Source organism: Amborella trichopoda, chromosome 5, assembly GCF_054954075.1.
Source record: "Amborella trichopoda isolate Santa Cruz 75 chromosome 5, AtrichopodaSantaCruz75HAP2 v2.0, whole genome shotgun sequence".
Lineage (NCBI taxonomy): Eukaryota > Viridiplantae > Streptophyta > Magnoliopsida > Amborellales > Amborellaceae > Amborella > Amborella trichopoda.
Window position 1 is genome coordinate 43065634 of NC_142340.1, and position 72089 is coordinate 43137722.

Consider the following 72089-nt stretch of genomic DNA (forward strand, 5'->3'; position numbering starts at 1 on the left):
TTGCTTAAAAATAAAACCTATTTGCTACCAATGTTTTGATCTGTGGATATTTTATTACTTCCCAATGAAAGTACAAAATGGCACAAAAGTTTGGAGTGAGACCTGAAATATAACTAGTTTGCGGGATTAATTACATAACCAATACTCAAGAAAGACATACAAACAGAGATTAAAAAGAATCCAAAAGAAACCTGTGCCCACCACATCAAGAAAATGATAATGCACCGATTGGAATGTTCCATTGCCCTTTGTACAGGTCGAAACGACATACCCTATCATACCCCAGCAGAGTAAATTTGGTTCTCAGTGTTCAAACTACCACATGCCAGAGCAAGGTTCATGGGTAGCCTCTAAAAAGATTTATTGTGGGAGGATGACCATAATGGTAAGGGTGCGGTTTGTATAGAGCTGAACAATCAAAGTAAAACCCATCTTTAAATAGTGTCGAGAAATGTGGTTCTAATACTGAAATTTTTTGTGATAGTCTTAAAATATATTTTCATCCTTAATTATAAAATTTAAAGCTTAAAAAATAGCATAAAGCGATCAGATCTATGAAAACTTGAAAATCTTGAAAATTGACAGTCCAAAAATGTGTTACAAGATGCACTATTTTCAAAACTTGAAATCCATTTTTTCTCATGTCCGTGTATCTTGATGTCGAGATGATTAATTTGAGGATATTTAGGCATCAAAACAACCTCTTCTAATGATGTTTTAGAGGTGGGCTCCAATTTGATTGTTTAGAGCCTCGGCTCTATATAACTTTTTCCTAATACTAAACATCCGCAGCTTGGGAAATGGAGAACCACTGGTAAATGAGTGAGTATAAGTAGAGTTGGTACCAAAAAAATCAAAGATATTAGTATCCTTGCTGCTAAAATTTGATAGGGAATGTGCACTGAAATTACGAATGAAACTTAACGCCGAAAAAACAAAAAAAAACAAAAGAAGAAGAAAGAAAAATAAAGCAATGTGAAATAGGGAAGTACCTTTGGAGAAGCAACAATTGGTGTTCATGAATTAAAGGAGGTTTTTAAAGGCTTGGAAAGGAGTTCATGGAAAATCCAATCTATTAAATAAGCTAGCCAATGGGAGTCTGTGAATGGGTCCAAGAGTTAAAAAACTCCCCTTTGGTGTTGGCACTGCACAAAGACTACAAAAAATTTGAAGTAGAAAGGCAATGGTTGGAGTCCGAAGACCAAAACATTCTCAAACCCAAACTTTTCCTTGAAACATAAAACTGAGAACAGAGCCAACCCGTTGAGGACAATGAGGATGAGTTCCTCTTTTCATTTGTGTAAAATTTGGCATTGTGATGGAGGAAAAATTATTATTATTATTATTATTTCTGTTTAAAAAGGATGAAATTTTGATTTTACTGTTAGAGCTTTTAAGTGTTTATGGGATTCTAGGGTTTTCTATATTTTGATTATTTACTATTTATGAGTATTATCTATGGTATTGTTCATGCATTACTGATCTTATGAATATTTTTTAAATTAATTATTGTTTAGGGGTATTTTGGAGTTTTAATTATTTACTTGGGTTTGAAGTTAATTTATGATTGTATAGGTTTATAGAAGGTTGGATGTAACAATTTGGGGGGCATACATAATACAAGTGAATTTTATTTTATACAAAGAAGAAAGTTTTTCTTCTTTTGGCTTGATTTACAGACCTATTATTTCTTCATTATTGCTGACATTAGTTGTTTATGTTAACAAAATCAAATTTAGTTAAAGTTCATTTTTAGCGTTGCATTTTTGCATGCAAGTTTAACGTTTTTATTTTTTATTTTTTATTTTTTATTTTTTATTTTTTATTTTTTATTTTTTATGGAATGCTAAGTAGATACATGCAAGCTATGTCACGCTGAACATGGTTAGAACAAAATGTCCAATGAGACAACCCCAAAAGACACGGGGCCAAATATTTTGTGTCATTTTTCCTCAAAAGAGTGAATGATATATGCATTTAAAATATATGTAATTTGCAATAACCTTGTAATTTTGAGCTTTGTCAAAATTTATTCTTTATTAGAGAGAGAGAAAGATCTCAGAGAGTTTATTCTTGTGGGGAGAGAAGTCGAGAGGTGCTTGTATAGTCCCATTTCTTTTTATCAATTAGTTGGGCACTATTTACCCAACAAAAAAAAGGAAAAAGATCAAGGGTCCTCGAGATATAATTTAGAGTTTTTGTTAAGATTTTGTTCTCTATAACATTTTGTTCTTCAGAACAGAGCGGAGGAGGTCTTAAGTTCTTTAATGTTTCAGATATGTTTGTGTCGATCGTCCAATAGCGGTTTGTAAGAAGCGCCTAGCTTAAACAATGAAAGTTGGATGTAGCACAAAATCATGCTGAAAGATGCAATTTGAGTGCCAAACAATTTTTGGATCTCCTGAATATTTGTCAAGTTTAATTACGATATTTAAAGCTAAAAAAATAGTGCAGATCAATCAAATCTTCAATTTCAAGAACATTTCAAACCATGCCTTACAAGACGGATTGTTCTCATCATTCCAAAACCTTTTATGAAGTTTTTCCCAAATATAGATCGAGATGATCAATTGAAAGATTTTCTAGCAGGAAACCCCTTCAAGTGGTTTTTTTATGTGCTTATTCTTTCTTTAAAAAGCTGGGATAAATCAAATATAAAGCTAAAAGTTTACCAAAACCATAAAATGTATGGCTAAAATTTCTAGTTAGACCCAAGGAGTCTCAAGATTAGGCCCCTACAAGTGTAGTTTCTAAAATTCTTACATTAAGAGTATCATAAATTTAGGGACTTCTCTTGCTGATTTATCCAAAAAAACTATCATCAATTTTTATATTCCTATGTTGAATTATGTGACAATCGTGCCAGACATAAAAAATCAATGGCTTTGATTACATTGCTAATTCCAAGTCTTTGACAATTTAAAAATTCATAATGATAGGAGTAACAAATTTTAAAGGGATTGCATACAATGATATCATTTACCTTTGATACAAGGCAATCACAATTCTTTACAGCCATTTGATGTAAAATTTGATAGCTTGGATGTGTCACGAATTTGGGAAAATATCTTTTGAAGTTTGAGTTTGGTCAATGGAATAATTGCAACATCCCAATTTCACATCCAATGGTCAAGATTATTATGATTACATTGTATCAAAGGTAAATAGTCCCATTCTATACTTTTCCAATTTTTAATACGTGAGGTTTTAAAGTTCCATTATGATGGGAGAACAACAAATTTTAAATAAAGATATATAATATGAGACATTTATCTTTGATACAAGGAGAATACAATTATTCCTACCTATTGTGGAAAATATAGAAACCTGCAATGATACTTAGGAAAATATTTTCCACATATAAAACATTGTATTTATGTATAATTGGGCTTTAAGCCCCCATGAAGATGTATTATTGAGGTTATCAAAGATGTCAACAAGAGCCCCAATTTATAGGGTTACAAAGTCATGTACTACTAAAGAAACTAACATATGCAGTGAATCACCTTTTTAATATGGGTACATATAAGAGGAAAGAAATTATTGTTCCTAAACATCATTGCAAGTTTCTATATTTTCCACACTCCCCCTAAAACTCAAGATTCATTAAGAGAGAGCAACTTGAGGCTGAACAATTGAAGCTAGACAATAGTAACAAAGCAGGAACATAAGAAGTTTGACAACTGTAAATTAGCAATCCTCAGAAACCGACATCTCAAACTGATCAATCACGCATAACAGTAAATCAACATGTATTCAGAACAGACATTATCAGAACAGACAGATTAGAGAATCGAAACAAGAATGGAAAAAAAAAAATATCGTTCCTAAACATCAGTACATGTTTCTATATTTTCCACAACTATTAGGTGTCAAATTGAATGGGTTCTATATTTTTCACAACTATTAGGTGTCAAATTGAATGGGTTGAGGTGTGATGATGTTTTAAGTAGGGTCGGAGACGGTTCCCGAAGTAGCGTTGGAGATGGGACTTGGTGGTTTGGTCTGCCCACTCCAAACCCTCCCACCACTCCTTCTCTCCCCTTATGTATTTTAGACATTGTGCACTGCGGGCATCGAAAGGGAGGCTGGTCAGACTTGGACATTTCTCCACATTGATTGTGCACAAGGATGGCCAATTCAAGATGCGGCCGCATATGGTTCCCAATTTTGGTAGCGATCTAAGACTCACACATTTCAAATCGGGGAAGGCATCCTCTTCAATCTCCTGTTCATCATCTATCACTTTTTCCATTTCATCACATTCTTGGATGAACACACTTTCCAGACTAGTGAGTAGTTGGGGCATGCCGGTTGTGAAGACGGACCGCAGTCTTGAGCATGAACATAAAAACAGTTCTTTTAGGCTGGCAAAGGATCCCTGAGGAGGCACCCCAATGCATATGCTCTCCACTCCATCCAAGCGCCTAAGCGCCAAGTTCTCCAAGCATCGGAATGCACCGTCTCCCGCCTCCTCCCCCACCATCACACACTTCACTTCCCTGCAACCTACTATCTTAAGGACGGTTGCAAAGGTGTTGGGGGCACGTGTCGGCCCCAGGCATTCTTCAAACACCAAAATCCTTATGCCAGGGGAGTTTTCCAGTGTGATCAAGGCATCATCTGTAATAGTAGATTCCTTTATTATCAATGCCCGGATGCTCCTGGTTAACTCCTCAAGCCAATTCCAATTTACTACACCTGTAACAGTTAAGTTGTCGATAACTCTCAGGCGCCTCAAGCGAGTTAACTCCAACAAATTTGCCCCACCTGCCTTTCCAGGCTTCTCAATGCACCATAGGAGGCGACATTCTTGGATGTACAACTCCTCCAGATTACTTAAACGAGACAATGCTCGAGGTGGGAATCTCGTGAGACTAGGGATCCAGGACAGATGTAGCCGTCTTAGATCAGTCATGCCCCCAAACCCAATAGGCAGCTCCTCAATCATATGACACCCTGACAAGTCTAACAATTGAAGCCGCCGAAGCTCCCCGAATGTTGCAGGTAACTCTCGTATCGGGCAACGGCGTAACCGGAGCACAAGGAGGTTCTCTAACTTTGAAATAGAACATGGGAGGGATGAAACACTGGTATCACTCAAATCAAGCACCCGGAGGGCACGCAGGCGTTCAAAGAAATTCTCCGGTGGGATGTACGATAGATCCCGATTTCCCTGAAGCAGTAGTGTTACCAGTTTTGGGCATTCAGGCAACTGAGGAAGGGCCTTTAAATGGTTTTGAATCAAGGCTATTCTGTCTGCCTCACTCCATGTCGCAGCATCTGGCGCCTCACTCAGACCAGCCCTAGGCAGTGCTAAGAATTTGGCACCTTGCCTCGAACTCGACCTCGACCTCGACCTCGACCTCGTAGAAGTGACCCATAGAGCCATGTGCCGCACCACGTCATGCATCTTCACCATTATTTTATCATAAAGGTCCGAACCTTCATATGCATCTCCAGTTTCGAGCATGCATGCTAGTTTTAACCTTCCAACTAAAGTATACACCTTGTTAATGGCAGATTTCAGATCACCTACCCTATCTACCCATCCTTCCCCAATGCACCAATTTACAAGTTCATATTCCCCCATGACATAGTCTTCAGGGTATAAAGCGCAGAACAAGAAGAGAGATCTAAGATCATCATCATCTAATTTATCATAACTGAACTTTAAGGGCCTATATACGTATTCATCCATACCTCTAACACCAGTGCCCGACTGTTTCAACTCCCGTTGGGCATCCTCCCACTCCTCCACTCTCAATTGGTTTGCCATGGCTCGTGCGACCGTGATGATCGCTAGGGGCAACCCATCACAACATTCAACAATAGCTTCGGCAACTGGTTTTATTTTCGGCAAAGTAGAATGTGAACCTGATTTCTCGACAAATAGAGCCCATGCTTCCTCCTTCGAGAGTGGTGCTACTAGGATCGCCGGCTTGGCATCCATGTCACTGCAAACTTCTCGGCTTCGACTGGTTAGGAGAATCTTGCACCCAACATTCTCAATGGTTGGTCGAGGAATTCCGACATCTTCGAGTGACAAAGGTTTCCAAATGTCATCCAATATCACTACATACTTCATTCCTCTCAACTTAGTCAGTAGATTCTCCCGGGCCGTCTCATAACTGCAATTCGACAAATCCAGAAGACCCAATCGCTCTCCAATCCTCTTCTGCAAGCCTGAAAGATCTGGATTGCTAGACACAGTGACCCATATCACAATATCAAAAGTAGTATTGGACTGCAATTGATTGTTTACCTCTTTGGCAATAGTTGTTTTTCCTACTCCTCCCATACCGTACACTCCGATGATCCCGATTTGGTCGTCATGTATGCAGTCGAGAACCTCTTGTAATGCTTTTCGAGCTGTACGTTGACTTGGGATGGGCGTGGTTTCCAACTGTACAGCACGCTTTGGAGGTGGAGAGGTAGACAATGCACCAATCTCCATTGCTAACCTGTAGTCGACATCTTCCACGAGATTGACAGCTCTCTTGCTGAGTTTGTAACGAGACCAACAATCGGGGCACAGGCGTCTTAGACATGTCTTTCCTTGCTCATACTCATCTTTAATCCAAACGGCTTCTGCTTCGATTACACTGACTGAATCGAGCCATTCTTTCGCTCGCTCTGTGGGGATTCTTCCCTCTCTCCTAGCTGCTGTTGCTAGGGCACTATCTGTGTCATTCTTTTTGCTTGTTAGCTCTCTCGTTTTGCTTTCCAGTTTCTCAATATTCTTCCTCAATCGCACTAAATAACAGATCTGCCCAATACAGGGGTCAAACACGTATTTTGTAACAAAATCTGCAACTGGGTTTATGAAAGCCATGAGTGAGAGTGCAAGGACGAGCCTTTTTTTGGAGAAAGTAATCTCAGTGGAAGATGACACAATTCGGTGGATGCAAGATTGCACTTATCAGAGAGAGATGCAAGCAAAGCAAAGTGGTGCTAGTAGATTGAGAAGAGAGTATTAGAATTCAGTCTGAATGTTGGTTTTAACTGAGGAAGAAGGCTGAAGGGAAAGAAGATGAAGAAAATGATGGTGTAGTTTCAATCTGAATGTAGTTTCAGCGGTCGAATCATATTCAAGTATCGGTGGCCTTAGACGTTGCTTTATTTGCAGTGGAGGCCTCGCCACGTTTGAATTCATTCAACTGGAAAAAGTCGAATGAATTCATTAAAGTGGAGCCACATCGTAGAAAATAAGGACACAATAAATAATCGTAAGCTAGCAAATTCAAGGTATCATTGCAGGTGGGCCTTCACGGTCATTGAAAAAGCGTTGCATCTTCCCACTTGGTCCAAAGGTCCCATTAAGTTATAATAATAATAATAATAATAATAATAATGAAAAAGAAAGTAAAAAGTAAAAAGGTTATGGTTTATAAGGTTGCAACCTTAAACAATCCAACTAAGACGCACCTTAAAATTTTATCGTAATTTTGTTATAAAAAATTCTTCATATTATCTTAAAATCTATTTTCATATCTAGTAAGAAAATTTTAATTTCTAAAAATAGTTAAAACCAAATAGATCTATAAATATGCAAAAGTCTTGAAAATAAACGGTCTAGATAATGTGTTGTAAGATGCACTATTTTCGAGACTCAAAAATGTTTTTGTTTTCATATTCATACATCTCAATATCGAGATGATCGATTAGCTTGTTTTTACAACATTAAAACAATATTTCAAATATATTTTTGAAGTGCCCATGTGATTCTACATTTTAAGGTTACAACCTTATATAAACTTTTCCCAAAAAATTAAAGACATGTAAAATTTAGAAGCTGAAAAAATTTCTAAAAAGTTGCAACCGAATAAAGTGTAGAATCACATATGCACTTCAAAAATCCATCAAAAAATGTTGTTTTAATGTTGATCTAATTGATAATCTCGATGTATGAATATGGGAAAAAGAAAGAAGATTTGAATATTAAAAATAATACATCTTAGAAAATATTATCTAGACTGTCCATTTTAAAGATATTCATATGTTTATATATCTCCTTGGTTGTAACCATTTTTTTAGTTTAAAATTTAACAACTTAAATATAAAAATAGATTTTGAGATAATCCAATTTTTTCACCAAAATTATAAATTATGATACATCCTTAGAGAAACCACAACCCTTAAGAAAAATGCTGTACAAGGAAAAATATAAACTTTACAGGTGCAGTCATTAAAAGCTGCATTCAAATTTAAAGGTGTACACTATAAAAATATATACTTTAAAGGTGAATTCACATTTAAAGGTGGAAAGTACTAAAAGAAAAAAAAAACAAAAAACAAAAAGGAACGGTCAGGGTGAAACTAGCAGAGTTAAAGACTTACTCGGCTTACACAACCAACCTAGAAAAGGAAACAAAATATATAAGGAGAAAGTTTATATAAAGTTGCAACTTTAAAATGTAGAATCACATATGCCCTCAAAACTCCATCGAAAAAATGTTGTTTTAATGTTAAAAAACTCTCTAATTGACCATCTCAACATCCTTATGTATGAATATGAAAAAAAAAAAAAAAAAATTGAGTCCTGAAAATAGTGCATCTTGTAACACATTATCTAGACCGTCCATTTTCAAGATTTTCATAGATCTACATGATTTTAACTATTTTTGGAGTTAAAATTTTATATTTAGGTTTTCAGATAATCCTAATATATTTTTACACTTAAATTGCATGTCATGATAAAATTTGGAGATGCACCTTAATTGGATTGTTTAAGGTTGCAATATGGAAACCACACCAAATATATAAATATCAGAATTAAAAATAGGGAAAAGTTTATACAAATTAGAGCCTACCTCAAAAATTTCACTAGAAGAGGTTGTTTTGATGCTTAAATTGATCATCTCGACATCAAGATGCATAGACATAAGAAAAAAATGGACTTCAAGTATTGAAAATAGTGTAGTTTGTAACACATTTTTTTATTGCCAATTTTCAAGTTATCATAGATCTGTCGATCTACATTATTTTTTAATCTTTAAAATTTATAAATAAATACAAAAATATATTTTAAGGCTATCACAAAAATTTTCAGTATTAAAACTACATTTTCTACATTAGTTGAAGGTAGGCTCTAATTTGATTGTTTAGAGCCTGGGCTCTATACGAACCGCACCCTTAAAAATAAAATAAGGGAAAATTTCTTATAGATCCCTAATTCCCCATCGTATTTCCCAGTAGACCCTCATTCTATTTTTCTTTCATGCGGCTCAACGTACCCCATCATCTCTTCTCTCCCACGTTTATTCACTTTTGGCCATAAAAACTAGCCCCAAAATATGGTTAAAAAGGTTTTTGGATTGAGATGAAATAAAACAATTTGTTGGGGCTAGTTTTTGTAGCCAAAAGTGAATAAACGTGGGAGAGAAGAGATGAGGGGGTACAACGAAATACTCAAGAGTTTTTTTATGCCGCTTGAAAGAAAAATATGAGGGTCTACCGTGAAATAAGATGGGGAATTAAGGGCCTGTACGATATTTTTCTTAAAAATAAAGTTTTACAACCCTGAATAATTCAAAAAATTATTGCTTTGTAATAAAAATATTTGAATAAAATTTTTAGGCCTGTATGGCAGAGTAATTGATAAAATCAGTGCGAGTTTCAATGCAATCTTGGCATATTCCAAGTCGAGTTGCTGAATTTTTTTTTAAAACAGCCTTATAATATCTTGGCGCTCCAGATAAAAGAAATCTCTTAGCGCTCCAGATAAAAGAAGGGACTCAATTCCAATAAAAGAAGAAAAAAAAAGCACATATTTGTTTGATTAAAGAAATTATCCCATTCAATTGTTCTTTTCATTTATTTATTCTTTTTTCTATTCTTTCGACTGCCATATTCTTTCCTTTCTTCTCGCTTTCACTTTATTTATGTATAGAATTGTATCTTATAAGGCCGTTTACTTTTTGCTACAAGGACATCACAAATAACTCAAGCCATTCGATTTCAAATTGGGCCACTTTAGCATGAAAAAGTTCAACAAATATTTTTTTGAATTTGGTACTTATTAATCACACACTTATGACCACCCGATTTGAAATCTGATGGACAATAGTGATTGTTTCTTGTATTAAAAGTTAATGGTCGCTTTGTATACTCTCTTTTAAGGGATTGTATACAATGTCACTATTATTACAGGGAGATCACAAATACCTCAAAGGATCTTATTTCAAATTACACAACTTCAATTATATTACAAAGTTCGAGAAATTTTTTTTAAAAAATTTGAACTTAGTCTATGACACATTTATAATCACCTGCTTTTAAATTGGACAAAAGAGTGCTAGTGACCTCCTTGTATCAAAAATAAATAATCTCTTTACATACTTTCCCTTTTTGTTAAAGGTTAAGGTTTGAATAATGCACCACCGAGGTGTACCCCTAAATTTTGATAATAGGTTACACTGTTGGAGACTAAATTTTTGATAGTAGGTTACACTGTTGGAGACTAAAATTTTGACAGTAGGTTACACTGTTGGAGACTATATGATGCAGATGGCTTGAAAATCGATATTCAGCCCTATGATGAAATTTAGATTCGAAAACACATAAACACTTAAAAATCATTAAAATATTTAGATAACTTACCACAAGGTTTACCATTTTTAAAACAAATTCTTTTTGAAAAAGTCAACAAAGAGACCATTTCCTTTTGAGAAAGTATACAAAGAGGCCATTTACTTTTGACACAAAAATGTTACAATCACCCTTGTTCATCAAATTTCAAATCAGGTGGTTATAAATGTACCGTTGACTAAGTTCCAAATTCAAAAAAAATATTCTCGACCTTCATGACATAATTCAAGATGTGCAATATGAAATCGGATTGCTTGAGGTACTTGTGAATTCTTTGTAACAAATGTAAATGGTCTCAGCATATACAATCCCTTGAATAAATGGTGTAGAGAATCAGAACCTTCCACATCAATTCAATGAGCTCCAAATACCCCAACTCTTGGCATTTTGTTAAACAACAAACTTATAATAACCGTAACCGATACAGTTTCACACACAAAAGCTAATCGCAAATCCCATGAACACCATAAGAATAAAAGTTCAACACACGAACATAAACAGAGAAATAAGTGAGAACACATCGTCATGATGAAATCTATTCGTAATTGGGGATTGAAAATGCTGAAATTGAGAAAGGAGTGGAACTTTTCATAACAAAGTACAAACATGAGGAAAGAAAAATCATAATTCCTGGATAGTAATCATGTTTAAGGTTACATATAAAATAACCCAAAACAGGAGACAAACTACAAACGACATCTACAAATCTGAAAAGCTCTACCATGTTATCTAATCAGAAAAAAACCAATTCTACCATTTCTTTTTGGGTCATTGAAACCGTTGACACCTACCAATGTAACAAGTTACATGAAAGTAGAAAATGCAAATGAATCGCCTTTCTCAAACAAATGCCTAGAGTCGTAAATTTTGACATCACAGAGAAACCCATTTGAAGAGGCACTAGTCATAGAAGCAAAATACTCACAACATTATAACCATTAAGGATTCATGGATAGATAATCACTTGATCTCACTGAAATAAATCACAATTAGAACTGCAGTGACCTATTTTAAAAGGACATTTGTCTACACGCTAGGGCTCAAAATGGCTATTCAAATCAATATATTACTTCAAATTAATTGCGATAGTATTAACAGCAGAAAGAGGACAATACTCTCACTGGAAAAACAAAAAGAATGAATTTATCTCAGAATACATGAATGAAAATTTTCTCCCAGACCTAGTAAGGCCTCATAATGAGCTGGGTATCTCACAATCATCACCGCCAAAAAAACATATAAGAATTAAAAAAAACAATTCTTTAAATTCAAATAATAGAAAACAAAGAAACACAATCTACCGAACTGATAATAAGGGAAGATAAAATGTATGGTATTTTTCTCTCAGACAAATGCCTCACGTTGCATCAAAATATATAAAACACGTCAGACTCGTCATCGATTTGACATCATTGAGAAACCCATTTCCGCCAACATTAACATTCAAAGATAAACAACTCATCTTGAAACTTTTTTCCAGGGGAATTTTTTCCCCCCTATTTGAATTAAACAAGAATAACCTAAAAAAGGTATTCCTTGATAGTTGTCAAAGGAAAAAGACCACAGTTCGTAACACATCCACAGGCGGAATCCCAAACTCCAGAGATGAAGTTTGTGACTCTACAAATAATATTCTCTGAGAAATATGCTAAGTAGTTACATGAAAGTAGAAAATGCAAATGAAAGGCCCCTCTCAGACAAATGCCTCGAATTACATCAAGGAGGTCCGTCATAAATTTTGACATCACTGAGAAACCCATTTAAGGAAGCACGAGACAGATAAGCAAAACACTTAGCATCATAATCGTTTGATCCCACTGTAATAAATCACAATAGAACTGCAGTGACCGATTTTAAAAGGTATGTGTCGACACCCTACACGCTAGGGCTTAGAATAGCTATTTCAAATCAATATATTACTTTAAATTACTTGTGATGGTATTAACAACAGAAAGAGGACAATTTTCTCACTGGCAAAATAAAAAGATTAAAGTTAGCTCAGAAATGTGAATGAAAATTTTCTCCCAGACCTAGTGTAAGGCCTCATAATGAGCTGGGTATATCACAATCATCACTGCCAAAAAACACACAAGAAGCAAAAACACAATTCTTAAAATTCCACTAAAAGAAAACAAGAAAAAACCATCAGCAATCTAGCAAACTGGTAACAAGGGAAGCTAAAATGTAGGGAATTTTTCTCTCAGACAAATGCCTTAGGTTGCATCAAAATGTATAAAACATGTCAGACTCGTCATCGATTTGACATCATTGAGAAACCCATTTCAGCCAACACTAACATACAAAGATAAACAACTCACCCTAAAACTTTTTTTGGGGGGAATTGTTTTCCCCTATTTGACTTAAACAAGAATAACCTAAAAAAAGTATTCCTTGATAGTTGTCAAATCAAAAAGACCATAGTACATAACACATATCCACCAATGAATCCCAGACTTCCGAGATAAAGTTTGCGACTCTATAAATAATATTCTCTGAGAAATATGCTAATATTATAGGAATGGCCAATTCCAACTCAACTAAACTATTTCACATTGAGGTAAATAATTTTTCAAAAATTGAAATAGCAAAATTGAATTTCTGCAAGAAAGACATATAGGAAACATTCCCTCAGTGACATCGAAAAAATCATCATCAATTCAATATTAGCATGGTTAATAATAGGACCATCATTGGGAACAAACTCACAAAAAAAGAAGAAGAACAAGAAGAAGAAGCAGCAGTATACAACATAGTTGCTGTCAGACTCCATGAAGGGATATTTTCCCAGACCTCAGAAGGGCTCATAATGAGGGGGGATTATCACAATCATCCTCGAACAATTTCTTTCAGAGAAAGAATATGAAGCTATAATAACTCCAAAAAGCTGAAAATAGGTAAAAAGACAGTAAATAACAAGAAACACTACTGGAGTAACTTAGAGATCAGACTCATCCTCAATAAGGTGCCATAAAAAATTCCACTTATCAATGATAAATCCAGGAGAAATAAACATGATAATACCACAAAAAAAAAAGGAATACAAAGCCAGAAAACAGACGGGCAAGAGAACCCATATTCACATCAGATATTGATAGTTGAAGTGGGGATACACGATTAACATGAACTTCCCTTGTATCAAGCCCTTCCATTCCCCAAAGGAATGAAGAATAAAAAAACAGAACATTTAGCCTCCTACAGGTATACAAAATGAAACACACAATAAAAGATCCAACAAAGAAATGTGTGTTCCTTTTGAATTTGAACAAATAATTGTCAGGCTTTAATGATTTTAAAAAATAAAATTGCCACATCCAAAAGGAATTATTAATAAAATGGGTAAAATAAAAATAATATAATCATTCTAAGATAAATAGATTAATTCTATTCCTTGAGTTATAAATTGTAATGCATGGATATAGCTAGTAAGAGCAAAAACAACTGCTTTTTTGAGGCACAACCATGTTGAACAAAACGAATACATTTTCACATTAAAGAATGTTAAGCGCATAGAAGTGCGGAATATCACAGCAGATTATGATGATCCACCATTCGAAAAAAAGTGTGAGGGTGTGTCCAACTCTAGTTCCCTGCATATTCCATATGTTACAAATTCTTTTTTCTACAAAATATGGACAAATAAATGTTATGGACAAGCTACAATAAGGACAACCTAATCATAAGAGTCATAATGACTTCAAGAGCTCTGAGACCTAACTACAATACGTAGAGTGTCATTGGAAAAGTTTACAAGAATGTCATACCTCCAGAAATTCCTAACTACAGGAAGTAGAGTGTCAATGGAAAAGTTTACAAGGACGTCATAACTCTAGAAATTGAGGCATGCTTTCTTTCTTTTAGATTAAAAAGTTAGAGCATAGTCCTGAAACTATGGTACACTAATATGACGCATCATGACAATCGAAACTGGACAGTTTGAGCCGTCAGAAAGCTGGCCAAGGGATCTCCAAAATGAGTATGTTTGAGATCGAAACATGTCTCGACTCATTGATCATGCTTTCCAAAAGAGACTGAGGAAGGCTTGGACATGCTTATGGGGGTCCAGGAGGAATTTGGTCCTCCAGAAGCTTGCTATACACAACTAAAAAACTGTATGCCTCTCACAGTTAAGAATCCCAGCCAACTTCAAGAGCAATGATATGCCTAATGCTTTTAGGTAAAGGTGTCCTACAATCAGCTTTATAGAGGAGCCTCTCCTTTTCTACTCTTGCCTAATTCTTTCACTTATAGGTATGCTACCTTCAGCAATATATAGGAGCCTCTCTTTTTCTACACTTGCTCCGCAGCATTAGAGGAGCCAGTCATGCACATATAATTCTCAATAGTCGGCAACATTATAAACAACATGGAAATGCTTCATAAAAATATAACAGCAAGACAAATAAAGTGGATGATACATATAAACCTTCTAACAGAACCCACATTCAAACATCAGGAGCCATAACTATTCCCATGAGAACACCTTCAATTAAGAGTAAGTTCCATGTCAAAAAAGCACAACATAGTAAATCATAAAAATAAAATGTGCTTCCAGTGCGGGATATAAACTCAAGCTTCAAATTAGTCAATCCAGGCTTTCTACTAGAACCAGATTATTTTGTTCAGTCCCAGATTAGACACATTACAAATCAAGTTAACATTGAACAGAATCAAAGGCCAAGATGACAACACATCAATATTTAAAGAGTACGAAACTCATAATATAAAGAAACATAACATCAGAATGTTTTGGTAAACTGCCAAGTGCCAACCAAAAAGACAATCAAGGATGGTCAATAGAAACTTCAGTTCAAAAGACGTTGCATGGGGTTACGGTTTGATAAAACAAAACTAAGAAACCTTGGTTATGGATTCTTCCATCAACCTTCGCTCTTTAGTTCCAAAATGCAACAAAAAGATTTCATAAATACAAGTAATCTCCTCCTAATAAAAAAACTCAATCAAGAAACACAAATAATGTATGCATCGATACAAAGGAAATGTCAAAATCAACACTTTCATATGCACCATAACAAAAAATGTACAATTAGATACAAAAACCTAGTCATGAGTGCAAACTTCCAGCTAAACTAACTTCCATTCACGCTACAAAATATTTAATCACGTGTAACCCAATAAGTTAAACATAAGAACTATAATATTGGGAACATGATCAAACAAACACCAATACACTTTTCAAAACATGTCTGGCATTATAAGCAGAAAACATGTATCAAAAACCAATCAAAGAGATTTTGTGTGTAACACTTCTTTGCATTCCCAAGAGCGCTAACATGTAAGGAATCCACCATTAAAATAACTTAATAGTAAAAAAAATTGAATCATGAGTTTTTAGTTATTACACACCTGATCTTCTTCAAAAGTTCGAGATCGTCCCTCAGCTTTAAGATAAATAGAAAACGCAATACAAAATTGAAAACCAGTGTGGAAAAAAGAGACTCCCATAGAACATACATAATGTCTACATGATAACAATACAAAGGAGGTATATTGGGGTAATATATCTAACGCAACCATATAAAATAAATGTAATTCAATACAGATTCTTTATCCATAAAATATAAATTGAGTACAATCAGCCAACTTAAATGTGCGGAGAAAAAGGTATATAAACTTCCAACATAAACTAACAGAAAAAACATAAGTATAAAAGTACAACTAACCAATGAATGTGCAAAAACATTTTAAAATCATTGAAACAATGTAAAAAACCAATACATTAACTGATATACCATTACCAAAAACCTGTAACAAATTGCACTAAAATATATATGGAACTTCAGCAAAAAAAGACACAGACACAAGAAGGTTTACCTCTTGTTCATATCAACATTTGCCTTCTTGCAAACAAGGTTAGCAAAACGCCTAATGGAGGTTTGGGCAAACATAATCTTCTGCCTCCCCGCAAAGGTTAGCAATGCTTCGGAAAACACCAAGATTCCAGGGGAATACCCCAAAATCAAGTATTGAGTTTAGAGGTAAGGGAGGCATGATCACTGGATTTCCAAGGATCCACTGACAGGAGCTTCTCATGGATCCGAGTTAGAGGTTTGTGAACATCATCAGAAGATGATATGAAGAAGACAATCATTTCAAGCCCAAAGGATAAAAAATAACCGGATTTTAAAACATTTAATCCTCCCATTTATGTACACATTTTACTTCATACGTTAGGATTCATGAGTGGCCTTCACATGTCAATAGATCTTCCAAAGGTGCATCACACCATTTCAAAAAATAATGAAGCGGTTAAAATTAACTAATTTACCAAAATGGTTAATTTTCATAAATTATTTAGCATAGGTGCCTCTTCAAGTATTCAGTAAGAAAATACCCACTTTGCAATTGTTACAAGTTCGGAACCCTAAATAATCAAAGGCATTTTGGCTAATTGGTCACTCTAAGTTACTCTATCCAAATAACTTAAATATTTATAGTTGTTCTATGTGCTAAATTAGAGCATGTTTTTTCATTGAAAAAATCATGTTCCGGGTTTAGAACTTGAAACAAACATGATATTTATGTTTCTTTGATGAAAAAAATTGATATAATGTGCACCTCAAAAATCCATTAGAAAATGTTGTTTTTATGTTGGAAAACTCTCTAATTGATCATCACTAACATAAGATATATAAATATGTGAAAAAATAAAGATTTCGAGTTCCAAAAATAATACATTTTGCAATATATTATCTAGACCTCTATTTTCATGACTTGATTTGAATCATGTTTGAGGTTTAAAAATTCATAATTAGAGATGAAAATCGATTATAGGGCCATCCTAAGAATTTTGGACATTAAAATTATATCTTATGATAAAATTTAGGGGTGCACCTTATTTGGATATTTTAAGGTTATAACCTTATACAAACCATACCCTTCTTTAATATGGGTGACTTAAGTGGCACCAAATTATCGAAAGGAAAAAGTTTATATAAGGTTGCATCCTTAAAATCTCAAAAATCCATTAGAAAAGGTTGTTTTAATGTTGAAAAACCTCTAATTGCTCATCTCAACATCATGATGTATGAATATAGAAACAAAAACAAAACAAAGATTTTGAATCCCAAAAATAATGCATCTTGTAATACATTATCCAGACCGTCTATTTTCAAGATTTTTATATTTTTATAGACCTACTTGATTTTAATCATTTTTGGAGTTTTAAATTTTATAATTAGATATAAAAATAGATTTTGATATAATCCTAATAAAGTTTTTCACCAAAATTATATGTTATGATACAATTTGGAGGTGTTCCTTAATTGGATTGTTTAAAGTTGCAACCTTATCGAAACCACACCCTTATCGAAATGCCTTTGCTTACACAAATCCGTACTTTTTAATAAAAAATATGTTCTTGGTTTTGATCTAAGAACAAGGAGTGTATATAGGCCATTTGGCTTAATCGACTTAAGTGAGACAAATTACCTAAATGCCATTGCTTGTTTAGCACCACATACATGAAACAAGGGCATTTTGGGTATTATAGCAAGATTCCTGAGGAGGTACCCAAATGAAAGTATTTTTAAAAAGTAACCCCAACCAAAATTGGTGATTTTAACCACCTCATTATTTTTTTGAGGTGGTTGGACCATTTTATGACAGGGTGAAGTTTGTATAAGTTGTTTTATTATATGGTAGAAGTAAGGTACATATAGAAAAAAATAATTCGATATATCATTCCTATATCAGAAATCTTATGATGACTTAAAAACTTGTTTAGTGATAAAATTTTAAATTTCAAAAACAGTACAGATCAAGCACATCAATAACGCATGAAAATCTTGAAAGTGGACGGTCTGGATAACTTGTTAGAAGATGCACTATTTTTTAGACTTGGAGTCTCTCTCTCTCTTCATATTCATCTATCTCAAGATCGAAATGATCAATTGAAGGGCTCTCCGATGCATTGAAAAAAATAAAATAAAAAAAGCTATTGAAAAATGAAAAATAAAGACTATGAAATTTCATTATTAGGATGGCAAGACATATTTTTACTAGAATATGAGAATCATTAGGATGGTAAGACATGGCAAGACATATTTTTATACCATGATAAAATTTGAAGGCGCACCTTACCTCTACCACTACGGATGCATCCGTAGATATGTTTTCCAATACAGACCAATATAGACCTAATTTCACCACGACTTTTTAGCAAATAACGCGTGAAGACCTTGACTTATGCATTACCACATGCTTAAAGTGGTTGGCAAAGTGGACATGGGGCTCTCTCTCAATAATGCAAAATGACAAATATGTCTTCGTCTATGGAGAAAACAACTCCCAACAATTTATGAAATTATCTATCCAATGAATTTAAATGGTTTGAAAATAAATATAAAAATAAGGAGTACATTGTATTGTTATTCTGTTTGGCAAAGGAGCTGGGCCTTTTTAATTATAAACTATGAGATCCACCTAATGCCTTTTTCTCTCTTTTTTTTTTTTTTTGGTGTGAGTCAGTGGGGAGTGGGCCCCGTTCTTGCTAGGAGTTGAACTTAGGACATAGCAGTATAAATCGTCAAGCGGTTTACAATCAAGTAGATCTATAAACACTTGAAAATCTTTTAAATGGACAGTAGAGATAACTCGTTGCAAAATACATTATTTTTATGACTTAAAAATCATTTTTTCATTTCATATTCATATATCTCCATGTCGAGATGATCAATTAGAGGGTTTTCCAATACTAAAACACACCTTTTTATAATGGATTTGCACCTTAATCCTACATCTTAAAATTCCAACCTTATATAAATTTTTTCCTCATGCTAATTAATGCCCGAAGATAAAACAAAACCATAAACTTCGGTGGTTCCTAAGGTTTATACCTATGTTAATTCTAAGATGACCTAAACTTATCTATGACCAATCACTATCAAATTAGAACTTTCTAATAACTCGTAAAATACCCATGTAATTTATCTTTCAAAGTTTGAACCTATCAACCTTTAATGGGACAATTAAAGTGGTAACAACCTTGCCCTCAACTACACTTGTGCTTTATATTCTACAATTATTATAGTTATGATAAAGTATATAATGAGGTCATTTACCTTTGGTATAAGATGGTCTCAATTAATCATGGTCATTGGATGTGAAATTGGGTGGTTGCATTTATTTCATTGACTAAGCCGTTTGATTTGAATCCAGGGTTATATAAAGCACAAGTAACTCTTATTACATGCGTGCAATTTAAATCGATTGTTAGGATTGTTTCAATTATAATTTCATATTTAGTAATTCTTTATTTTTCATTTTTCAATAGCTTTATTTTATTTTTTTCAATGAATATGGCATAAAATTGGGGTGTGCCCACTCAATAAAATGAAGATTCATTATTAGGATGGCAAGACATATTTTTATTAGAATATGATAATCATTAGGATGGTAAGACATGGCAAAAGACAAAAGGTTTCTAAAAGATATTAGAAATAGATATTTGCGGAAATTTATAGAATATATTTAACATGTCAATTGGTTAATATTTTACTCGTTTTTAACTATTCCAAATCATAATCGTAGGTATTTTGATGGCAAAAATAGGTAAGTATTAAATAATTCAGCTGAATTTTGATAAAATTTCGTTTCTTTCTTTATTCTAGACATGGTGTGGATGGAATACTGCATATCACATTGTGGAATCGCCACCCCGACAACTTCTCCCAAGAGCTCGATACCAATATTACAATAAAAAATTTTCCTTCGAGAAAAATCTTTAATCTTATCTGACAAGGTAGAAGCACCCCTGCAAGAAAAATTCTCTTTTCTTTTCACTCAGTCCTTAAGATTAAATTTTATTCGTTCGAAGTTTTTCAGCCAAATAATAATATATCTCCCTCAAAACTCTTTAATAACAAGTATTTAAGCAAACTCAAAACCTAAAAAGCTCCTAAGAAACCATTCTTTTTAATCTTAGCCCTTCATTATTAATTTAAATGGCTAACCTTGCCCCTAATAATGGTCCTCGGAGTTACAAAGTTTTGGTTATGCTGGGCATGTCCGCATCAAATTTTTTTTCATTAATTTTTCTCCCTCAAAATAATATATAAGATTTAAATTCTGTAGCGCATGATTTGATTCGAATTCATTTTCTTTTAAAATTACAAGTGTGGTTTTGGATAATATTCTTTCCATATAATTTCCCTCTATCAAAAAATACAAACCACATTTAAATAATCGAAATCTATTTTTCTTTTACACATTCAAATAATTAAATTCATTTTTTTAAAAAAAAAAAATTAAAGTGTAGTATTGGAGAATATTGATTTTTTCTAGGGAAAATTACAAATAACCCTCAAGAATAGACTTCCTATACAACTTACCCCTAACCAAACTTTTTTTTCTCACTTTTTACCCCAAGTTTAAGTTTCCCAGCAAATACCCCCAAGTCATAAAAAAGATCAAATTAAGATCAAAATACCCTCTGGAAAGCATGTGTTGTAGCACAAAATGGGGATGTCCGGCACAAAATAAGGGTGGTCTGGTGCTTTGGGCTTGCGGTCCGGCACAAAATGGGGGCAGTCCGTCTCTTTGCTTTTGGAAACATGTGGTCTGACACAAAATAGGGACAGTCCGACACTTTAGGCATGCGGTCCGAAACAAAATAGGGGTGGTTTGGCACTTTGAACTTTTGGAAAGCATACAGCCAGACATAAAATAGGGGCGGTCTGGCGCATTGGGCATGCGGTCCGGCACAAAATGGGGTGGTTCAGCACTATGGCATTTTCGTTTAAAAAATATGAGTTTTTGACTTGGGGGCGTAGGTTAAAAATCCTCAACTTGGTGTAAAAGTTGTAAATAAAGCTTTGTTGGGGGTAGGATGTCTAGAAGTAACCTTCTGGGTTTTTTTTTTTTTTGTAGTTTTTCCTTTTATTCTACCCAGTATCATATTTTTTAACTTTCAAACTGAATTTTACCACCCAATACCAAATATATAAAACTTAATTATCACACCCACTACCAAATTTTTACCTCGGAAATTAAATGAAACCCAAAAAAAGAAAACTGAAACTCCTAGCCAAGCGTCAATGAAATTCTAAATAAAACTTGGTGCCCATTGTTTATATGAAAGTTTTACTCAAGTATCATATAAAAACTTATTTTTTAGTTAAAAGTTTTCCTCAATCCCAAGTCTAGCTCCATCTTAAACTTTCAATACAATTACATATCAGAAGGATGGGAGGATGGGTTTCTATGTGTCCCCGAACTCACGTGTGCATGCTAGGCACCTTCTAAAATCTATCTTAAAGATGGATTTTAGATTCAATTTTTTAAAAGATGCATGATTAGCTATGATAATCTTAAACATGGAATTTTTTAAAAGCATTTAAATTTAAAATTTATTTTTAAATTTTTTTAAAACGAAAGCAAATGTTCTATTGGATAGCCATAAGACTAACCGTGCTTTATGGGACAAAATATTGGGACAAATTATTGCACCTATTTTACAAGTGCAGCTAAGATAAGAATGATGAGATGGATGAGTGACAAGATAAGAAAGGGTAGAATTTAGAACGCACATATATGATGGAACTTAGGGATAGTTCCAATAGACGATGAGATGAAGAAAAATAGACTTAGATGGTCTTACCACATGTGGCATCAACCTAGAACAATACCAGTCGAGAAGGGTAATAAGGCTCGAAAGGAATGGATGGAAGTAGTGAGAAGATAGATGATGCTCTTCTGGTCTGACTAAGGGTATATCCCTCAATAGAACAGAACGGCAAAACATGATTTGTCTAACTAACCCCAATAAATTGGGATAAGGTTGGAAGATCATAATAATAATGATTTTAAAAAAATATTTTTTGGACTTTTTATTTAGGTCCATTTCCTCTTTCAACATCCTCACGAGTCGAACGACTTTTCCTTCTAAAAATACTGGAAGAAAATTGTTATGAGTATTAGATTGTTTATTATGATACAATTTATTTTTTGTAGAAAAAAGTCACAATCACTTTTGACAATGGGATTAGAAATCCAATAGATGTAAATGAGGCACAACATTCGAGAAATTTTATTTTGGACTTGTGCCCTAGTAATGACACATCCTCAACCACCTAATTTCAAATCTAATGGTCATGATTGTGACCTCCTTGTATTAAAAATAAATTGTGTCATTGTATGCATTTCCTTAACAAAAATATTGAAAGAAAACTATTAATATCTTAGCATAAAAAAAGCTTCTATAATCTTAAAATATCTATCTCAACATAAGTAAATCTAGCGGTAATAAAACTGTTAGTATCATAGCATGGTTTTCTAATTGCGGTTATAGAGCTATTAGTATCTCCTCACGGTTATCTTGTTGAGTATATGACATGCATGGTTAGCAAGTCTTCGCTTAAAACACCACATCTTCAAGAAATCGCATTTTTTTAATGGAATTGATATAAATTTGTATTTTATCTTTTTTAAAAATAAAAATTTTCAAAAAAAAAAACTTCTTCCCTATAATTTTATTTCTACATTAACTTAATAGTCATAAATGTTAATATAAAGATAAGCACATGAACAGTGGGAGTAAATTTAGAATCTTGAAAACTTGAAAATCTTGAAAATTGACGGTAAAACATAGTGTAGATCAAGCACATCTATGAAAACTTGAAAATCTTGAAAATTGACTGTCAAAAAATTAGTTACAAGATGCACTATTTTCAAAACTTGAAATCCATTTTTTTCTCATGTCCATGCATCTTGATGTCGAGATGATCAATTTGATGATATTTGGGCATCAAAACAACCTCTTCTAGTAAAAGTTTTGAGTTAGGCTCTAATTTGATTGTTTAGAGTCTAGGCTCTATATAAACTCTCCCCTAAGGATATCTATCGGGCCCTAAAAGAAGGGATATTAGTTTTACGTAAGATGGTTTACTCATTATAAGATTAACCATCAGGCTGTAATTGTCATATGTGCTCACTTGATCTCTACTTATCCATATTTGAAATGACCAGTGGATTGCCCTTGCAGAATTGAAACAAACTTGACACTTAAGCTCGCCACCTTTCATCACCATAATATAAATGATGAATAGAATATTGAAATATGTTGAGAAAATAAATAAAATAACTATTAAAATAGGGTTTATGGTGTGGGATTTAAGGGGACTTAAGCTTTTTTTTTTTTTGACAAGATTATGAACTTTTATTGATTGTGTGCGTAAAAAGCATAAATTACAACGCTGGCATCAGAGCATAAAAAATGGATAAGGAGGGTAAAGAAACTCCAAATTTGGCTAAGCGATCCGCATAGTCATTAGCATCTCAAAAATGTGGGAGAAAAAAACACAAATGCTTGAGAAGGAGCATAAGTCCATAATTTTCAACCACAAAGAGTGAAGAGTCCACGGAATTCATTGTTCTAGCAAACACCATTTGATCACATTGAGAGAGTCTTCTTCAACAAAGATAGTTCCCTTGATGCGCTTGCTGACAATGATCTGCAAACGATGAAGGAGGGCATCAATCTCAATCTGGTTAGCAGTGGTGGATCCACAATGCCCAACAAATAAGAAAATAATGGCTCCAATATTGTCTCGAAGGAGACCACCAAATCTAGTTGGTCTCGGGTTTCCTTGAGAGCTCCCATTAAAATTAAGCTTGAAAGACTTCAAAGATGGAGGCACCCAAAACGAGACCAGCTTGTTCTTACGCACATAGGTAAAGACAAGTAGGTTTAGGTTGACGAAGATATCTGCTCTAGAGACCCCCCACCCTCCTTTGGTGACAGAAGTCTAGTCCCAAAGAGACTACAGAATTTTGTCTTTGATAATGTGAAGATCCAAACATAAGTCATCAAAACTTTTTACGGTTCTTTCCAACCAAATATGCCAAAGAATGGCGCTCCGCAAGATTTTCCAAATAAGTAGACCTTTAGGGGGAAAGGTGGTGATTTGAAGATGGTCAATAATAGATATCAAATTAGTCGGAAGCATGAGAGGGAAACCCAACAAAACTAAGAGCCCATTTCCAGATGGCATCAGCAAAAGAACAATGTAAGAAAAGGTGACAATCCATCTCTTCTGCATTCTTGCACAAAAGACAAACATGGGCAGTATTTTACCTCGAATATGAAGATTGTCTAGGTTGAGGCATTTATTCTGCAATGCCACTCAAAGGAAAGCTTGTATCTTCATAGGGATAGGCCATTTCCAAATTGCATGGACACCCTCAAAAGACCACCGCAATCGATCATAGAAAAGAAGTGTATAAGCTGATTTGACTGAGAAAAGACCATCGCTTTCTTTCCTAGATGACCACATCATCTATATTAGGTGAGACGTCAACACATTCAAGCAAGAGCAAGAGGCTTTCAAGCTGCATAATCACATTGTCAGGCAATCTGTTATAAGTACCTTCAATATTTCAAATGAGAGCCCCAGATTGATTGTGAGGTCATCAACTTTTACAGCAGGACAGGTCACTTTAGAAAAAAGATCAGGATAAGGAATAGAGAGAGAATTATCACCAAGCAATCTATTGAACCAAAAGAAAATATCCTTCCCACTGCCCAGAAGCCATTTAATATTGCCAAACACCACATTCTTACAACTGTATATGCCCTTCCAAACTTGTGATGTAAACTTACCACCCGTGCCTTTTTTAATAAGATGGGAGATATGATCAAAACCATACTTGGTTGCTAGAACCTGAATCTAAAGATGGTTGAGACATTGAATGATTCTCCACCACCATTTCGAGAGAAGAGCCAAGTTCATATATTTTAGTCTTTTGATGCCCAGCCCCCCGATTTTGATTGGGGTGCAAACTTTATCCCAACTGACCAGATGAAACTTCCTATCATCATCGTCATAAGAGCCCCAAAAAAATTTTCTTATATATCTCTCAATGATCTTGAAAACATTACTAGATATTTGAAGAATAAACATTAGATAAATAGGCAGGTTGGCATGAGTCAACTTAATCAGAGAGATACGCCCTCCCAAGGAGAGAGTTTTGAATTTCCAAAGATCCAGTTTAACTTGGTATCTTTGGATAAGAGGGTCCCAGACCGCTCTAGATAGCCTTGAGTTTGAAATAGAGACCCCCAAATACTTAATACGGAACTTGTTGATCTTAAAGTTGAGGATAACAACCACAGAATTGAGAAGACTCGAATCATAAGAAGTCCCAATCGTTGATGTTTTATGAAAATTAACTTTAAGGCCCAAAGCTAACTGGCTACAAACAAGGTAGTTACTGAGATTATTGATCATAATAGGGTCAGCATTGCAGAAATTAAAGTGTCGTCCGCGTACTACAAGTGAGAGATAATAGGGCCATTGGAACTCACCTAAAAGCCCCAGAGTCTGCCCTTACTAACAATGTTCTTAAGCATCATACTGAATGCTTATGCAACCAGGGTGAAAAAGAAAAAAGAGGGGATCTCCTTGTTTGATGCCCTTAGAAGCCTTAAAAAACCCTTGTAGACAGCCATTGATAAGTATAGAAAAATGAGTCGAGGACAAACACCCAAGAATCCAAGAAGACCACCTAGAACCAAAGCCCATACATCTCATAATCTCCAATAATTCTTGTCATTCAACTCTATCGAATGCCTTTTCCATATCCAGCTTAATCACAACCCCTGCCATCATATCAAGGGACTTCGAATGAAGGTATTCCTGAGCAATGAGATTACTATCTGAAATCATTCTATCACAAATTAAATTAGATTGTTTTCTAGAAATAAGAAAAGGCATATCTACTTTAAGTCTTTCTGCTAAAACTTTAGCAATAATTTTATAAAGACTAGAAAGTAGACTAATGAGACGAATATCACTGAGCTCCGCAATAATATATTTCTTGGGGATGAGTGAGATGTATGTAGAGTTGATACTTTTCAGGACATGACCAGTTATCATAAACTCCTTAACCATGAGAATAATGTCATGTTTAAGAAGTCCCCAAAATTTATGGAAGAAAATAAGCGGGTATCCATCAGGTCTCGACGCCTTGTCACTTGGTAGACTATACACTGCCTTTTTTACCTCATCCTCAGTAAATCCCTTCTCTAGATCTGCAACCAAAGAGGGTGACAAAGTCCTAAAAGGAACTCCTTCCAAGTTAACATAAAAAATATGTTCACAAGAAAAAGCCTTAAGGAAGTGGTTAATAATGGCATTGTTCTTGCCAATTGAACCCCCTTCAGCAACTCTTGGTGGATTCAGAGTAGAAATATCATTTTGCCTTTTGTGTGGATTAGCAATGGCGTGAAAAGACTAAGCGTTTCTATCTCTCTTTCAGTCGCTTTACCCAAGATCTTTGTCGTCAATAAATCTCATATAATAGCAGATATTCATGTAAATTATTTAGCAGACAATTCTTATCAACCCTTAAAATTTCTATAAACTGTTGTTATTCATGAATCTGGTTTTCGATCATCTCAAGGTCCATGAGAATGGTGTCAATCTTACCTTTTAAATGGTATCAGGTGTTTTTCTTCCCATCAGTGATTCTGTGTTTAAGCGAGAGCAACTTTTTATGCAACTGAAAACTTGCACTGACAAAAGAAAAATAGTTTTCCAAGGAATCGCTGATCATGTCCAAAACCTTGGGCTCATCAAGCCACCCAATCTCAAACCGAAAAGGTTTGGGCCCAGAAATAACATCATATGTACTAAGGCAAATAGGCAAGTGGTCGGAAGAAAGCTTGGTTAAAGCATGGACTTTTACAAGAGAAAAGGAATTTTCCCAAGCACCTGAAATAAGAAAACGATCCAGCTTGAAAAGAATAAGTTGATCTACACCATTGTTAGACCAAGTGAAATGAGCCCCACTAATCAGAAGGTCTGACAGGTTGTGGCGCATGATAAAGTCATTAAACAAGTGCTTGTGAGAGTTGTAATGAGAAGATGAAGAAATCTCTTCAGGATGCCTAATCAAGTTAAAGTCCCCCCAATACATACAAGAAGCCCAGAAGAGATTGAACAATTATAAACATCATCCAAGAAAGTGGCCTTAAGGCCAAGAGAATTAGGACCATAGACATTAACAAGAACCCATTTAAAATCCCTAGCAGGTCCAACAAAAGCAATAGTCAAGCATCTATCGGTTTTAATAACATTGCAACTCAGGAGAAATGTCGGGTCCCAAAGAAGCCACAGCCCTCCCGAGTTGCCTTGTACATCAATCCCCTCAAAACAGACATATCTATTGCCCCATATAGCATTAGCTTCCAAAAAAAACAAATCAGTAATGCTTAGTCTCTTGCAAGATAATAACAAAAAGCTGAAAGTTATTTATTAGGAAAAGAACCTCCTTCTTACGCTTTTCATCTCTGAGCCCTCAAACATTCCAGCTAATAATTTTCATAAGGAAAGGAGGTGTCATCCAGTCCATCCAAGTCACCAACTTCGTTAGAAATGGAAGAAGAAGAGGAGTTGCTAGAAACGTCCAGGGGCTGGATATCTGTGCTCGTACTCAGGATAGAAATACCTCCAGATGACGTGCGGGAGGAGGCGAGTAGAAGGACGTGTCACAGCCCAAATTTGCTTGGACTTTCCTTTGTTGCTCAATGGCACAGAGGCCTCTGAGCCAACAATCCCGATCACAACAGCAGAGGGATCAACAAGAGCTAGAACAGTAGCAGAAGAGCCTCCTATAACTGCATCAGAGGAGGACACCAGAGGCATCACAACAAATTGATCTGCAACAGACTTAACAATGGCATCAATAGGAGAAAGAACTTAAGGTAATGGTGTATTGAGGAAAACACCCATATCCCTGGACGTATCCAAATACGCCTGCTGCTCATGTGTGATATTGATTGAAGATTGAGGAGAAAAATTCTTAGCAAGAGGAAAACCAAGAGTTACGGACGAAATAGGATCTGATAGAGCTTCAGAATTAACGTCAGTCGCAGTAGGCTGGTCAAATACAGCCATCTCAAAACACTAGTAGGCTCACCGTCAATGCTTGCATCCATCAGCAGAGGCGCAGCTACATTCTCAAGAGGCAGAAAAATTCCCAACAGAGCTTCTACTACAACTTCAAGAGGCAACACATCCTCTTCAACAACATCTTGAGAATCTGCCTGGCCATGGTGTGCACGCCCCAAATCCTCTTCCGATAGTAACAAACCACTATCTTCCCCAAAAGGTACATTAATAGCATCAAAATCCACAACAGACTCGAACAATCTATCATTAACCTGAGTAATAGCCACATTCAAGTCTTCAACCTGACCTGCAATAAGTCTTCTTCCAATGCATCCGCCTCTCCATCGAAAACTTAAAGAAGCACCACTCGGTCTGGCCAAGGAGGGCTCTGTGGGGACATAATCCTTCAAGTTAGGCGCAACCTGAGAGCGAGAAGTTTACGCTGGAAAATGGCTGAGAGGAGGAAGAGGAAAGCAAGACAACTCCCTAAAGCCAAGAGCAAGCAACTGAAGAAGTTGAGGAGTTAACTTCAATTGTGACATCAATCATGGATGATTATGTTCCAATATTGAGAAAAATTCTTTTAGGGATTTGGGCAGCCTTGGGGAGACGACTCTGACAAAAGACATGTCAGGGACCACTACATTGTTCCAATCGACATCACAAAACTCCCCACAAAGGTTAGCAATGCTCCATCACAAAACTCCCCACAAAGGTTATACTCCCCACAAATGTTAGCAATGCTCAATCACAAAACTCCCCACAAAGGTTATACTCCCCACAAAGGTTAGCATGGCTCCATCACACCACAAAGGTTAGCAATGCTCCATCACAAAACTCCCCACAAAGGTTATACTCCCCACAAAGGTTAGCAATTCTCCATCACAAAACTCCCCACAAAGGTTAGCAATGTTTCGGAAAACACCAAGCATGCAGGGGAATACCCCAAAGATGGATCCAAATATTGAGTCTAGAGGTGAGGGAGGCATGATCACTGGATTTCCAATGATCCACTGAAAGGAGCTTCTCTCGGATCCGAGTTAGAGCTCTGCGAAGGATAAAAAGAAGACAATCTTGTTAAGCCAAAAGGATAACAAATAGCCGGATTTTAAAACACTTAATCCTTCCATTTACGTACACATTGTACTTCATATGTTAGGATTCATGAGTAGCCTTCACATATCAATAGATCTTCTAAAGGTGCATCACACCATTTCAAAAAATCAATGCAGTGGTTAAAATTAACTAAATTACTAAAGTAGTTACTTTTCACAAATTATGTAGCATAGGTGCCTCCTCAAGTATTTTGTAAGAAAATTCCCACTCTGACATTGTTTCAAGTTCGGAACCATAAATAATCAAGGCATTTTGGCTAATTGGTCACTCAAGTTACTCTATCCAAATAACCTAAATATTTATGGTTGTTCCATGTGCTAACTAGAGCATGTTTTTCCATTGAAAAAATCATGTTCTAGAACTTGAAACTAGCAAGATATTTATATTTTTTTGATGGAAAAAGTTGATGTAAGGTTGCAACCTTAAAGTGTAGAATTAATGTGCACCTCAAAAATCCATTAGAAAATGTTGCTTTCATGTTGGAAAACTCTCTATTTGATCATCACAACATAAGATGTATATATATGTGTGTGTATGTGTGTGTGTGTGTATGTGTGTATGTGTATGTGTGTGTGTGAAAAAAATAAAGATTTCGAGTTCCAAAAATAGTACATCTTGCAACATATAATTTAGACCAGCTATTTGCAAGATTTTCATGTTTGTCTATATCTATTTGATTTGAACCATGTTTGGAGTTTAAAAATTTTATGAAATGAAAATGGATTATAAGGCCATCCTAAAAAAAATTTACATTAAAGTTATATTTTATAATAAAATTTAGGGCACCTTATTTGGATTGTTTAAGGTTATAACCTTATACAAACCACACCCTTTTTTGATATGGGTGACTAAAGTGGCACCAAATTATCGAAATGCCTCTGCTTACTTAATAAAAAATATGTTCTCTGTTTTGATTTAAGAACAAGGTCGTAGATACATGCCATTTGGCTCAATCGACTTAAGTGAGACAAATTACCTAAATGCCCTTGCTTGTTTAGCGGAACAAGGGCATTTAGGGTATTATAGCAAGATTCTTGAGGAGGTATCTAAATGACAGTATTCATAAAAAAAAAAACCAACCAAAATTGTAGATTTTAACTTCCTCATTAATTTTTTGAGGTGGTTGGACCATTTCATGGCAGTGTGAAGTTTGTATAAGTTGCCTTCTTATATGGTAGAAGTAAGGCGCATATCTGAAATTTATTTAGAGCTTTCATTCATGTATCATAAACCTTATGATGACTTAAAAATTTGTTTTCATCTTTAGAGATAAAATTTTAAATTTCAAAAACAGTATAGATCGAGCACATCAATAAACAATTTGAAAATGGACGGTCTAGGTAACTTGTTAAAAGATGCACTATTTTTTAGACTAGAATCTTTGTTTCTCTTCATGCCTATACATCAGATCGAGATGATCAATTGGAGGGCTCTCCGATGCTGGAACACCCTCTTCTACAGGATTTTTAATGTGCCCCTATATAAACTTTTTCACTCATGATATTCTACCTAACGAATTTTACTTAACTTTTTTAATATACAATACGACATTATATAGAGCAGCATGGGCATTTATTTAGTGGGAAGCACAAAAATGTGGTTACCTATTGGCCTAACTGCCCCTTAGAAAGGGTCACCTCTTTAACAAAACTCAGATAGTTTTTAGAATAATTATTTGAGGGGCCCTATAATACATTATATCTGGTCACCATCTTTGAGACGCCCCTACATTAACAAATTGCTTAGATTCGACTTTTGCCGATGTTTCTTTCAGATTTAGGAAATTACTAAATCTTTTAAATAAATGAATAGAGTACTATTAAATCTTTTAAATAAAGGGTGTGGTTTCTATAAGGTTGTAACCTTAAACAATCCAATTAAAGCTCACCACCAATTTTTTTCATAACATGTAATTTTGGTGTAAAATATTCTTAAGACTATCTAAAAATCTATTTTTATCTTTAATTATAAAATTTTAGACTCCAAAAATGGTTAAAATCAAGTAGATCTATAAACATATGAAAAACTTGAGAATTGACGGTGTATATAGTGTGTTGCAAAATGCACTATTTTTGTGACTCAAAATCTATTTTTTTTTTTATATTCGTATATCTTGATGTCGAGATGATCAATTAGAGGGTTTTTCAACATTAAAATAACCTTTTACGTTGGCTTTTTAGGTGCATATTTAATTCTACATTTTAAGGTTGCAACTTTCTATAAACTTTCTCCTTAAATAAATGAATAGAAAACTATAATAAATCAATAGAAAACTTTGATAAAATGTGACCAGAATAAAAATTTACAATTTTAAGTGACACTATCGTGAACTTCGCAAAAACAAAACTAGGTAATTTCATTATTAGGATAGCAAGACACATATTTATTAGAATATGGAAATCATTAGGATGTTAAGACATGGCAAGACAAGTTTTCTAAAATATATTAGAAATAGATATTTGGGGAAATTTATAGAATATATTTACCATATCGATTGGCTAATATTTTACTCGTTTTCAACTATTCAAAGTCATAATCGTAGGTATTTTGAAGGCAAAAATAGGAAAATATTAAATAATTCAGGTGAATTTTGATAAAATTTCGTTTCTTTCCTTATTCTAGACATGGTGTAGATGGCATATTGGACATTGTGGAATCGCCACCCCCGACAACCTGTCCCAAGATAGCGATACCAATATTACAATTAAAAATTTTCTCTCGAGAAAAATCTTTAATCTAATACTACAAGGTAGAAGCACCTCTGCAAGAAAAATTCTCCTTTCTTTTCACTCAGACCTTGAAATAAAATTTTATTCACTCGAAGTTTTTCAGCCAAATAATAATTTATCTCCCTCAAAACTCTTTAATAACTCTTTAATAACAAGTATTTAAGCAAACTCAAAACTTAAAAAGCTTCTAAGAAACCATTCTTTTTAATCTTAGCTATTCATTATTAATTTAAATACTAACCTTGCCCCTAACAATGGTCCTCGGAGTTACAAACTTTTGGTTATGCTGGGCATGGCTGCATCAATTTTATTTTATGTAATTTTTCTCTATCAAAATAATATATAACATGTAAATTCTGTAGCGCATGATTTGATTGGAATTCATTTTTTAAAAAAAAATTATAAGTTTTTTTTGGATAATATGCTTTCTATATAATTTCCCTCTATCAAAAAATACAAACCACATTTAAATAATTGAAATCTATTTTTTCTTTTACACATTCAAATAATTAAATTCAATTTCTTTTTAAAAAATTAAAGAGTAGTATTGGAGAATATTGATTTTTTCTAGGGAAAAGTACAAATAACCCCCAAGAATAGACTTCCTATGCAACTTACCCTGAACCAAATTTTTATTTTTACTTTTTACCCCAAATTTAAGTTTCCTAGCAAATACTCCCAAGTCATAAAAAAAAAAAAGGTAAAAAAGATCAAATGAAGAACAAAATACTATCTGGAAAGCATACGGTCTATCACAAAATGTGTTGAGCATTGATGTCTTGTATTCTGAAGAAATAGATCTGTCAAGGTAGAGTCAAAGGGATAACTCTGGAGGGCCGTTAAAAGCCCGAAGGAGTGTCCGGCGCAGACTCAACCCTTGCGGGGATTGGGGGAACGACAGCCCCCGAGGAAAATTTTGAATATCTTTACAAGAGTATTTTGGTAATTTCTACCATCTATCTAGGACTCGATATTTATACGTACATAGGTATTTTGGTAATTTATATAGGAATATATATATATATATATATATATATATATATATATATATTGTAGCGATGGGGGTTCTTTTAAGCGTTAAGGGGAAAATGTAGATTGCTTTATAACCAGAGAGAATAGAGAGGGGTGAGGAATAGACCTATTGTAACTTTATTCTTCATTGCTAATAAAGAATCTATCATCTCCCGTTGACGCACGCATGTTGCCAAACCACGTATGTCTTTGTGTTGTGGTTGGCTGTCTCTTTCTTTTGTGTTTGTTTTTTTTTTCTTGTTTTCGTTGATTGCTTTTCGTTTCTACAAAATGGGGGAGGTCCGACACTTTGCTTCTGGAAAGCATGTGGCACAAAATAAAGGTGGTCTGACGTTTTGGGCTTGCGGTCCGACAAAAAATGGGGGCGGTCCAATACTTTGCTTTTGGAAAGCATGAGGTCCGACACAAAATAGGGGCGGTCCGACACTTTGAGCATGTGGTTTGATACAAAATAGGAGCAGTCTAGCACTTTGGGCTTTTGAAAAGCGTGCGGACCGACATAAAATAGGGGCGGTCCTGCACTTTGGGCTTTTGGAAAGCATGTGGCCCGCCATAAAATCGGGGCAGTCCGGCGCATTGGGCATGCGGGATACAAAATGGGGGTGGTTCGGCACTATGGCATTTTCATCCAAAAAATATGATTTTTTGACTTGAGGGGTATTTATTAGAAAACCTCAACTTGGGGTAAAAGTTGCTATATAAAACTTTGCTGGAGGTAGGATGTCTAGAAAGTATCCTTTTGAAATTGTTTTTAATTTTTCCTTATTTTCTACCCACTATCAGATTTTTTTAACTTTGAAACTGAATTTTACCACCCAATACCAAATGTATAAAACTTAATTATCACACCCACTACCAAATTTTTACTATGGAAATTAAATACCAAAGTTTACTATGAAACCCAAAAAAATAAAACCGAAACTCCTAGCCCAGCATCAATGAAATTCTAAATAAAACTAGGTGGCCATTGTTTATATGAAAGTTTTACTCAAGTCTTATATAAAAACTTAATTTTTAGGTAAAAGTTTTCCTCAATCCCAAGTCTAGCTCCATCTAAAACTTTCAATACAATTACATATAAGAAGGATGGGAGGATGGGTTTCTACGAGTCCCCGGACTCACATGTGCATGTTGTGCACCTTCTAAAATCTATCTTAAAGATGCATTTTAGATTTAAATTTTTAATAGATGGATGATTTAGCTATGATAATCTTAAATATGGAATTTTTTTCAAGTATTTCGATTTTAAAATTATTTTTTAAACTTTTTTATAATTAAAGGGATCGTTTTATTGGATGGCCATAAGACTAGCCGTGCTTAGAAGAACACAGTGATGTCTGTGAAAACAAAAATTCTGCTGTTTTATTTTTTTTTCTCCCTTTCGATCTATTGTTCACGATATATTACAAATAATGTGTTGGATTTCTAGGGTTTTGAATCGTTATAGTCTTGTTTATAATCAGATGTATTCAATTTGATCTGATTTATTCAATTTGAGCTTCATTTTTTAGATTCAATGACTGTTGTCAGTAAATAACTGCGTTTTTTTTTTTTTCTCAATTTAATTGATTTGATTTGATTTATTGATGATATAGATAACAAAATACTGACATATAAATGAGAACCAATAAAAGAAAAAGCAATGAATTAGATTTTATTGTCTTCTTGAAATTGTAATTTTCTTTTAGCCTTTGGTTGTTTTGGAATATCAGATATGTTTGTCACCATGCATTCACTGTTGTTTGATTTCGAAAAGTATTTAGTGTGGCACACACTTAAAAAATATGCTTTGTGTTCCGGATCTTCTGTATTGCGCATTGTACAATGGTAGCACCCCACATCCTAGTTACTACGTTGTGATTTCCATTACTACCACTAACACCATCTCACTAATACCTTCTAAACACAAACTCCTAATCTACTTGAAAAAATGGGTAGGGGTCTGTCTTCTCTACTAAATTAACCCAAAAAAAAAAAAAATGGATTCATAAATTTCAGATGTACGTATTATGGAATATATTATTTGTGATGAAAAATAAAACTAAGAATTATATATATGATGCAATAAATTATGTAGTGCATATACTTGTTGTTGAAGATTGTGAAGTTGTTCCGTTGTTATACCAAGAGATGTTATGCTTCTTTACTAAAGATTGTTACTTTCAACTCGGTCGTGTCATCTATTAGAGTACATTTGATACAATACTTGTAAATGTTTTATGTTATCTTAGTTTTTTTGTATTTTATATAATTCAAAAATTAACTTAAGTTTATGGATATCTTACTTGAAGCATGTTTCGACATTATCTGATTGATACTTTGAGCAATGATGTTTTGTTTTACCAAATTGAGATGTTTTTGTTAACTACTTCAGACATCCTCGATACCATGCCTCGTCGTCAACATACAACATTGTCTCTTTGACTTGTGAAAAGATGTATTTGTTTTACATAAATTTTGATAAAGAATTATTTACTATGTACAGTAATTAGTATATGAGAGAATATATATTTTCAGCTCATACCTTTGTAGCTTGGTAATATCTATATTAGTTATCACTTTCTAAAAATCCACGTAATTGAGCACTTTCTTTGAAGGTCTTACAATAGTAGTTGCCAACACGGAGTAGATCATTAAATAATGTTGGCACGGAGTAGATCATTAAATAATGTTGGCCCTAGTACGCGGTTTAGCAACAACCGTAAGTAGTATCTTTTTCCTTCAAATGAGGATGTTGTAAAAATTCTACCTATGGAAAACTTTTGTTTTCTTGGCGTCCAAATTTTTTTTGAGTCACTCCATACTTAATTTTATGGAAAATCTTGATACGTACATTTCTCCTCATCATGGACTGTCCTACATTGAAGAACAATACATATTTAGCTATATTTATTTTTCGTAGTTCGTTTGATTATAGAATTTCAAGTGTAAACACCATACGTGTTTGCCATAAAGAACATTGTTAGCATCATACATGACAACCGATCATTTTCAAGTATATATGGAATGCAATCATTTTCTTTAAATTGAGCTGATTGATGCTTTGGTAGATGTAATGGGAGACGATAAACACTTGGAATAGTACCACTGAGATCAAATGAAAAAATTCTCTATGCTGTCTCTGGTGCTGACACTCATGCTTACTGGAATTCTTGGACCTCGTCAATAATGGTTTCTTCAACCTCCAGCAGCACTTTTATTTGCAGTCTGTCGTGTCCTCTGTAAATGTACTTGTATGAGTACTTTACCGCTTTTATACTGGAGCAGACTTCAATATTTATATGACAGTTGTAACATAGTAGTAATTTTGAATTGTATGGGACTACCCCAGTGTTACTGATGACATTGTTATCCATCATGTGTGGGTCACAATTTGATGTTCTTTTATAAATTGGGTAGTTGTCATTTGTTATAATTGTAGTCTTTGAGAAACTTCGAGGATAGTGGAACCTGCATTCCCCATTGATATGGCATTGTGTTTTCTTCCTCTCAGGCCCACATGGGTCATGTATCATATGCTTTATGCTTTATTACATGTTCATATATTATGGAGTCTTTTTTTCTATCGGATAGCTCGGCAGAAATGATTGCATCAACTTGCTAAAATGTTTGTATCTTATCATTAGTTGTCATAATTAGCATCATATGTGCATGTTGTAAACCCCTCTTTTGAAACTTAATGACTTATACGTGGACAATTACTTTCCCAAACAAATTACCTTTTACGACATGCTTTTTTTAGGTCATCTAGTTTTGCTTTGAATGCTCTTGTAGTAAGGCCTGGTCAATTGTAGGCTATGTCACCAGGGTTCGAATTGTATTTGATTTTGGGCCAACTAGGATTGCAAGTCATTGTAATAAAGAGATTAGGTTTTTCATATTTTCGGACTAAAGCCATTGCATTTAAATAAACGTGCTTGCATATCTCTTGGATGAAAGAAAGACCTATGTGATCTTTCACCGGGGAATATATATATATTTTTTATTTCACCTCTTTTGTTTTGGCAGTAGATCACTTACATGTGATCTTTATCACAACAAGATAAACTTCAAAATATAATCAACATAACAATAAAACCAAGATCTTAAAAATTTGATGCCATTGAAATAACTATGCACTATGTTTGAGAATAAAAGATAAGAGTGCAATAAATAAAAGGAAAGAGTATCGGAGATTACATCAATCAGGTTTATTACACCTACACCGAGTCAACACCATCCGATAGTGCGGGATTAACAGTGTAGCTTCAATCTCAAACAGGGAAAACAATAGTCGGCCAAATTATTTCATACAACCCTTTTGTAGCTCATCAAGCCTAGATCCTACTCTCAAAATATTTTTGGCATATTTTCTAACCCTTAGTATATAAGTTAAGAGAGAAAGTGGGAGGAGACCTTAGGGTTGGGGCATGCCCCCTTTATGGGTAGGAGAGATAAGGTGTAGAGAGGGGGAGAGGAGAGACAGTAGGGCGTGCCCCCTTAGAGAGAGAGAGAGAGAGAGAGAGGAGAGAGATGTGGAGAGAAGAGAGAGGTTGTGTATAGAGAATAGGGGGGAAGACCCCTATTTATAGAAAGAATTTGGGAATAGGGTTTCTTAGGGTTTCCCATATTTTGCATCTTCTTGTGAGATTGAATGTGAACCATTGATTAGGGTGACTTGTGGGGTGAGAGATCTGAGCCATCCATTTCATAGATAGGTCATCAACATCATGGAAGGTGTATGAACATTTATCCCCTTTTCCTAAACCATTTTCCAATCAATAGAAAATAAGTCAAATTAATTTTAATTAAATATTTTGCATTCCATAAAATAGCACATCTCTACTCATTTTCCATAAAATCTATCAAAGATATATTAAGTCAATATTTACTTCCATATTAAGTCAATATATAGTCCAAGTCATATTTCATCACATATGACAATTCAACATTACCAAAATTTAATAACAGGAATCCAAGGGGTAAGGCGTGCCACCCATGGGAGGCACATATGGGCCCCACCTTCTAGAAACATAGTGGGTCCATGCGCACAATGGGCCCCCATTATATTTTTATGCATTAAAATTAATAAAATAAATTTTAGTACTTATTTGAATATTTATACTATTGTAAAATTAATACCTTTAATTTTATAAATCCAAAAATTATAAATAAAGTATCCAGTGGTTCATAAAAATTCAAATAATAATTTTAAAATAATTCATTATCATAAAACAAATACAATTAAATTAATTTGATGGAAAAATGATCCATATGGTTTAGTAATTGAATAAACACTTATGGGGCACTTCACCTTCAACTATGGACTACAGACCACACTTGCTTTATCAGACCGATCCAGTGTTTCCTATGACCCACAGTTCAAGCAGGGGCTCATTCGTGGGTCACCAAAGTTTGGCCGATGAGCTAAGGGGCTGCAATCCTAGTCTGTGAATTACAGGTCCTCCCTTAGAGACAAGTCAAGGTCACCAAGACCTGATGCGACCACAACTCAATGATGCATAGGGGTATCTCTCACACATGCATACGCTTCACCCTAATAAGTGGATTTCTGGCTTTCCCGAAGGATCTATCAATATGCATGCTATGTGATGGTACATGGATGAGGCTTTGGCCCCCATCTCTGTAGGTCACCATCACACACAAGGGTCACACAGTCCCTCAGCTCACTCATCCGGGCATATTCTCTGACCTCATCAAAGGCTAATTCATTAGAACCCTTGTCGGTTTGTTCTTTATGCCTAGGTAACATGAGTTTTTCCCAACTGACAGACCTAGATTGTCAAGTATAGTCCGATATCAGCAAACATCGTTTGCGTAGTGTGGTCCACGAGGGACCACACTTCCACTGAGTTCATGTTCCACTATATCATTTCATTTTACAAGTACTCATAAGGCTTTTAAAGACCATGTAAGCCCAACATTGGACCTCCAATGAACGAAGCTAGTAATATAACTCGTTTACCAACTTTATGTGTTCTGACTTGTCCATCTATAATGGCATAACTCATTTACCAACTTTATGTGCTCTGACTTGTCCATCTATAATGGCACCGTGTAGGCCTTGATAGCACTCGATTCTTTAAAAAACCGAAGATGAGATGCCTCAATCTCTACATACATATCAACCAATCACCAGGTCTTATTTGCAATTTATATGCATAATATTCACGGCAAGTAATATATCCTTTTCTCATGTTGGACTCATTTTCTCCTTTGAGTATCTTGGGATGCCATCCTGTTTCACTACGGGGGAAAAGTAATGGATCATAACATCCTGCAATTTTTGATACTTTAATCGTTTATCTAGATTTCCCTTGGACAACAATATTCCTACCCTGAATTTATGCATCATTATCTGTTTTTATCCAAATTGTATCATCTTGTGATGTAATAGGTTCATTGTAAACTCTTTGATCCAATCTTGGGTCACAATTGATAACTAATCCACTTGGTCTTAAATCATGGTAATGAATCAAACTTCGAAGAACTAAAACATAGGGATTATATTTTTGTAAAATCTGTGTGAGGAGCTCAATCAATTTGGGGTTTAGCATGTCGTAATGTTTAAGACGATTGCCAACTTCATGCTCTGTATCATAGAAATATAACTGCAAGAACTTTGGAGAGTGTTCATTAGGGATTAGAGATAGAAAGCAATGGTTGATATGCCCTTTCACTTTAAAATTATATGTGCCGCTTCTGTTTTGAGAACTTGCTTTATCATCTTTAGTAACAAACATAGTAAATTGGAATGCACCATTATATCTTGGAATATTTTTTTTAAGTTGGCTTGTAAGATATGATGATTGTATAAATAATTCATTAAGTTCATTCAGAGTATCTGGGTGAGTTAACTCCACTCCACCTCCTCCACAACAGAAAGCGGGATGCTCATATTGAAATTTGACTGCATGACAATGTCGACAAATAATGGGAGGCTTGAGACGACACCCATTGTCATTGTCAATAATACATGAGGTATCATTGGGAGCTGATGGATATAGTCCATTATCTATATCCATATGCAAAGGGCCTCTTCTCGCTGAGTGGTAAGGGATAGTGTCATTGGAGAATTGGTTTGATAATGAAAAAATAGTATTTGTCAATGGTGTATCTGATATGAAAGCAGGATAATTAAGTTTAGAGGTGTTTCTTTTTCCAAAAAATATGTGAGCAAAATCTGTATATAACGACAATGATTTTGTGTTCGTACCATTGTCATTGTCAATAATAGAGGTATCCTCGAAAACTGATGGATATATTCCATTAGCTATATCCATATACACAAGATCTCTTCTCTTTGAGTGGTCATAGATATTGTCATTGGAGAATTGGTTTGATGATGAAAGAATATTATTTGTCAATGGTGTAGAAACGTTTTGTGAAATATTAGTTTATGAATTTTGAGATTGTTCGTATTGAACATGCTGATATGCCTTTTCGATTACTCTCAGATGAGCATGGGAATGTGAATCTCTAAGTTGGTCTTTGTTCAAAGAACTCTTACGAATTGAGTGGTTTCTAGGGTTATGACCCATTTCTTGTTATTACATAATTATTATAATTTTTTAATATGTATTGCATATTAATTCAGTAAATCATACAACAAATAAGATAGGAGCAGATAAATATTGTACTACAGAAAAATGAACATATGCTATCTGATTTCATGGAAGTACGACATGCATGATAATAATAAAAAACAAAAAAGAAAAGCATATACGTATGGGGCCAACTCTATTGACTTCTGGTAGTTTTATGGGTGCATGCATAGATTATTACAAATTAAGTAATTGGTTAGTGGTTTAATCAACCGTTTTATTGAATATATTATGGCAAACAATGAGAAAATATAAAAATTCCTATTTTATTATTATTAATATTACTACTGACTTATACCTTTAGAGAGCAAAGAAATGACTATTTGAGAGCGAGTGCTTTAGAGAGAATAGCTTATTAGTAGTTGTTGGGCTTCTTGATTTTCTGCAATTGGGAAGATGTTCAAAAACAAAAAAGATTATCGGGAAGCAATCATAAATATGAATAACAAATCATTCAAATAAGTAATAATTTTACCTTATAATGTACATGAATTGTAAATTAATGTGATCACTTCCTTGGGAAAGAATTTTACCATCGACAGACTATGAAAGGCACATAGATTTTCAAGCCAACAAAATTTAGAAGTACACCTTAGTTGTATTGTAATTTTCACCAATATGTCCAAATGAGGTGATTCAAAACTCTCTCTCTCTCTCGCCTTCCCTCGCCCTTTCTCTCTCTAGAGGCGCATTTGTTTTTCTAAAAAAGTTCTTTCAGAAAGAAGAAATCTTTCTAATTTTTCATAAGTTCCGCTAAAAGTTCAAAAAGTAATCTTCCAACAACATAATATTATATAATATAATATTGTAAAATATAATTTTATATTATATTTATTATATCATGTACAATATATTATTATATTATAAACAAATTCTCTTGAATCACTGACAAATTAAAATGCTATAATTCTAGATTTGCTGTGAGATTACTGCAAGGGTTAGAAACATTGTGTAACTACATATAGCATCTATTACATGTTAATCATGAAATTGGAATGTAATTTTGTCGGTGATTCATTCTCTATTATGTACTTTTCTACTATAGATTATGGAAAACCCTATTGCAGAGTGTGCCATGAAGGACATGGTTAATCCCTCAATAGTGAATTTAGTATTGCGATATTATTATCACTTAGGATGGAGATTACCTTGATGATATTCATTCTTTGTCTTGGAGAGCATTTGGATCAGTAATGTGACAGATCATACCCCATGCCATTGCTGCTTGATTGCTTAGAGAGAGATTCTTGGATGAGAGAGAAAGAGCAAATATATTGGAACTTATGGATTGGAGAGTAGAGAGATAAAAGATGGAATCATACGGTAAGCCGATGCCCAAAAAAATTAGATAGATATATCAATTTATCCATGAAGAAAATCTTAAAATTATTTTATCCAAAATTTCACTACAAAAAAAATCAGAAGAATAACATGAAGAGCATGCCATAACCATCAAAATTCCTAACATATACTTAACTCAACTTCTCACTTCAAATAGCCAAAACATTGATCAAAAAACAAAAAAGCCATAACTTCTTTAGTTCAAATAACAAACTAAAAACTATAAATCAATAAATTTATGAAACTCACGCATAAACAAAGAGAAAAAAATAAAAAATAGCATACCTATTTTGAGAGGTTGAGAGGGGCACGTGAATCTAATAAAACATATCTTGAAAAGCTTCAATTTATAAGACTTCTAAACCTAATTAAGATAGAAGTCTTAACATAGCGTGAGATATAAAATCTCTCTGTCCTAGTATGAGAGAGATATTTTAAGTAAGAATATAGTAAGTATAGATTTTCCCTAAAATTTATGATATAGAGATTATGAAAATCTTATTTCTCTTAAATTTGATACATGCATGCTTCCTTTTAGAAGTTAATATAGTAAGTATAGATTTTTCCTAAAATTTATGATATAGAGATTATGAAAATCTTATTTCTCCTAAATTTGATACATGCAAGCTTCCTTTTAGAAGTTATTGGTGTAGATATGCTATCTTCTCTCTCTTCCCTTTCTAACTCTTTCTTATTTTAGAAGTTTGAGCTCTCTCTCTTTCTCGTTCTTCCCTTAGGTACTTGTAAATCTATTACATGACAATAGATTGACATTTCCACTGTTTGGGTACACTTTAATAATAAGGAAATCGTAAAAGATTACCAAAGATTTTTCTAAAAATCACTAAACTCGGGTAAAAAATCTATTATTTGACTTGATGGTAAAAAATCTATTATTTGACTTGATGGTAATCTTTGGAAAATCTTTAGCTTTCACCTCTCTCTACCTTATCCTTCATTTAAAATAATGTCAACAACCATTTTCCTTTAGCCCTAATAATTGGTTTGCATAAGGTGCTCCCTCTCTCTTTAAGCCCCATTCCTCTCATTTAGAATTTTTTCTTTTTTTTTTAAGCCCCTTTTCTTTCATCTGGTTTTTTCCATTCTCATATTAAACACAAAAATAATAAAAATAATAATTGGTAATCAATAAGAAATTGCACAACATAATCATAATAAAAAATTTCATATGAAATAAAATACATCTTTAGTCTCCTCCAATACTTCGAAATTTTCTACTGCAATTACTAAACCTTCTAGTTTACTAATCAAACTTCTTCCCATTTTTTAACTTGTACCATAAATATTTTTAATTTGGTATGATAATATTATTGCTTATTTGAATATATGTAGATATAGACATTTGAAAGGCTTCTATAAAAAATAAATAAAAATAAGGCTTATCACAATAAAAACATGTTATTCCAATCATATTATTCCAATGACTGATCATATTGAAACCAAAATCTAATCATGTTAGAAGACACGTGATTCCATGTAAGTGCTAAAAACATACATAATAAGTAGGAAATTGTGTGATGATTGTTGTGCTTTGATACCACTTGTTGTACCCATGGAAGCAATAAACCCCATGGGTCAATATTTCAAATAAAGTATGAAACACATACCATAAGGACATAAATATTCACGTGGTTCACCTCAAAAAAGCTACATCCACGGGCACGACATCGTGAAATTCATTATTTCAATGAAAGTTACATCAAATATTTTGGAAGAAACCTCGACAAAAAACCCCAAGTCGCTCAAACCCCTTTAAACCTGCTATCCTAAACGACACTATTGCCGACCTCTCATCTCTTATTCCATAACTAGGCCACTTTCTAGGAAGAGAACAACTTTGACAGAAAACAATACTTCATCTCACTAAAAGGGGAAACAACCCAAAATTTCCATGGGAACCGCTTCTCTACAAGAAGCAAGTCTCTCAGTCTTCGAGTGTCCAAAAGAGGCATCATCACAATGTTTCTATCAAAATGAAGTTCTCTTTTTTACTATGAAATCACATCTTATGCACATGAGGCTCTTCCTCCCTTTCATCTCATATATATAAGTAAGAATCCATACAAAATAGGAAACTTCCAATTGCTATAACGTAAATCTCAAAAGACTAGGAGGTAAATCCAAGAGTCCTAATCTTTTTGGATTTCCATTTTCTCTATGAAACTTATCAATATTATTCTCAATCCCACAAATATGGGAATATCTCAATCCCACAAAATATAAAATATGGAAATATCTCAATCAATCCCACAAAAGATGGAATTTCTTTATATGGGTTATTTTGGATAGCACCAAATCCAACAATGATGACTTTAGAATGATACAAGTTACTATTAGAAAATCTTTTTGGAACGGTGATGATGTTATTATTAGAAAATATTTTGGGAATGATGTAATGATGACTTTAATTCTGCATTTCAATGGAATTTTATAACAAAAAAGAAAGAAATGATAGTTTATAAGCAAGTGCTGGTAAAATATTAGTAATGCATTTCCCATATTTCTTCCAATCATAGCTAAACAGTAACAATGTATTTATTAAGTTGCATCTAAATATTACCCAAACAGTAACAATCCATTACACCAATAATAAATTTCACAGACAATATAGTTTCAAGTATCCAAACGGCCCCTTAGAATTGAGAACCTCTGATTTTAGAAGATATGTTATCGCTTAAAATTTATGCGTACTCTCTCTTCCCTTTCTTCATCTTCCCCTTCCTCTCTCTTGCACATACTCTCTTTCTCTCTCTCTCTCCTCTCAAAATCTCTCATTCTGTCTCTCACATGTAGTCTCTATCTCCTTCTCAAAATCTCTCCTAAAATATCTCATTATCTCTATCTCTTGTGCATATTTTCTCAAATAAATCCTACTAAAATCTTGATCTTGTAAAACCTTGTCATAGGAGATTCTCGCTTCTATACTCTCATCTCTCTTAAAATCTGTCATTTTCTCTCTTGCACGTACTCTCTCTCCTTCTTAAAATCTCTCTAAAAATATCTCATTATCTCTCTTCCTCTCTTACTCTTTTTTATTTTAGAATATTGAGCTATTTCTTCTTTCTCTACCTTACTCTCTCTCTCTGTTCATAAAATCGAACCAGAACGGTTAACCGGACATGGGACTGGAATCGGTTTAACCAGCTGATTCAACCGCTCTAACCTAGCTAGTCACGAGCAGTCAAAAGAGTGTTGAAAAAAATACAAAAAAAAATCTACTCAATTATGAAAAGCATATAAAGAATGATTAAAGCAAAACACATTCAAATGAAGTTGAAAATCAATGAAAAAAATAGATTTTAACCCATTTTATATTTTCTATGGGCTATTTTAAAAATTTTCTAAAAAAAATGGGAAAATATAAAAGTGAGTATTAATGACCAAAACAATATTAAATCTTTACCATAATGTAAAAAACATTTAAAAATGCATTACAAATCAAATTCTTTATTTTTGAGAATTTATATACATTGTTTTTTAAAATACCAGTTGATCACCCTAACCACCTGAAACAGGAACCGGACACTGGCCGGTTCCGATCTAACCGAATGGTTTGCAATTAGTTCAGGTGATTTATACGTACTCTCTCTCTCTCTTCCCTTTCTTCCTCTTCCCCTCTCTCTTCTTTTTTAGAGTTAGTAACGTGTCCTACAACCTCTATACAATTAGGGACCCTTCTTATTTTCGTGACACGTGTCCACCTCTTGACTCTTGGTAGTATAGATAAATATATTAAAAAAGAAAAGGGAAAGCTTTCTATGTTCCCTTATATAGATAAATATATTAAAAAAGAAAAGGGAAAGCTTTCTATGGTCCCTTATAACATAGAATTTCTATCCTCCCCTTATCCAACCGTCCATTTTTTTAATGGAGAGCTAAGATTGCCCTAATCACAATGTCACATCTTTACACTGTTTTATTTTTAATTTTTTTCTATAAACTATTTTGACACCAAATTTTGGACATCCATTCCTTTGTTAAATTCTCACTAATGAAAGATATAAAAACAATATTTTCAATAAAATAAAATGACCAAAATACCCCTAAAAAATTCAAGGGATATTTTGATCATTATTGTTTAATGAAAATTTATTGTTAATATGTTTTTATAGGTGCGTCCTAATGAGAAGATGATACATACCAAATTTCATATTCAGAAAATTTGTATTAAAAAAACTAAAACTAAAATACTTTGAGACGTTGGATCTAAGATCAAACGATGAGTCGCTTTCTTGATAAAAATGGATGGCTGGATGGTAGGGGGAGGATAGAACTTATATGTTGTAGGGAGAACATAGAAAGCTTTCCCAAAAGGAAAAAAAATTATATTGAGCCTAGGCTCTAAACAAACAAATTAGAGCTCACCTCAAAACTTTCACTAGAAGAGGTTGTTTTGATACCCAAATATCATCAAATTAATCATCTCAATATTAGGATGCATGGACATGAGAAAAAAAATTGGATTTCAAGTTTTGGAAATAGTGCATCTTGTAATGCATTTTTTGACTGTCAATTTTCAAGATTTTCAAGTTTTTATGGATCTGCTCGATCTATACTATTTTTTAAGCTTTAAATTTTATAACTAAAAATGAAAATAATTTAAGGCTATCACAAAACTTTCCAGTATTGAAACCATATTTCTCGACACTATTTGAAGGTGGGCTCTAATTTGATTGTTTAGAGCCTCGGCTTTATACAAATCGCACCCTTAAAAAAAATAGATTTCAAGCCCTAAAAATAGGGCATCATTTAACAAAATATATACAATGTGCATATCCAAGTGTTAAAAAATGCGTCATATTTACTAATTTTTGGAACTTCGAATTTCACAAGGACACGGTTTCTATGAGTCCATGTAGAAACAAGTTACCTCTTAAAAATCTATTTTTGAGATGGATTTTTGGATCTAATTGTTAATGACATGTAATCTCTAACACGAAGATCATGAATATGAAAAATAAATAAATTTTAAAAATTAAAAATAATAATTTTATTAAAAAACACATTTGGACAATCAATTTCAATTATTTTTAGACCAACTATTTGCATTCATCTTTAAGATATATACCGCATGAAACAATTTTCCATTTAATAAGCAAATCAAGGCATAGATTTTCAAGTCATTAACACAAAAACTGAGCCTTATGCTAAATACCTATGCAGTATAGCACACTAGAGATCATCCACCAACCTTCAAAGGGACCTACTATGATACCCTCATTTTTTACATGGAGATTGGAATGTAGAGTGTTCTCTCTTACTAATAAATCATACAAAAGGTTCCCCACAGTATACCACATTCCATACATCAGTGTACCATTTTCTCATTAATCAACCATGAGAGCCTCCCTAAACATACAAACAAAGATGTTTTCCAAATAATAAAACACTACGTGAGAATCTCCCGACACTGGAAAAACTCTAAACATAAAAAGTTTATAATAGAGAAAATAACCCCAATTAAAAATAAGTCAAATAAATAATCTCCATGGGAATTATTGGTCTCGTAAGAGTTGGTGTTGAAAGCTTGTTAAAGGGTCATCTCTAAATTAGGGTCCACTAGCAAATAATTGATCAGGTTCACTAAGCAGAAAATTGTCTAAAAATGTGTCTTCCATTTTTAAAATTTTCAAAATACACTTTTCATCTTATGGATTTGTGGTTTTTGGTTTGGTACCTATTTTTAATTAAGAAGAATAGAATTGGTCTATTGTAACAAATAAAAAATAAAAAATAAAAAAAGATGAAGAAGAAGAAGAAAAGAATTGGTTTAGTAGTGAGAGACGATTTGAAATTTGAATTTGGCATTCTTTGTTCACAATGATTTATGAAAGGTGACAGGATTTGTTAGTTTGTGGAGAAACAATCCTCAATGAATTATGCCATAAGATTTCCTACATCCGCAGGAGTATACTATGCATTTACTGCCTTGGGTAAAATACAAGCTAGGCATACTTTTTAGATTTTCTGCTTTTGGGGGTGTAATCTCTACAACTTTTAAAGTAATCTCAGCCAAAAAAACGTTTCAGAAGTAAACTGAATCTCAGCAAAAAAACGTTTCAGAAGTAAACTTCCTATATACTAAAAGAAACGATTTCAGAAGTAAACTCCCTATGTACTAGAAAAAACTAATGCCACGGATAGAGACCGTCCAATTTTTGAAGGGTCAAAATACTATTTTTTCTTTTAAAAATAATCATAATTTTTATATGGTCCCCAAATCGTTAGACTAAAAAAAACAATCGTTTTGGGTGCTCTTGATTTGTTTGCTACTTCTTTTCTTTTTCAATTTTATTTTTTAAAATATTTGAATGGTATTGACAATTTTGATATGGTATTGACTATCAAGTATCATTCTCAAAATCGTTATGACAACCTTAAAAAACGTGTTCATTATTGACTATTAAATGTAAATATAAATTAACAAGAAATAATGTATTGTAAAATTTGTTAAAATATACAATTCTATTTGAAAATATAAGATTGTTTATCGTTTGTATTTTTGCTTATCTTTTAGTATCTTCTTTCCATTTCACTCATAGAATCACCCTCAAATAGTATTTTGTCTATATATATATATATATATATATATATATATATATATATATATATATATATTCGTTATAGTTTCTGTTATTACCATTGTGTCTATTTTTTTCATGTAAAAACAGAAATTTTAAAAAAATACAACTTTATTTTTTTTCAGTTGTTGAACAATCAAATTCACAGTATGGAACAACCCAAATTACTCCAATTGCGGTTATTGAAGAAAAGAGAGTTTTAGGTTGTTGAAGAACGAAAAATTAACCAAAAAATGTTTTCTCTCCTTTGTGGCGTATTTTTTCTACCTCTCTAAAGTCATAGTTATCCGATAAAATCAAATGGAAACAATTAGTTTGAGCCCCTAAATTTAGGAGAAATTTTAGAGATTATAAGATTAAGAGAAATCTTATGACGTATTCTCTCTTTATCTCTTTGAAGTGATGGTTATCCGATAAAATCAGTGGGGAACGGCTAGTTTGAGCCCTTAAATTTAGGAGAAATCTCAGGGATTATGAACTTTCGTAAAAAAAAATACTCGATTAAGGGGAGAGAGAGTTTAAAAAAAAACCATTTTTACTATAGAGAGAGATAGAGACAGGATAGGCAAGAGAAAAAAACAAAATTTGCCAAAATTTTAAATTTTTAGTTATTCAAAAACCAAAATTGAGCCGTTTATTTTGAATTCAGTTGTTCAATAACCGAAAGAGGTAAAATCATTTGTTTTTTAAATTTCCGCTTTTACATAAAGAGAATAAACACGATGGTAATATCAGAAACTATTCGGTAGAAGCGTATTAACGAAATTATAATAAATATGTATGTAATTTTCCCTTTTAATTATAATAACAATATAATTGATTTGTCACTATAAGCAATAATTTGCTTTTTATTTTGAAGCAATATTAAATTTCTTTAAAAATAATAAGAAATATCCTACAAAATAACGAATTGAATGGGTAAAGGATAGAGAGCTGAGCACAGAAAACAATGTGATATATATGAACTATACATTAGGAAAAGGTTAAAATGAAGCTTAGAATTTATTGAAAAAGGTAGAGCCTCATCTTAGAACTCAACAAAAATGTAGTTCTATCATCGGTAAGGCTTCAAATCGATCATCTCGACCTTGAATAGTATGGTTGCGTAAAAAAAAGGGATTTCAAATTTCAAGCCGTTCAAAATAAAGTATATTTGTAGCACATCATCTAGACCGTCCATTTACAAATGTTCACATATTCGTATGATCTGTACCATTTTTTGTTCCGTAAATTTTATAATCGGTGATGGATATTGATTTTAAAGCCATCGTAGATATTTCCCATGCCCGTCGATGCGAGGCTTTTCACTTTTTTCATAAATTGCATCCATATTAAAATGGATGGGGTTTCTATGAGTCGGCCGACTCATATGTACATATGTGGTCCCCCACTGAAATTCATTTAGATGATTTTTTTTCTATTTTTTTTTTTTGATAGATTCATGATCTAGGCCAAAATTGTCATACACATCAAAATAAAAATATAATTTTAAATTAAACATATAATTTTTTAGTATTTTTTAATGCACTACTGTCCATATCTTATTTATGGACAATACACTTTAGATAACATCAGTCTTTATGATGAACGTTTGGCTCTTGAGCATGATGACTCATGAAATAATTTTCATATTAAAATTACTCTAAAACTATGTTATATTAAAACTACTTAAAGCTCTTTCTACTATGTTGTTATTTACTGTTTCTCAAGTTTATATTAACTAGTAATATGCATATGCATTGTACGTGATATTTAACATTAATGATTGAATTATATTTATCATTGAAAAAATTTCAATAAAACATGATATATTAAAGAGAAAGAATTTAATGCATTTATCTTCACAATTGAATATTTTATTAATTAATAATAAATATGATAGTGAAAATTATTTTAATATATTATTAGTTAATACAATTAAAATAATAAAGATGATTTAAATAAATAATTTAAACTAAATAAATAAAACTAATAAATAAATTTATGCAGAGTCTTACTAATACTAATATCCAATATATCATTTTAAGACATTAGATCCTATTAATATCTATGTCTAATATATTAATCCCTGAAGGCATACTCGATAAGCATTAACCTTATTATAAAAAAAAGAGTAATAAGAATTTATATATATTGAACAAGAATAAGAGAGGGGGAGAGAGATTTAAAGAAAAAGAGACTGCGAGAGACAAGGAAAGAAAGAGTGAGTGAGAGATTTAGGGGTGAGAGGTGAGATTAACACATATTTCTTTGCTTAACCCACTTATTTCCCATTAAAAATGGGTGTAGTTTTTATAAGGTTGCAACCTTAAACAATCCAATTAAGGCGCACCTCCAAAATTATTATAACATGTAGTTTTGAAAATGGGTGTAGTTTTTATAAGGTTGCAGCCTTAAACAATCCAATTTAAGGCGCACCTCCAAAATTATCATAACATGTAGTTTTAGTGGAAAACATTCTTAGGATTATCCCAAAATCTATTTTCATATCTAATTATAAAATTTTAAACTCCAAAAATGGTTAAAATCAAGTAGATCTATAAACATATGAAAATCTTGAAAATGGACGGTCTAGATAATGTGTTGCAAGATGCACTATTTTTGGGACTTCAAATATTATTATTTTTCATATTCATATACTTTGATACCGAGATGATCAATTAGAGGGTTTTTCAACATTAAAACATTTTTTTCCTAGAGATTTTTGAGGTGCATCTTTATTTATACATTTTAAGGTTGCAACCTTATATAAACTTTTTCGATTAAAAATAGACGTGGAAAATACTAACTTGAGTGAGAGGGATAAATTATCATAAATAAAAATATGCACGTTTTTTATTGGGTTCGGGCTTTTTGTTACATATGAGAAATCATGGCTTGATTGTAAGAGATATAAATTATGCTTAATAAAAAAGGGAAAGGTTTATATAATTCCTCTACAGTATAGAAGATCTATGCTTCCCCTACCATCCAGCTATCCAATTTTGATCACGACAGTCACTCACCGTTTGATCTTAGATCTGACATCTCAAAGTATTTTATTTTTAGTTTTTTTATACAAATTATATGAATATGAAATTTGGTACATGTCATCTTCTCATTGGGGCGCACCTATAAAAAATATTAAAAATATTTTTTTGATAAAATATAATGACCAAAATACCCCTAAAAAAATTTAGGGGTATTTTAGTTATTTTATTTTATTGAAAATATTTTTTTAATATTTTTTGCTAGTGAGAGTTTAATAGATCATTGGACGTCCAAAATTTGGTATCAAAATAATCTATAAAAAAATTTAAAAATAAAATAATGTAGAGACATGACGTTCTGATTGGGGTAATCTAAGCCCTCCATTCAGAATGGACGGTTGGATAAGAGGAAGTATATAAGTTTTATGCTGTATGGGAATCATAGAAAGCTTGCCCTAATAAAAAAATGCATACTTATTAATGAGGGAAGGCCATTTTCAATGAGTTGTGTTTTTTCTATTACATTAACTTAAGAAGTATAAATAATAATAATAATAATAATAATAAGATTAAATTATTATTATTATTATTATTATTATTATCATCATCATCATCATCATCATCATCATCATCATCATCATCATCATCATCATCATCATCATCATCATCATCATCATCATCATCATCATCATCATTATTATTATTATTATTATATTTTTATCTTACAAGGTAAGGCCCATTGATCATGAATACTAACGAAAAATGATTATTTTTCTTTGTTATTCTTACGTTGAATTATAAATCGACTTTGTTTCTATCTCAATTTCGCCCTTTAATTTTGTTTCATAATAAAGAGTTGAAAAGAGGTAATATTATACCTAAAAAATAGCAAGAAAAAACTATTATTGGTATAATAAAACTATTGTGATATTAAAACATTCATAAAACACTAACATATAACATAATGTATTAAAATCCTAAAGGGTTAAATTGAGATAGAAACAAAATCGATTTATCATTTAATGTAAGAATCAAGAAGGAAAAAAATCATTTTTTCCATTAGCATTTAAGATCGATGGGCTGTACTATATCCAATAAAAATAACTTATAAAATAAAAATAAAAATATTATTTCATAATAGAGGTATAATACAACTGGAAAATAGCAAGAGAAAACTAGAAGAGACAATAACATAAATAAATAACTTATAAGCAATCAAAAGAAAAATAATAAACATAAAATAACAATATTGTTAATAATATTAATAATAAGTATTATTTTATTACTACGGTCAAATTTATATAATTTTTTTTTAATTATTCAATAATCTAAATCCTTAGGTTTTTTCAATCTAATTGAGTTTCATGACATATGAGAGAGAGATCAAACCACTTATTTTCTACATATAAAAAAATCATATTACAATTTGATAAATATACACTATGTTATTATTATGTTCACATTTACAATAAAAAAAATTATAACTATTCAACAATCGATATCCTCATTTGTTTATTCTAATTGAGTTTCACGACATGGGAGAGAGAATAAACACCTTATTTTCCATATGTATAAAATTCATATTACAATTTGAAAAATATACTACATAGAAATAGAGACATATATCCTACCTCCTACTTTTCTCCTAGGAAAATATTTTCAAGTTAAAAACTCCTTGTGAGAGATCAGTAAAGAAGAACTTGAGAGAGAGAGAAATAAAGTGGCGCATGATAGGCTTTTGGGATGGGCATGAGGGTTTATGGCAGTGATTAAAAAATGTCGAGTCGAATCGGACTCGCCCAGTTCGACTTGGGAATCGACTTGAGACGTCTTGAATCGCTCAAAAAACCGAGAATCGCCCGGTTCTAGAGAGAACCGGACGATTCTGTATAGTGACTAGCCGATTCACTGTACGGACTCGGCAAGTCCCGTGAAGAACACGGGCTGCACAGTGTTTTTCACGGGATTCTTCAAAATTTGTCATTTTTTGATCATTTTTCTTGTTTTTTTTTTTGCATGTGAGCTAATATGCAGGCTTTAAACAGCTTTATTCATCTTTTTCACGAATTAAATGGTTGAGAAATTTTGTGTTTTTGGATCACGAAAGTTGTATTTTTAGGGTTTCCGTCTTTCCTTGTGTTTCATGCCAAATAGGGCATGAATCTGTCAAAATTTGTAGGCATTTTGATCGTAAAGTTGTTCATCAAAACTTTCTGTTACGAATTTATGATAATCGTTGAGAAAAACAGAGTTATTTGGAGATTGAAGGCTCGGGTTCACAAAACCAGGTAAGAAGTTTGGGTTTTTTTTTTTCCGCCATATGATTAATTTCACTGCATATTTTGAAGATAATGAGTTCAATTTGTAGGGTTTTTAATCTTTATTGTGTCTATTATGATTTAACATATTCAATTTTATTTAATTTGGTCAATTACAGCATGAATTTTTAGATGAACACAGTGATGTCTGTGGAAAAAAATTTCTGCTGTTTTTTTTTTTTTTTTTCCGCCTTTCGATTTTTTGTTCTCGATATATTACAAATAATGTGTTAGATTTCTAGTGTTTTTAATCGTTATAGTATTGTTTATAATTAGATATATTCAATTTGATCTGATTTATTCAATTTGAGCTTCATTTTTTAGATTCAATTATTGTTGTCTGTAAATAAAAGAACTGCGTTTTTTTTTTTTTGCTCAATTTAATCAATTTGATTTGATTTATTGATGATAATGTGTTCAAAATTTAGGGTTTTGATTCTTTATATTGTTGTTTATCAAAAAATGTACTCAATTGGATGTAATTTATTCGTTTAGAGGTGGAATTTTTAGTTAAAATGGCTTATGTAAGATGGCTCTGTAAAGAACAGACTTTTTTTTTTCTTTTTTTTTTTTTGTGTAATCCTTGATCGAATTTTTTGTAATACATGATCGAATTTTTTGTAATCCATGATCGAATTTTTTGTAATCCATGATCGAAATGTTTGATTTTTTTTTTTTTGTAATCCATGACCGAATTTTTTGTTTTTTTTGTTTTTTTGTTACCCATGGTAGAGTTTTTTGTAATCCATGATCGAATTTTATGTAATCCATGATCGAATTGTTTTTTTCTTTTTTTATAATCCATGAACGAATTTTTTGTTGTTTTTTGTTTTTGTAATCCATGATCGAATTTTATGTAATCCATGATCGAATTTTTTGTAATCCATGATCGAATTTTTTGGAATCCATGATCAAATTTTTTTTGTAATCCATGATTGAATTTTTAAAAAATTTGTGATTTTTTTTTTTTAATCCATGATCGAATTTTTTTTTGTAATCCATGATCGAATTTTTTGAAAATTTGTGATTTGTTTTTTTTAGTACATGATCGAATTTTTTTAAAATTTATGATTATTTTTTTTAATCCATGATCGAATTTTTTGAAAATTTGGGATTTTTTTTTTTTTAATCAATGATCGAATTTTTTGAAAATTTGTGATTTTTTTTTTTAATTTTGAAAATTTGTGATTTTTTTTTTTTAATCCATGATCGAATTTTTTGAAAATTTGTGATTTTCTTTTTTTAATCCATGATCGAATTTTTTGAAAATTTGTTTTTTTTTTTTTGTAATCCATGATCGAATTTTTTGAAAATTTGTTGTACTTTTTTTTAAATTTTTATTTTATCCATGATCGAATTTTTTGAAAAATGATGATTTTCCAAAAAGATGTGAAAATCGTGATAAGGTTTTGATTATCGTGATGTATTAAACCCAATTTTTAATTTTTATTGTTTAAGTTTGCTGTATTTTTTTTTTTTTTTTTCCATGATCGAATTTTTTGAAAAATATTGATTTTCCAAAAAGATGTGAAAATCTCGATAAGGTTTTAATTATCATGAGGTATTAAACCATATTTAAAATTTTTATTGTTAAAGCTTTTGTTGAAAAAATTGTATGTTGATAGATTATTTATACAAAAAAATGCGTGTTATTATATTTTTAATGTAAAATTGTATTTTTTTAATCTGTTGTTAATGCATTTTTTAGTTGGAATGACTGATGTTAAGTGGCTCTGTGAAGAATTGTTTTTATTATTAATTTCTTAATGCAAAAAATGTATGTTCTTGATAATTGAGTTGTAGCCATGTTTGGAGCTTGCATTTTGTATTATATTATCCTGAATGTTTGTAATTCATATGTACAAAAATATTATTGTCAATAGAGGTATTTTGCAATAACAAATAACAACAAATATGAGTACATGAACTACCCCAACATATTATCACTACACATAGTGATTATTTTTCTTGTTGAACTGTCAGGTTAATTTTTAACTTTTTACATCTTAAAACAGTTGAATCATGTCAAGATCTGCAGAAGACCCTGCATGGCAACATGGGGTCAGACTTGATCCTAACAAAAAAGACAAAATTATTTGTAATTACTGTCAAAGAGTGATAAGTAGTGGGGTACATAAGTTCAAGCAACACTTGGCAGGGGTTAAGGGAGATGTTTCTGCATGCACTAGTGTCCCTAGTAATGTAAAAAAATAGATGGCGGCAATTCTTAATGCTAACAAAGGTAAAAAAATTGCCAAACATAAATTGAATGAGGAGATAGTTAGTTTATATACGTCATCAAGCAGGAATTATACAGAAGAGCAATATAATAATGACCTAGAAGAGCAATATAACAATGATCTGGACATGACCACAAGATTGAGTTTACATAAACAATATTAGAGGGAACGTGGGTTTAGAATGCCCGGTGGGTCTAGCTCAGACATGAATGGTGGGCCTAGCTCAGACATGCATGGCGAGCCCAGCTCGAGCATGTATGGCAGGCCCAGTTCAAATATGTATGGAGGGGTTGGTGGCAATATGTATCAAGGAGAATCAGATGTTGAAGAAATTTTTTCTAGGTTACCTAGGAGTGCCAGTATTGCAGGTCATGGTCATAAAGACCCATTTCTCTCAAAGCTTAAGTCACAATAGATGACCCTAAAAGGTATGGTTAAAGGTACAAGAAACATGTTGGGGAGATATGTTGGTAAATAGTTCTACGATAAAGGGATTCCCTTTGATGCAGCCAATAGCCCATATTTTCCACCTATGGTCAGTGCAATCCAGAGAGTCGGGCCCGAGGTAAAACCCCCGACGACATATGAGCTCAGTGGGCCAATATTAGATGAAAAGGTGGAGGAAGTTATAAAGTGGATTGAAAAATATAAACAGAGTTGGCCAAGGACAGGCATTACTCTCATGAGTGATGGTTGGTTGAATAAAGTTAGCAAAAAATAGTTTTTAAACTTCTTGGCCTATTCCCCAAAAGGTACAGCTTTTTTATCTAGCAAAGAAGTATCAGGGATGAAGAAGGATGCAAACTTCTACGTATAACTATATGATCAGATAGTGGAGGAGATGGCAGATAAGCATGTAGTCCAGTTTATTACGGACAATGCGCGTGCATGTATTTCTGCCGGCAGCAAGTTGATGGATAAGAGGAAGCATCTAGTATGGACCCCGTGTGCTGCACACAGCATCGATCTTATGTTAGAGGAGATCAGTGAGATCAAAATTGTGAAGGAGACTCTAATGGAAGCAAGGTTGGTGTCGAGATTTATATACAACCACTCTAAAATTTTATTTCTGTTTAGAGAATACTCTAAGAAAAAAGAGATAATCAGGCCTGCCATAACCCGCTTTGCGACCAATTACTTAACTGTGGACTCCATTCGAGAATCTGAAGGTGCATTAAAGAGATTGTTTACATGTGAAGAGTAGTTAAATGACCACCTCTCGAAGTCTAGTACCGGTATAAAAATGGACAACATAGTCTCAAATAGGCGGTTCTGGTCTCGATGTTGCAATGTTGTAAAGGCCATTGCCCCTTTGGTCACGGTGTTAAGAATGCTGGATGCTGACAAGAAAGCTACCATGGGTATCCTTTATGAAGGTATTGTGAGGGCGAAATCAGCTATTAGGGAGAAGTGTAGTTTTACTAGCAAAGTGATCGAGCTATAGAAAGGAGGTGGAACACCAAATTTGGACGTCCAATTCATTATGCTGGTAAATATATATTTATATCATTACAATATTTCATTTTAAATCATTTTTTTATGAAATTGTAAATGACATTTTTCTATCTATATATTTTGTAGATTACTACTTCAACCCAAAATTTTTCTATTTGACACCTGAACATCCCCACAAGATTATGGAATGGGTCAGAGACATTATTGCAAGGTTGGAGAGAAGCCATCTAAACCAAGTAGCAGCAATACAAGAGGTATTATTTAATGTTTGGGTAAGAACTTCATTGAGTTGTTATATTTGTGAGAAATAATGCACTAAAACGTAATATATTTGTTCTAGCTTGCTATGTATAAGGATGTTATAGGATGCTTCGGAACTAGACTTGCCAAGAATTCTCGAACTATGATGGATCCAGGTTATCCCTTCACTAATATTTTGTTCATTCATATATTTAATCTTGTGAATTGTTCTTGCCCTTACAATGCTTTTTGCATTTTAATCCAGCTGAATGGTGGGATATATATGGTACTGATGCACCTCACCTAAAGAGGATAGTAATCAAGGTATTCTCCAAGACATATTCTGCTACTGGCTGTGAGCGCAACTGGAGCATGTTCCAATGGTTGCACACTACTAGGAGGAATCAACTTGCTTCTGAGAAGCTTCATAAACTAATGTACGTTCATTATAATTTAAACCTTCGAGAGTGAAAAATAAGAAGGAAGCTTGAAGACTATGGGTCGATAGACTTAGACACAATATTTGTCACAGACACAGCAGACCAATGGGTGGTAGAAGAGGAGGAGCCAATGTTGCACAAGAGAGCGTTCCTTGAGGCTATCGGTGAGGAAGATCTTGAAGAAGGTGATGAGCAGCATGAAAGATGAAGCAGCCAGCCAACGTATCCACAATTCGTCGGAGATGTCGGTGATATTGCACCTAATGAGGGAGAGTGGAAAGGGGGTCTAAAAGAAAATGAGAGAGACTATGATTTTGAGGCCACCCTATCTCAGCCCTATTATTCACATATCGAGTCTCAACAGTAACAGTGTAGGGATGAGCACGACAGTGTAGGTGAGAATGAAGGATGGACAAGCTTCGGGGATTTTGGATTGGGAACACATCAAAACACTAACACTCAGGGATTTGGGTATAGTCAAACGCCTGTTAATATCGATGATTCGTTTTTAGATCGAATAAATGAATTGTCAAATAAATTCAATCAATGGCACCAGCGTGACCAAGAAGAACACAACGCCATATGTCATTTTATTTTTAGATCGTATGCTACTAATTGTATGTTTTATTGTAGTCCATGTATGTTGATATACTTATTTCATGATAATACTATGTTTATCCTTTTGTGTGATCCAAATTAAATGTTGAATAGTAGTTCATGCAAGGAAATAACATATCAATATTCGCATATTCATGCAAAAACATGAAAATTCTTAATGGAGTACCCTCATTTCTTATTGAATTCCTAAAAAACAATATTTATAATAAATTTTCATACTTTTTTTTTATTTTTTTGAAGTTTTATTCTGACCGATTCATCCGATTCTCGATCCGGATCGGTTTTTTAGGTGCCCGATCCGGGTCACCAATCCGCTTTTTAAGCCATTGGTTTATGGTGAGGGAGGATGGAAGAGGTTTTTGCTTTTAGAAGTGAGAGATTGAGAGATATTTAAATGAGAAAGAGATGAATGAAATAGGGGAAAGACTATAGGAGAGATTTAAGTGGTAGTTATTACATAGATGCATTAATAGCAATTAATGGCAGTAGTGCAAGTTAGAGAAAATAAAAAAGAGTAGCATAGTAAAAAAAAGAGCTAACATGGTAGGGAGAAAGAAATAATGAGTTTCTCTATTCTATGTTATTGGGAGTTAGCAAGACAAAAAATAGAGAGAGTTAAGGAGAGAGAGACATTTGAAGATTTTAGGAAAACAATTGAGAGAAATATTTTATTAAAGAGGGAGATAGAGATAGTAATGGTAGAGAGGAAATAGTGGATCATAAAAATAAAAAAGAGATGAGATATCTTAGGAAAATAGATAGTGATGAGATATTTTAAAAAAATAGAGAGATTTAAGGAAAGAGAGGGAGATAAAAATGGTAGAGAGGATAACAGGAGATGATATAAATAAGAGAGAGAGATAAGAGGAAATTTAAAAGGATGTAAGATACTTTTTAAGGAAAGTTGTAAAAGGGAGAGAGAAAAAGAAAATGGGAGAATAAGAAGGAGAGAGAGAGAGAAAATAGTGTGGGTGGGGGAAATGTTTATTAAGGAAGAAGAAAAATAGGATAAGTGGCACAAAAATAGGAGGAAAGAGAAGATTATATCTTATAGGTAAGGGGGTAGGAATAAGAGGGAGAGAGAAAAAAAAAGAGAAAATCTTGTGGAGGAATAAGAGAGAGAAAGAGAAAATTATGTTGGTAGGAGGAGAGATTTATTAAGGAAAAAGAAAAATATAACAAGTGACACAAAAATAGAGGGGTATTCCTCTAGCTTAATATATAATAGAATAGATAGATAATGCTATAAATAGATAATTATGATAAATAGAAGAGAGATTTTAAGAAAGAGGAGGTGACAAATAGAGATGCTATAAATGAGAGAGAGAGATAGAGAATCCGTAGATAGGAAGAGAGATTTTAGGAAAAAATGAGGAGAGAGAAAGATAAATGTTGATGATATAAATAAGATAAAGAATCCATAGGGAGGGAGAGAGTTATGACAAATAGAAGGTAGACAAATTTTAGGAAAGAGGAGGAGAGAGATAGGAAAGGTAGATGATATAATTGAGAGAGAAAAACAGTAGATGATATAAATAAGAGAGAAATGAGAGATTTTAAGAAAATAAATGGGTGAGTAACTTTTAGAAAAATGGGAGATGAATAGTATAAATGATATAAATAAGAGAGAAATGAGAGATTTTAAGAAAATAAATGGGAGAGTGACTTTTAGAAAATAGGGAGAGGAATAATAGAAACTGTAGAGAGGAAACCATAGATGATATAAATAAAAGGGATAAAAGAGAGAAATGAAAAAAGATGTGAGAGTTTTTTAATGAGAGAAGGACATGTGGCACAAAAATAAACGAGTCATTCTCTCGCTTAATAAAAATAGATATCTCGAGAGTATGTCATACATTGATTCTCTCTATAATTTGTCTCTCTCATGGAATGTTCTCTTAAGTTGGTTGTTGACTAGAAAATAATATCATAAGCTAAGGATGTAAGGGTTGTGTCATTAATTATTAGACTCAAAATATGGGATATGGACCTGGTTTATATGTGGCCAAGCCCGCATATGTAGAAATGCAGGCCTCTTAATATATCTATTTTTGAAATGGATTTTAAGACTTAATGTTTGAGCACATGTAATCTCTAACATGGAGATCATGAATATGAAAAAAATAAATAAATTTTAAAAATTAGAAATAATAATTCCAATGAGAAAACATTTGGACCGTTAGTTTATATTGTTTTTAGATGGAACACCTACTTCTTTAGGATTGATGCTTTACACTTTCTGGATCGCATTTGTAGAAATGTGGTCCAACCCACATGAAACAATTTTCCATGGGATATTTATTCCAATTTTTCAAAAAGTTGAGAAAAGTAATGGGTACTACTCACTACGCGGCATGTATTTTGGCCCAAATCAAGAAAAACATTATCAGACACATTTCTTTGAGTCCACGTAGAAATGAATCACCTCTTAAAAATTTATTTTTGAGATGGATTTTTGTACCTAATTTTGAAGGACATGTAATATCTAACATCAAGATTATGAATATATAAAAAAAAAAAAATTTGAAAATATTAAAAATAATCATTATTTTAAGAAAATTGGACTATGAGTTTCAATTATTTTTGGACGGACTACATATTTGCATCCATCTTGAAGATGGTCGCTCTATACCTTGGGGACTGAAATATAGAAATGCGGTCCCCGCCTCATGAAATAAATTTCCTTATGATTAAAGCCCCAAAATCCCATGAGATTTGGATTTTGAATTCATGGTCCAAAATTCATGATTGAGAAAAAAATATAGAGGTGTGTTATATAATGTTTCTTAGGATGTTATTTACTCGAAATGTTTTGTAAAAAAATAATTTTAAATGACAAAATGATTGGATTTTCCACTGGAAATTTTGAAAAGCAAAAAAGAAAGTTCCCATTTTAACCATTTTTTTGCTTTCTCTGTTTCTCCTAATCAGATTAGCAACTGTCATTTCCATTACAAGGCAACCATTTTTATAAGGAAAAAGTTTATATAGGTGTTGATCTTATGATGTAGAAATAAACTGCATCTCAAAAACCCGCCCAAAAATGTTGTTTTGACATTGAAAAATCATATAATTGATCATCTAAACATTGAGATGAAAGTATGTGAAAAAAAAAAAATTTGATTTCAAATCATAAAAATATTGCATCTTGTAAAGACGCATCATCTAGACCATCCATTTTTAAAAAACTTGAGTGTTTATAGATTTGCTTGATGTACATCATTTTTAAAGCTTTAAATTTTATAATTAAGTGTTAAAATAGATTCTCACACCATCATAAGATTTCTAACATCTTTTAGCAAGATTTAGGAGATGCGCCTTACTTTGATTAAGGTTGGCACTTTACACAAACCACATTCTTTTATAAATTCGTTATTTTTCACCTTTGCCAATTACCCAATAACGGCCGTTTTTGCTACATACCGCTGATAGATCTAGCCACTAAAACAACAGCAACATTTAAACCATGTCCATAATTAATAAATTCTTTAATTCTATGTAATTTTTAGCAATTTTTATATGAGGCTTGAGTAATCAATCTATAAAGTTAGGCGATAATTTGGTATTTTGATAGACAATTCATTGAAAATACGAGCATTAGTTTTGGGCTATTTCAATTTTTTTTTTCTAGTAATTTTCAGGCACTACAAGGTGTTTTAATATTTTCCTATCTTCATCTGAAAAACTTCATCAATAAGGTTAAGTTTAAGGTAATCATTCCTAAGGTGACCTGCTCTAGGGGCTAAAAATAACAAGTATAACCATCCGAGGAAAATAACCCCGAAAACCCTCAAATCAATGATCTTGACCTCAATATATATTAATCTATAATAAAAAAATAGATTTCAAACCCTAAAAATAGTGTATCATTTAACAAAGGAAAAAGTTTGTATAATGCCGAGGCTCTAACAATGAAATTAGAGTGCACCTCAAAAATTTCACTAGAAGACATTGTTTTGATGCCTAACAAAGGAAAAAGTTTGTATAATGCCGAGGCTCTAACAATGAAATTAGAGTGCACCTCAAAAATTTCACTAGAAGACATTGTTTTGATGCCTAAATATCCTCAAATTGATCATCTTTGGTATTTATTAGCTCAACTTGGTTATTTTTTAAATATTTGAATGATATTTATTAGCTCAACTTGGTAGGCGGCTCTTCAAACGCCAAGCCAAGACTAGACATAATGGTATCTCATTTTTCTAGTATCATTCTCAAAAACATTAAGAGAGCATTACAAAAACGTGTTCACTATCGACTATTAAATGTAAATATAAATTATAACAAGAAAGAATGTGTTGTAGAATTTGTTAAAATATAAAATTCAATTTTCTTTTTTTTTTTTTTTTGGGGGATAAGTCATTGGGGGAGAATATATAAAATTCAATTTGAAAATATATGATTCCTTGTCTTTTGTTTTTTTGCTTATCTTTTAGTTTGGGGAGCGGTTTCTATAAGGTTGCAACTTTAAACAATCTAAAGGTGCACTTCCTAACTTTATCACTTTACCCCATGTATTTTAATTTAATTTTTAAAATATACTTATAACAAAAAAAAAAAAAGATCTTGAGTTGAGATTGTTGCAAATGGATAGAATGTTAAATAGCTCTAACAGGTATTTTGATAAATTTTCCTTGTTTCGATGTAAATGTTTGTGTGTTTTTCTTTTTATTGTTCAGGTTTTTAAATAAGACTGTAGTTTGTATAAGGCTGAGGTCCTAGACAATGAAAGTAAGTCGTGCCTTCAAATAGTATCGAAATATGTCGTTTCAGCACTGAAAATCTTTATGATGGATTGAAAATTTGTTTTCATCTCTAATTATGAAATTTCTAGCTTAAAGAATAATGTATATCAAGCATATCTATGAACACTTGAAAATCATGAAAATTGACGGTCTAGTTAATGCATTACAAGATGAACTATTTTTTAGACTTGAGATCCATTTTCTTTTATGTCCATGTATCTCAAGGTCAAGATGATCGGATTTTAGGGTTTTTGAACATCGAAACAACTTTTTCTACCGATCTTTTGGGGTGCACCTTAATTTGATAGTTTAAGGGCCTCAACCTTATATAAACTTTCCTTTAAATAATGGAATGATTTCCCTTTTTTATTAGGGAGCACGTGTCATTGAAACAGGAGATGTAGAATATGTGTACATTTTTTGTTTGAGTCCATTTTAGAGGATTTGTTTAAAAAATAAATAAAATTAGGAGATCGGTATTTATTTATAGATTTTATTTTAGAGATTTGGGTAGATTTTAGGGTTAATTCTTAGAAATTATATTTATTTTAAGAGTCATGGTATCTTTTGTTTTTGATTGGGAGATCTTTTAGAATGATAAGTACGTTTTTTGTTTGAGTCCATTTTAGTGGATTTGTTTAATAAATAAATAAAATTAGGAGATTGGTATTTATTTGTAGATTTTATTTTAGAGATTTGGGTAGATTTTTGGGTTAATTTTTAGAAATTATATTTATTTTAAGAGTCAGAGTATCTTTTGTTTTTAATTGGGAGATCTTTTAAAATGATAAGTACGTTTTTTGTTTGAGTCCATTTTAGAGGATTTGTTTAAAAAATAAATAAAACTAGGAGATTGGTATTTATTTATAGATTTTATTTTAGAGATTTGGGCAGATTTTTGGGTTAATTCTTAAAAATTATATCTATTTTAAGAGTTACGGTTATGTTATGTGTTTGTTAGGAGTCAGGGCATCTTTTGTTTTTGATTGGGAGATCTTTTAGAATGATAAGTACGTTTTTCTTTTGAGTCCATTTTAGAGGATTTGTTTAAAAATAAATAAAATTAGGAGATTGGTTTTTAGATAGGAACGTGGACGGCATGGATTATCCTTTTTTAGATATCTTTCATTAGTTATCTTAACAATAGGAAATAGTGATTTGATAGCGGTAGTTGCTTTTGTTTAGAAAGTTCCATAGAAGATTATAGAAAGAAAACGTAGGATGACATTAAGTGGATAGGAAAAGAAGGAAAAAGTTTATATAAAGATGGATACAACTACAGATGCACCTCAAAAATTCATCGGAAAATGTAGTTTTAATGTTTTGTTAAAAATGCAGTTTTAATGTTGAAAAACCTTTTGATTTATCATCTCCACATTGAGATGTGTGACCATGAAAAATAACAAGATTTTAAGTTTCAGAAATAGTGTATTTTACAATATATTATCTACACCGTCCATTTTCAAGATTTTCATATGTTTATAGATCTACTTGATTTTAACTATTTTTGAAATTTAAAATTTTATAATTAGACATAAAAATAGATTTTACATCAAAATTATATACCATGATAAAATTTGAAGGTGCACCTTACCACTACAGTTACAGATGCATCTGTATGCCAACTGCATCCGGAAAAAAAAAGGGTAGGTGGCTTTTGTTTTTTTTGTAATTCAGAAGTGAACTCATAATTGACGGATGGATTATTTTGTGAATGAAAGAAAACTTATTGTAGAGAAAGAGTGAGAGTTCTTTTCGTAGGTTTTTCTCTTTATTGCCCTTGTGGTGTATGGTGGACTCGGACTTTTATGTTCATGCTTTCTTCTTGCTTATTTCTTGCTAGTTTTTTTTTTTTTTTTATTTAAAACATGGTTGAATTTGTCAGATATTGGCGGACATTTTTTTTAAAACAACTCGTCCAAAATAGACTCAAACAAAAAACGTACTTATCATCTAAAAGATCTCGCGATCAAAAATAAAAGATACCCAAAAACACAAAAAACAAACTCCCCCAAAAAACATACATAACATAACCCTGACTTCTAAAATAGATATAATTTCTAAGAATTAACCCAAAAATCTACCTACATCTCTAAAAAATAAAATTAGATTTTGAATCAATCTTTTTTTAATTTGCATCACTCCTCAACTAACTCATGTGTACATGATGTAAAATAATCTTGTGCATGTGATTACTCCAGTGGAGGTTCAAATACTAGCTTTCTCTTTGTGTGTGGGTGTGTGTAAAGGGATAACTCATAATCATCCAAACGTTTAGGTTAATTTCATTCAAATAGTTGTTGTAACAAATATGAAGTCAAACTCATTCAAAATATTGTTGTAACATCCCATGTAAATCCAAAAATAAGTATATGTTATATTATAAATATACAATCTCATCTCACGTGAAAATTAAAAAAAAGTGAAATAGAGACTTATTCAAAATATTTGAGTTGTTCTATTAGTACATATGAGAGACAGAGACTTAAAGCCCTAAGCAAGTATGCCATCATAATAAGAGAGAGAAAAATGAGTTTTTTATCACAATGAGCCCCAATTTCACTTTTATTATACAGAATCCTGGATGCCCAAGAGTTTCAAGCTTCCAAGCATCAGTAAATATGAAAGATGACTCCGATACCTCTACACTGAAATACTTTAGAGCAACGTACTTTATCTCAAATTGAGATTGAAAAATAAAAAATTAGTGAAAAAAAGTTAATTTTAAAAAATTAATTTGTGTGTAGAGGTATTTTTAAATTTTTTGAAAAATGATGGAAAAATGTAAAAATAAATGCGTTATAAACAAATTTTTTATTTTTGAGATTTTATATAATTTTTTAAAATTATTTTTCTTTTATTTTTTAGGATTTTATATAGTTTTTTTAAATTCTTTTTAAAATATTCGATGGATCACCCAAATCGGCAAGTGCCCGGTTCCCATCTAACCAATTGAGTTTGCGAACACCGATTCAATTGAGCCTCCGAGCCGCACTCTAAAAAGATCATACAGAGATACACCCTAAAAAATATCTAAATTTTTTTATTAGATATCCTCTTTTTTTTCTTTTTCTTTTTTTTTATATATAAGGTTTGAAATCAAAGATACTATAGAGAACCTTTCAGAGTAGGAAGCCATTTCCTTTAATTTACATGAAAGACCCCATTACTCCAAAACTAAGTTACTCAGAGCCCCCTGACTTTGAAACCCTAAAAATGAAACAAAATGATAAGACATGGCACTAGAAAAAGGTGTGGTTTGTATAAGGCTGCAAACTTTAAATAATCAAATTAAGACGCACTTCCAAAATTTTCATAAATATAATTTTGGTGTAAAAAATTCTTAGGATGAAATGAGACATCTCTAGTTATGAATTTTTAAGAGAAAATGTATCCATATCTCTTGTGTTTAGATTTCATTTCTTGATAAACCAATAGTTTCAAAAGATATCTTTTAACCCCGGCCACTTTAAACGTATTTTTTAACCTAAACAAATTTTTCATAAATATAATTTTGGTGTTAAAAATTCTTAGGATGATATGAGACATCTCTAGTTATGAATGTTTAAGAGAAAATATATTTATATTATTTTTAGATTTCATTTCATGATAAACTAAGGTTTCAAACGATATCTTTTAACCCCTGACCACTTTAAACATATTTTTTAACCTAAACAAATGTGAAGATGACATGCTCTTTTAAAACTCAATTATTTCTCTCTCTTCACATATATACCACAAACTTCTCTCTCTTCACTTATATACCACAAACTTATCTCTTCTTTCATCTCTCACTCTCCCTCTCCTTATGTGTTTCTCCATACACGTCTCTCTCTTCTTGATAACCTCTCACATTTGTGAAATCTAACCCATTCATTTTTCTCTCTTCACTTATATACCCCAAACTTCTTTCTCTCTCTCTTCCTACGTCTCTCACTCTCTCTAGAAACATGAAGAGAGATAGTATGAGGAGAGAGAGTAAAGGGAGATAGATAATAAAGATGGAGAGAGAAAAGGTAGCATGAGGAGAGAGACTAAAGGGAGATAGATGGAAAAGACGGAGAGAGAGAAGAGGTATAGGGAGAAGGAGAAAGAGAAAGAGAGATTTGGGAGGATGGCTTTTAGAAAAGGTATGTCATTTTAGATTTGTTTGGCCTAAAAAACAATGTTTAAATTAGCTTTGGGAGTTAGAAGAAATAAAATCTACAATTTTTATGTTTTAAGATATCTTTTAAAACTTTGCGTCTATTGTAAAATAAAACCTAAAAATAGGGATTATGGAGATATTTTCTCATTTTTTAAACCCTAAAAATGGTTCAAATCAAGACCTATAAAATGACATGCTTAATTGATTTACACCAGTATTCTATCGAACCAGGCTGGTTAACCGGTTTGAGTCGGTCAAGTAAAAAAATTTATTTAAAATGACTCAAAAACCTCCAAAAAAAAAAATTCAAAAAATATGAAAAATATAGATTTTATGTATATTTTGTAATTACGTTCAATTATTTTTTTAAAAAAAAATAAATTTAGCACAATGATAGTGGGAGAATTCATCAGTTGGACAAATTTTCCAAAACTCAAAACTCAGACTTGGAGTCTCGAATCTAAACAGCAAAAATTGAGGACGAAACTTTGTGCAATCGACCAAATCAGTACAACGATCGTGTGATGAACTCAATTAGCTTCAACACACATATATTTTGATAGAAAGCCGATCTAAATAGAGGGAGAAATCTTCAGTTGGGCAGATTTTTTAGAACTCAAAACTTTGACTCTGAGTCTCGGACCAAAACAGCCAAAATGAGCACAAAACTTTAGGTAATCGACCAATTTAGCATAATGATCATGTGATGAACTCGGTTATCTTCAAAGCACACAAATTTTAATAAAAAACCAATCTAAATCGAGGGAAAAATCATTAGTTGGGCGGATTTTCAAAGCTCAAACTATGAGTCTAAGACCAAAACAACCAAAATCGAGCACGGAACCAAATTAACACAATGATCGTGTGATCAGCTTGATTATTTTCAAAACGCACAAATTTTGACACTAGACCGATGAAGATTGAGGGAGAAATCAATTGTATGGCGTTAACTACAAAACGTTATAGATGACTCTTTATGGGACGATGAAGAATCAAAGGTAGCTTTTCTTTGACCCCGTTTCAACATCCCATCAGCGAAAACAGGGGTTAACTGAGATCAACAGGTGCCTGGTTCTGAGTTGATCCGGCCAATTTTTTTAACACTGATTTATACCTAGATATTTCTTTCTTGGTATCATAACAAGCAATTTTGACAATTTTAAACACTAGTATGATACAAGGTGGTCCATCTAAAAACAATTAAAACTAACAGTCTAATGTTTTTTTCATAAAATCACTATTTTTATTAATTAAAATTTATTTGTTTATTTATTTATATTCATGATCTCCATGTTAGATATTACATGTATTTAAAAATTAGGTCAAAAAATCCATCTCATAAAAAGATTTTTTAAGAGTTAACTCATTTGTACACGGACTCATAAAAAATGTGTTCATAATACACTGAAGTCAAAGAGTTCTTCATTTTATTTTATTTTGACAAAGTTACATAGGAATGGAACTTGAGACATTAGGCGGAAACCAGCATCTATCGTCTTGACCCAAGCTTGACAAGATTGCATAAGAGCTCTTTACTTTTTCAGTTTTAAGTTTTGCCTATGTGGATCATGGCTTTAAAAGGAAAGTGTCGTATCCAATTTGACAGAAGAAAATTAGATCAAGATGCTAAGTTTCTAGCCCCTATCACTTCGGGAAAGCAAGCGCCCGCCCTCTCAAAGTTTCAAGTAACTAGGAAATCCATACAAGACCAAGCAAATGATTATCTTAGCAAAGACCCAAAGACAAAATGGTGAGGAAGGTCAAGGGTTTGTCCCAAAACTTTCGGAAAGAGGCTGAGGTCGTGATGGTAACACCCCCATACCTTAGTCATCATGTTGTAGTTTTAATTTCTATATTTAACACCAACACATTAACACCTTCAAAAAAATCCTACCTCCTAATCTATTTGAAAAAACAGATAAAGCCTCAATTACCCAAAAAAAAAAAAAAAAAAGTTTCATGCCAAAACCCATGACAAGCTAAAAAAAATAAAATAAAATTTTAGTTAGACTTACGGTGAATGCCATTAGATGCAAACCACCAATCCTAGTACAGGCTTTAGGCAAGACAATATCAAGCAAATAACCAATTTATTTATTGAATATATGATATTCATGTGAGTGATAGACCCAAAAGTATTTAGAAAAGTTTCAAATCCATACCAATTAACAGATAATATTTGAAAAATATATATAAAAAGACAAAAAAAAATCCTCATTTTTTATACACACAACAAATTTTACAGGTAGGTTAAATGTTTGCAATTTTTTAGTCATTTTGTGCTTTGAGAGAATGTTGTCTCCTTCAAAAACATCATGCGACTGATCGCATGGAGAGTGTGGTTGGCATAAGGTGAAATTGACAAGGATATACCTTGTATCAAATTGACAAAGATATAAGGAATAATCTACGACTTAAAACACATTCAATTACAAAGGTTAATATTAAAGTGAGTTGTGAATGGTAGATTTAATAACTATACAGTCTCTTTTTTTAAAATCGTTATTTTTTTGTAATCTCTTCCTCATCAAGTAAAGGTGATGGTATAAATATCACAAAAAAACTGGGGGTACTTTTGTCATCTTTATAAGGGATAAAGTTGAAATTTTTCTTAAAAATATAAAGTTACTCCATAAAAAAAATTTCAGGACACTAGCTTCTAAAATATTATTATCTTTTTGTAAAAATATCAAATTTGTCTTTACTTAATAAGTAAGTTACATAGTAAAATAAATTTTTAAAGAAAAATATTTATTTTTAATAAATTTACTCATCACAATTCATTCTAATATGGAAAATAGTTTGATAGGGCTGCAGCCCTATCAAAGTAACTAAAGCCTCCCTTGTGTAATTCATCCAAAATTACAATTCAGTCATTGGAAAATCTTCACATTGATCATCTCGACTTGAACATTATGGTTCTAAAAAAAAAATTAAGATTTCAAGCTTTAAAAAAGTGTATATTGTAATAAATTATGTAGACCGTACATTTCGTCGTAAAAATAAGTGTTTTTAGATCCATAAGATCTGTAATATTTTTTTAGTTTCAAAATTTGTTGTTGGTGTTAGAAATTGATTTTAGAGCTACTATGGATACTTCTTAACCAAAAGTGCTTTTTGGGAGAATTTGAAATGAGGCTTTATTTTGTTTCCATATTTCCTACGCCTTCTAGAAACCTCATCCTTCTAATATTAATCATTATATTTGAGGGGGTTGTTAACTCTGAATATTTATAAGTTCTTTTCAAAAAAACTAGATCTGTCTTTATTTGAACATCTTGTATTTTACATTTGAATCAATGATAATAACCGTTTAAAAAAAAAAGAAAGAGGAAAGAAGATGAAGTAAGTGAGGGGGTTGTTATCTCTAAACAAACCCACGATATAATGACTAGAAGCATTTCCCTAATCTCAATTCCAAGTAACATCGATTTTACAGTTCTTCCGAAAATGCCCCTTCCATTACTCCCTCGTAACTCGCACTCTTGTGATTCTGCCCCAAGCTTCTCCCCTCTACATTAAAGACAAACACACACTCTCTCTCTCTAAACATACACCATCTCTCTCACACTCTCTCTCTAAACATACACCATCTCTCTCTAAACACACACCATCTCTCTCTAAACACACATCCTCTCTCACACACACCCTCTCTAAGCACACACCATCTCTCTCTAAACATACACCAACTCTCACACACTCTCTCTAACCACACACCATCTCTCTCTAACCACACACCATCTCTCTCTCTCTCTCTAAACACACATCATCTCTCATACACCCACACTATCTCTCTAAGAACACACGATCTCTCTCTCACACTCTCTAAACATACACCATCTCTCACACACTCTCTCTCTAAACACACACCATCTCTCTCTCTAAAGACAAACACCAACTCTCTCTCTCTAAAGACAAACACCAACTCTCTCTCCACTGTATTTAAGACAGACACCATCTCTATTTCTCTCTCTCTTCCCCCAAAGACAAACAC

General features: G+C 32.7%; 1 protein-coding gene and 2 non-coding genes across 3 annotated transcripts; all 3 read right to left on the minus strand.

Annotated features, from left to right (window-relative positions):
• Window positions 1-3737: 3737 nt before the first annotated feature.
• On the minus strand, window positions 3738-7193 carry LOC18434214 (disease resistance protein RPS2). Its single transcript, XM_088868074.1, has one exon. It carries the CDS (start codon window positions 6833-6835, stop codon window positions 3914-3916), a length of 2922 nt encoding a protein of 973 aa, XP_088724200.1. The 5' UTR covers window positions 6836-7193; the 3' UTR covers window positions 3738-3913.
• Window positions 7194-12581: 5388 nt separating this feature from the next.
• LOC148782126 (small nucleolar RNA snoR69Y) lies at window positions 12582-12673 on the minus strand. Its single transcript, XR_016056727.1, has one exon. It is a non-coding gene; the product is annotated as a small nucleolar RNA snoR69Y (small nucleolar RNA).
• Window positions 12674-13211: 538 nt separating this feature from the next.
• Window positions 13212-13288, minus strand: LOC148782127 (small nucleolar RNA snoR53Y). The gene has a single exon (XR_016056737.1). It is a non-coding gene; the product is annotated as a small nucleolar RNA snoR53Y (small nucleolar RNA).
• Between the last annotated feature and the right edge of the window lie 58801 nt (window positions 13289-72089).

Coding starts and splice junctions, on each gene's coding strand:
- LOC18434214 (XM_088868074.1), bottom strand. CDS start 6,835: ATGGCTTTCATAAACCCAGTTGCAGATTTTGTTACAAAATACGTGTTT.